Source organism: Notamacropus eugenii, chromosome 5, assembly GCF_028372415.1.
Source record: "Notamacropus eugenii isolate mMacEug1 chromosome 5, mMacEug1.pri_v2, whole genome shotgun sequence".
Lineage (NCBI taxonomy): Eukaryota > Metazoa > Chordata > Mammalia > Diprotodontia > Macropodidae > Notamacropus > Notamacropus eugenii.
In genome coordinates, this window is record NC_092876.1 from 26,423,787 (window position 1) to 26,495,875 (window position 72,089).

Below are 72,089 nucleotides of genomic sequence, written 5' to 3' on the forward strand. Positions count from 1 at the left end.
CTTCTATGCTAGTGTCTTCCTGATTCCCCTGGCTGTGCTAAGGCATGCCAGATGTCCTTGTGTTGGTGCTTATGGGCTTCCCCACCCTTTGGGGCTCAGTATCTCCTCCTGGTTTGTTGAGGTGGAGCTATCTGGGACAGCTGTGGTGCTACACTTGTCCCCTTCAGTCATAGAAAGAGGGATTCCCCCATTTTTGATTTTCCTAGCTTCACGGGCCAAAAGTCTTTTTGCCCCTTCAGCTAATCCCACCAATCTGGGAGTTTTCTGGGGAAATATTCTCTGGGTTTTTCAAGGCCAATAAGAGGAGGGGGATAGCATTTACGGATCACTCCACCATTTTGGCTTCTGGAAATTCAAGTAGGTGAGTTACAGACATTTAATCTGCAGGCTGATAGTCTCAGGAGCAGCTACTGCTGTTACCAGGGATCCTGCTCTTCTTTCTCACTCAGTTGCTCAGTAGATTATTTCAACATTTATCTTTCCCTCCACTTCTAGTACACCAGGACAGGTTTCCTTGATAATTTCTTTCTTTTTTTTTAAATTTATATATTTAACTTTTAACATTCATTTTCACAAAATTTTGGGTTCCAAATTTTCTCCCCATTTCTCCCCTGCCCCACCCCAAAACGCCGATCATTCTAATTGCCCCTATCACCCATCTGACCTCTCTTCTAACATCCCTCCCTTCCCTTGTCCCCATCTTCTCTTTTGACCTGTAGGGCCTATACCCCATTACCTGTATTTCTTATTTCCTAGTAGTAAGAATAATACTCCACAATTGTTCCTAAAACTTTGACTTCCAACTTCTCTTTGTCCCTCCCTCCCCACCCATTCCCTTCAGGAGGACAGGCAATTCAATATAGGTGAAATCTGTGTAGTTTTGCAAATGACTTCCATAGTAGTTGTGTTGTGTAAGGGTAACTATAATTCCCTCCATCCTATCCTGCCCCCCATTGCTTCTATTCCCTCTTTTGACCCTGCTGTTCCCCAAGAGGATTGACTTCTAATTTCTCCCTCCTCCCACTGCCCTCCCTTCCATCATCCCCCCCCCCCAACCTGCTTATTCCCTTCTCCCCCACCTTCCTGTATTGTAAGATAGGTTTTCATATCATAATGAGTGTGCATTTTATTCCTTCCTTTAGTCGAATTGATGAGAGTAAGCTTCATGTTTTTCTCTCACCTCCCCTCTTTTTCCCTTCACTGAAAAGACTTTTGTTTGCCTCTTTTCTCAGAAATAATTTGCCCCATTCCACTTCTCCCTTTCTTCTCCCAATATATTTCTCTCTCACCGCTTAATTTCATTTTATTTAAGATATGATCCCCTCTTACTCAGTTCACTCTGTGCTCTCTGTCTCTGTCTCTGTCTCTGTCTCTCTCTCTCTCTCTCTCTCTCTCTGTGTGTGTGTGTGTGTGTGTGTGTGTGTGTGTGTAATCCTACCAACTATGCAGATACTGAAAAGTTTCAAGACTTACAGATATTGTCTTTCCATGTAGGAATGTAAACAGTTCAACTTTAGTAAGTCCCTTATGACTTCTCTTTGCTGTTAACCTTTTCATGCTTCTCTTCATTCTTCTGTTTGAAAGTCAAATTTTCTTTTCAGCCCTGGTCTTTTCATCAAGAATCCTTGAAAGTCCTCTATTTCATTGAAAGACCAATTTTTCCCCTGAAGTATTATACTCAGTTTTGCTGGGTAGGTGATTCTTGGTTTTAGTCCTAGTTCCTTTGACTTCTGGAATATCATTTTCCATGCCTTTCGATCCCTTAATGTAGAAGCTGCTAGATCTTGTGTTATCCTGATTGTATTTCCACAATACTTGAATTGTTTCTTTCTAGCTGCTTCCAATATTTTCTGCTTGACCTGGGACCTCTGAAATTTGGCCACAATGTTTCTAGGAGTTTCTCTTTTTCGATCTCTTTTAGGAGGTGATCAGTGGATTCTTTCAATATTTATTTTGCCCTCTGGTTCTAGAATATCAGGACAGTTTTCCTTGATAATTTCATGAAGGATGATGTCAAGGCTCTTTTTGTGATCATGGCTTTCAAGTAATCCCATAATTTTTAAATTATCTCTCCTGGATCTATTTTACAGGTCAGTTGTTTTTCCAGTGGGATATTTCACATTATCTTCCATTTTTTCATTCTTTTGGTTTTGTTTTGTGATTTCTTGGTTTCTCATAAAGTCATTAGCTTCCATCTGTTCAATTCTAATTTTGAAAGAACTATTTTCTTCAGTGAGCTTTTGGACCTCCTTTTCCATTTGGCTAATTCTGCTTTTAAAAACATTCCTCTCCTCATTGGCTTTTTGAACCTCTTTTGCCAATTGAGTTAGCCTATTTTTTCAAGGTGTTATTTTCTTCAGCATTTTTTTGGGTCTCCTTTAGCAAGGTGTTGACCTGCTTTTCACGCTTTTCTTTCATCTCTCTCATTTCTCTTCCCAGTTTTTCCTCCACCTCTCTAACTTGATTTTCAAAATCCTTTTTGAGCTCTTCCACGGCCTGAGCCCATCGAATATTTCTTTTGGATGTTTGGGATACAGAAGCCTTGACTTTTATGTCTTTCCCTGATGGTAAGCATTGTTCTCCCTCCTCTAAAAGGATGTGTGGAGATATCTGTTCACCAAGAAAGTAACCTTCTATGGTCTTATTTTTTTCCCCGTTTTTGGGCATTTTCCCAACCAGTTACTTGACAGAGTAGGGTATACTCTGGGAATGTGTGAGATCTCAGTTCCTCCAAGGTGGCACAATCAAGTGTGTACTGGTCTGGATGCAGAGACAGATTTTTATGTCCAGAATCTTAGCAGATACCTCTCCACAGCCACTTGGCCTCCAGTTCCCAAGTCAGCACTGGGGGCTGATTTTCAGATAAGCTGGATGGGCAGGGCCACCATTCAGTGTGAGACAAAGACCAGCTCGGCCAGGCCCTCCACCCAGGGCTGAGGCAAGACTCAGCTTTTCAATGCCCCCAGGAGTTTTTACACTCCAACAATGGAGCTTCTATATGGGCTGCTGTGCAGGCTCTGTGTCTGCTGCCTGCTGCTGGAGCTATGGGAAAGCCCTTCTCCCTTCCTGGCCTGCTGATGAAACCCTGTCACTGACCTTTGGTGCCTATGGCCAAGGGATATGATACCCTGCTACTGAGACTGGAGATTCTGCCCCCAAGGTGTCCTCCTCCTAGAGTCTCATTGCGCCATGCTGCTTGGCTAAGGCTGGGCTGGGCTCTGCGCTTGGCTCCACGTCCAGCGCAACCGATGTTTCCATGGGCCTTTCAGGTCACCTTGGGCTGGAAATCTCCTCCACTCTGTTGTTCTCCACTTCTGCTGCTCCAGAATTTGTTGAGAATCCTGCTCTACAGGTATTTTATGGGCTGTGGGGAGGACCCTGCATAAGTGTGTCTCTCTAGTCCACCATCTTGGCTCCACCCCCAATAATTTCTTGAAAGATGATGTCTAGGCTCTTTCTTTTATCACGGCCTTTAGGTAGTTCAATAATTTTTAAATTGTCTCTCCTGGTTCTATTTTCTAGGTCATTTGTTATTCCAATGTGATATTTCACATCATCTGCTATTTTTACGTTCCTTTACTTTGTTTTATAATTTCTTGATTTTCATAAAGTCATTAGCTTCCATATGCTTCATTCTAATTTTTAAATTTCAGTGAGCTTTCTGACCACCTTTCCCATCTGGACAACTCTGCTTTTTAGGGCATTCTCCTCCTCTTTGGCTTTTTGGATCTCTTTTGCCATTTCTGTTAGTCTATTTTTTAAAGTGTTATTTTCGGCATTTTGGGGCTCTCCTTTAGCAAGCAGGTGACTCATTTTTCATGATTTTCTTGCATCACTGTCATTTCTCTTCCCAATTTTTGCTCTACTTCTCTTACTTGATTTTCAAAATCCTTTTTGAGCTCTTCTATGGCCCGAGACCAATTCACATTTTTCTTGGAGGCTTTGGATGTAGGAGCTTTGACTTTGTTGTCTTCTGTTTGTATGTTTTGGTCTTCCTTGTCACCAAGATAAGATTCTATAGTCTGATTCTTTTTCTGGTTTTTCCTCCTTTTTCAGTCATTTACTTGATCTTTGTGCCTTTTTTCACAGTTTTTCTCTGTTTCCAGTGTGGGTGGGGGGTGTAGTGTCACCCACTTGATCCCTCCACAATCTATGAGCCTAGAGCTCCAGAAACAGTGGCTGTAGGGGCTGCTGCCCCTGCTGCTGCTATGGCTGCCCCAGGTTCCTCTTCCCCTTTTCCCCTTTGCTGCCCTAGGGTTGGGACTGGACCATTCTACCCTCTGACACAGGTCCTACAGGTTTTTTCCAATGACCTTCCAATTTGTCCTCAGTGTTCTGGAATCATGAAGTCTGGCAACTGCCACAGATGCCTGAGATTCAGGTCCCCAGGGCCTGCTTGATCCCTTCTCTGCTGGTGTGGCACACACTGGACTGTGCTCTGCATGATAGATACTTCCTGGCAACTTTCCAAGATGTCTTGGATTGGAGATTCACTTCATTTCATTATTCTGTGGGTTCTGCAGCTCCAGGATTAGTTTAGAGCCATTTCCAACAGGTATTTGGCTGGATTTGTGGGGAGCACTCTAGAAGGTCCGTGCTCTTACTCCATCATCCTGGGTTAGCCTGTACGATGATTTCTAAGATTATTATAGGAGACAGGGAAGCTGATCTCCATTTTTACCATGGAGAAAATATCAGTAAATGGACTGACATTTACTGCAGTCTGACCACATTCCCTAGAACGAAGTTCCTTCTTTTCATGCCATCTCCGAATTCACCATGAAAAACTAGCCACCTTAATGGACCCAAGCACTTCTTCCTGATATTTCACCTTTGGCCAACCCAAAAAACTTATACTCTTATGGAAGAGAAAGGTCACTCACCAACCCCCTTGGTTTTGACGTCCTTGGAGTCCGATGAGTGGGTCACATTGTTCTTTACCAAACGTGTCTACTTTCATGAATCTTTTCAAGATACATTTTTTAATGATGTAGATGTCATCAAAGAATTCAGAGTTCATGGTGCCATTGACTTGTCATTCATATGGTGCAGATGAGTAAGACTCAATGTGACATTATTATATAAGGCAAAGGACCTTAGACTACAACCAAGGATCAATTACCCCCCAATACTGAGCATAATATTTCAGGCAAGGAGATGGATATTCAATGAAATAAGGGATTTCCAGACCTTCCTGCTGAAAATACTGGAGCTCAATAGAAAATTTGACCTTCAAATACAAGTTTAAAGAGAGGCATAAAAACATAAACAGGGATACAAAACAATCTGTTGTTCAATATGGGCAAACTGTTTACATCTTTAGAAAGGAAGATAATACTTGTTAATCTTGAGAATTGTTTATTTATTATGATATTTAAAAGGGATATACATATATAGAGGGAGTGGGTATAAACTAAGTGACGATGATAAAAATATGATTAAAGGGTGTGAAGGGATTGTAATGGGAGATGTGAAAAGGAGGAGCCAGAAAAGGGTAAATTTCATCACAGGAAGAGGCACAAAACACATGACAGTAGAGGGTAAGAGGGGAGGGAGCTGAGCACTGTTTTAGATTTACTCATGTCTGATTGGGTTCAAGGAGGGAACAACAAATCCAGTAAAGTACAAAAATCTAACTAGCCCTATAGGCAATAGGAGGGGAAAGGGGAAGGAAAAGGGAAGGGAGGCTAAAAGGGATGGAAGAAATTGTAAGGGAAGAGGGGAAACAAATGGGGGGGCTGACAGAAGGGAGGGAAGACTGAGGTTGGTGGTGGTCAAAAATTAAAACTGTATTGTGGAGGGGAAGGGAGAAGGGAGAACTAAAGGCATAAACTGGGGAAAATAGGATGGAGGGAAAGACACAGCTAGAAATCATAACTGTGAATGTGAATGGAATGAACTCTTCCATAAAATGGGGGCAGATAGCAGAATGGATTAAAAACCATAATCTAACAACATGTTGTTTACAAGAAACACATTTGAAATGGAGAGATACACACAGTGTAAAGGTAAAAAATTGGAGCAGAATATATTGTGCTTCAGCTGATGTAAAAAAAGCAAGGGTAGCAATTCTAATCTGAGGCAAACAAAAGCAGAGATAGATGTAATCAAAAAAATAGGGAAGGAAACTATATCTTGCTAAAAGGCACCATAGATGAGGAAGCAAGATCATTACTAAACATGTATACTCCAAGTGGTATAGCATCCAAATTCTTAGAGGAGAAGTTAAGGAAATTACAGGAAGAAATGGACAGCAAAACTATACTTGTGGGGTACCTCAAACTCTCCCTCTCTGAACTTGATAAATCTAACCTCAAAGTAAACAAGAAAGAAGCGATAGAGGTGAGTGGAGCTCTGGATAAAGTAGATATGATAGATCTCTGGAGAAAACTGAACAGGAATAGAAATGAATATAGCTTTTTCTCAGTGGTACATGGCACATACACAAAAATCAACCCTATACTGGGGCATAAAAACCTCACAATTCAGTGCAGAAAGGCAGAGATAGTCAATGCATCCTTCTGAGATCATAATGCAATGAAAATTATGTATCATAAAATACCATGGAAAGATAGACCAAAAATTAATTGGAAACTAAAGAATCTAATCCCAGAGAATGAGTGGGTTAAACAATAAATCATAGAAACAATTAATAACTTCATTCAAGAGAATGGCAATAATGAGACAACCTGCCAAAACTTATGGGATACTGCAAAAGCAGTTCTTAGGGGAAGGTTTATATCATTGAACAACTACATGAATGAAATAGAGAAAGAGGAGATCAATGACCTGGACATGCAGCTGAAAAAGCAAGAAAAAGAACAAATTGAAAATCCCCAAGTAAATACCAAATTAGAAATACTGAAAACCCAAGGAGAGAGGAATAAAATTGAAATTAAGAAGACTATTGAACTAATAAGTAGAACTGAGTTGGTTTTTTGAAAAACCCCAATAAAATGGATAAACTGTTGGTCAGTTTGATTAGAAAAAGAAAGAAGAAAATCAAATTACCAATATCAAAAATGAAAAAGTTGAACTCACCTCCAATGAGGAGGAAATTAAAAACAATAATTAGAAATTACTTTGCCCAACTATATGCCCATAAATTTGACAATCTAAGTGTGATGGATGAATATTTAAAAAATTTAAATGTCCAGATTAACAGAAGAGGAAGTTCCATTGGATAACAACAGACATGGGGCTGCAACACTGGGTCCTGGCTCTGAAGCTTGGCTCTCTTCAGCACATCACACATTCTGTTTGTGCAAGAAGCTATCTCCCTACTGATATGGGAGCAATTGGCAGAGGGACAGCCCTGAGCTCAGACCCATTTTTCTTTGAGTACCCCCTTCCTTATGTCTCTTAGGGGGATGCCCTGGGGGCCCCATGAAATCTTAGTTGCAAACCCAGCCTCCTTTCCAAATCAGAGCCTCTGCCAGGGGTGGGCTCTGTTTGGGTGGGTTGGCCTTGCTCCCTTCCATAAACTTTCCCTGGAGAGGAGCATAGACAGGGCCCCTCATGGGGAGACCTAGGTCATCCACTGCTTGGGGAGGCTTGGGCTCCCACAAGATCCCTGCAGATTTGAATCTTATGCACTATGACTGATCAAATGAGATGACATTTCTAAAGAACTTTGCATGGTGCCTATTAACATGGTGCCTGCACACAGTAAGTACTCAATAAATGCTTGTTCTCTTCCTCTTCCCCTAGTACAGCTTTTCTTCCTTGTTAGCCCAGCTGGGGACACAAAGAGGTCAGTAGATTCTCTCTGCCCCAGGAGAGACATTGCAGCATTCCCAAAGGGCTCAGTAACCTTGGCTGGGATGAGACCCAGGGTAGGCCAACAGTCTGCTCTGTCTGAACAGAAGAGAACCTGAGAGGGCAGGGGGCACCTGGTCCAAGATCCCTCAGCAGGCCTGATCAATGATTATCTAGCCTCTGCTCATCCACGACCTTATCAGTGTTCAGCACTCTGTTCTTCCTGGTGGACAGCCCTACCTGTGAGCTCTTCCTTATGCTGTGTGATATTGTCCCCCCTGGGACATCCTTGCTTGGGTCCTAGCTGTCCCAACAGGAACAATGTAGATCATCACTGACCTGCTTCCCCAGAAAGGCCCTTAAATGGGTAGTCAAGACTTGAGTTGTGTTGGGCCCAGCTGGAAAGGGAGTGTCAGTGACTGTCCCCATCCTCAGCAATGTTCCCTTCTGCCTCAGAGACATTGAAATGTCTTGGGACAGGTGAACTTCAGGACCATGTTGCCTGGCTCAGGCATAACTGGAAGGGCCTGGTGCCTCCTCCTGAGGCCTCAGTATACCCTCCAAGCTTCATGGTATGGACTGAGAAAGCTGGGAGCAAGAAGGAAATTATCTCTCAAATTCTGACTGTCCTCTCCCAACCACTTTTATCTCCTAAGGAGGTTCACAGTCTGTCTCAAAGACTCTATCTAGGCTTGGGTCTTCGGCAAGATAAGAGAAAATGAGTCAGTATTAAGCTGATCCCCCCTCCTCCAGCACATTCTTTGTCCCTCCAGCCCTCAGACTTCCTGAAATTACTTAGCCCCTCTAAGGGGCTCTGAACTTAGCCTATCTCCCACTGGAATTTAGGTCTTGGGGACAAAACAAGGATTACAAAGGATCCCTGATCCTGGTCAAATCAGCCTACCTTGTCCCTGCCTGACTTGGGCCTCCAGGTTAATCTCTCCTAGACTACTCCTGGTGCTGCCAGGAATCTTGTTCCACATTCTACTACTCCCTGGGCAAGGGGAGTAGGGGAAGGCTCTAAACCCAGACTGCGGGAGGGAACTGGAGAGATGACAGGGCCCGTGGGAAGGGCAGCACTTACCATCCATGGCTAAATGTGCTCATGCGCTTACTATCAGAAAGTGTATGGGATTAGCAAACTGTATAATGTGGTCGCCAGCGTCCGTGAGGGTAAGGTTGGAGATGAGCAGGGAGCCGTTGGGGAAGATCTTCTGTAGGCTGTTTGTTGTTCTCTGATATCCAGTAATAACATGGTAGAAAGCAATCTGGTGGGAGAATTCTATTGTGCTTCTGAACCAAGTGTAGCTGGGAGGCTGCTCTGAGTACCTCTGGATGCCCAAGATGATGCTGCTGCCCACTGTTCCACATGGAAGTTTTGGCACAACATGGAAGGAAGCACGTTGGGCAGATATTGGCTGGATCCAGCAGCTGAGCATGGAGGCTGATGGGGGAGGAAGGAGGCAGAGGTCAGCAGGGTCCCCCTACCCTCCTGGGGGGACCAGGTCACTGAGCTGTCCCCAGGTAAAGGGAGGGGCTGCTGAGTCTGCCCCAGGGTCTGCTTGGGGCTCAAAGGGCTATAGTTCAAGGGATTCATGTGCCAAAACATCTTTGTATCAGTCCCAGTTTCTGAGAATTTAGTCTGTAACACGTTTTACACTCCCTCCATGAACTTGATTCATAAATGACCTGCCAGTTTGGAAGGCAAGACACTGAAGGAAGAAATGAATGAAAAAATTATTGTGGTTGAAGACAGAAATCAGGTCTTAGACCTTGATCAAACCTTGGAGAGCCACTGAGTCAAACCCCCTCCATTCACAGATGAGGAAACTGAGACCAACTTGGTGCAATCAATTTGACCAGTATTAAATAGGAAACAGCAGAGGCAGCATTTGAAGCCAAGTTTTCAGACCAAAAACCAGGGAGGGCCTTTCTCATTAAAATCTAGGTGCATTTTAAGGTTGGCAGTGAAACTCCCAAACAGGTTTGGGAAGAAGGTGGTGTTTCAGGTAAACACATGCTAAGAGGGTAAATGAGCTCTCCATGGTCACAGCTAGTAAACACCAGAGCTGGGATCCACACCCAGATTTCCTTTGGCTGTAAAGCCTCCCTTAGCCTCTTCAGAGGCTGCTCAGTTGCAGCACTACGCCTTGCTCTGTTTCAGGATTGAAACCTGTATTGGTAACCCTGAGCAGTTACTTTCTTTCTGCTCCTGGCTCAGCTAAAACACCCCTGGTCAAGTCTGCAGAGACTGTCTCTGGGGCAGACCCCCTTGGACCAGTCTCCTTGCTCCTGCTCCTTATATTGATTGATTGGTCTTTAAGTCAGCTAGAATCCCCCAAGCTCCCCGAGCTGCCCTGGGCTCCAGAAGGGCTGGTGTCTCACCTGTGAGCAGGAACCCCTTCCAGGTTCTGCCCCCACTGTGGGGAGCTTTTGAAGGACTCTCCATTGGTCTCTGCTGTCCACTGTGTGACCACCTTTCTCCTTGCCAGGAATGTCTGTCTTCCCTTCCTGAGCTGTGTCTTCTCTTTACAGAGCCTAAGTGCAGATGTTGGAGGTGAACTTGATGGGGAGCAGACTCAAGCAGCCCCTGCATGCAGCCTAGACCTGTGTCTGCTCTGTCTCCTTGTCCTTCCCTAGAAGACTGAGGACTCACTCCCTTCAGGTCTACAGCTCATCTATCTACCAGGATCACATGGATCCCACAGGGCGGGGACTTGACCTCTGACTTTCTTTTCCTTTGCCTCTTTTCTTCTTCTCTTTCTTCCCCACCCAGTTTCAGTGGTTTCCTGTCTTTCCAGGGAGCCCCTCCCCTGCACAGATCCCTCCTACTATCCATGGAGAAGTGGCTCTGTCCCCAAGGGGAATAAATGTCACTCAGTATTACCTGCTATGGATTTCTACTTCTACCTGACCTTCCCTCCCAGAGTTGGTGGGTTGGTTAGTTGGTTGTTGTGCTTCGTTCTTGAAGAGGATCCAAATGACATCACCATGATAAAGTGAAATTTCAGTATGTCCGACTGTGGCTGATCAGACCAATGTGAGCTCGGAATGTTCTACCACAGATTGGGCACAGATAGTCCACGTGAGTATTTGGAGTGGATACTCCAAATTTGTGCATCCTGTGTTTACTTTGTGCTGTCTCAATTCTGCTTTACTCAAAGAGCACAGCACCCTTTCTTATGTGAGCACACCATGCTGAGTGATCCTGTGCCAGTGTCTCCCAAATCATGCAACCAGTTCCAAAGTTCTTCAGAGAGAATCTCAGAGTGTCCTAATATGACTTCTTCTGACCGCCATGTGGGTACTTGCTTTGTATGAATTCTGAGTAAAATAAGCTTTTAGCCAAGCATGAGTTTGGCATTAGAAGAACATGGACACATCAGAGATGTGCTCTATTCAGTAAAGTCTGAATGCTTGGCAGTTCAGTTCAAGAAAGGACTTCATTGTCCAGTACCTTATCCCACCAGGTGATCTTCAGAATCTTCCTGAAGTAATTCAAATGGAAGTGATTTTATGACTGACAGAGAGGGGCGGCCAGACAGCCCCAGGAGGAAAATGGTATTCCAGATAAACACAAGCTAACAACTGTGAGATCTGTCCATGGCCAGAGGGCTAGTAAACATCAAGACTGGGACCCAAACTCAGGTTTCTTCTGACTGTCAAAAATCTCTTTGTATCTTCAGATATCACTCAGTTCTGTGGTTGGACGTTGATCTGAGTCTCAGGGCTGTGGACTGATGGCCTTGAGCTGCTACTTTCTCCTCTGACTCAGCTCAGGGAAGACTTCCCTGACCAGGTCTTCAGAGACTATCTCTGGGACACATGGCCCTGTGACTAATCTCTTTTCTCCCGATCCTTGGTAAGCTGCCTATTTTGGGGTGAGAATCACCCAAGCATCCCCTCTTCCCCTTGGCCCCAGCAGACTTGGTGGCTAACCTGTGATCAGGAGCTCCTGAGGGGCTACTCCATCAATCTGTACTGTCCACTGCTATGATCAAATTTCCCTTTGCAGGAATCTTTGCCTTCCTTCTGTTCACTGCTTAATCCCTACACTGAGCTGAAGTGCAGACCCTGGAGTTGTCCCTGCTTGTCTCTGCCTGGCTCTTCTCTGTATCTGTCTACTTCTCTAGTGGTCTGAGGTCTCTTTCTTTCTCTTCAGGGCTGGAGCTCTTCAGTCAGCAAGGATCACATTGGCACCTCAGGGTAAGGACTTTATCTCTGACTTCCTCCCCACTCCCCTCATCTGCATTTTCCTCCCCTGCCACCTTCTGTAGTTCCCTGCCTCCCAGTCATTCCAGGTGGAGGGTAACCTGTAAGTCTTAAACCCATGGTTGAGATCAGGGGCTGTCTACTCCAAATGTGAAGAGTTTCCCCAGCAGACAGAACAGATGGGAACAATTCTTTCCAGCAACCCTGAAGGTGGTGAAAACAGGCACTGTGGAGTGCTTAGAGTTTGGTCAGACATTGAAGACAGAAGGAATTTCACTGCATCATGGACTGTTGCATTTGTCTTGCCATTGGACTCAGGAAGAGAGAGAGGAATGTTAATGACTTTGCACAGCTCTGCCTCACTTAAATTCAATTTGCAGACAAGTCAAGATGTAGCCCCATGATTTCACTGATATTCATCAAAAATGAAAACCAGACAAAATCATCTTTCCCTATTTCTTCCCTCCCTTCACAGATTTCTCCCACTGTCCTTGGAGACTCTTTTGTCCCTTAAGGCAGTCAGTCTTAGTCACAGGTCCTTGTAATGCTACCTGACTCTCCCTTCTAGATTAAGAAGGTTCTGCATGCCAGAATGAGGACAGAGAGTCTGGGGGAGGGAAGGACACATAATTGGATCAATGATTGGAGCTTTTTTTCGGACCTGGACTGCTGGGCTCCCCTCCCTTATCAAGCCAGGTCAGGATGCCAGTGCCCTTAATCAGGTATTTTGCTTTGGCTTCTCTTTTTCATTGGCTTCTGAGAGGGGTTTCTCACAATTTTCTACACAGCTGGGGTATAGGAAAAGGGGATGGAACAGACTAGAGGTGTCCTCCCCTGTACTGGCACCAAACTATTCACACCACAGGAAATATGCTTAAGATCCTGGTTTCCACAATATGTGAACTGAGAAATACAGAAGAGCAAGGTGATTTTCAAAGGGGCAGAGGAACTAGACACAAAATTGCCAACACCTCCTCAGTTGTTGAAAAAGCAAGGGAGTTCTAGAAGACCACATCCTTCTGCTTCACTGACTACACTAAAGCCTTTGAGTGTGGATCACAACAAAATGTGCCAAGTCCTCAAAGACATGGGAGGACCAGGCCATCTGTCTCCTGAGGAACCTGTATGTGGGTCTAGAAACAACACTTAGAACTGGACATGGGTCAACTGATTGGTTTAAGACGGTAAAAGGAGTACAACAGAGTTGTATGGTGTCAGCTTATTTATTTAACTTATGTGCAGAGTGTGATAGGCAGAGTGCCAGGCTGGACAAATCAAAAGCACAGTCCAAGTTGAGAGGCCAAATTTCAACAGTCTCAGATATGCGGATGATACCATTCAGAAAGAGAAGAACCAAAAAACCCTTTTATGATGGTGAAAGATGAGAGAGTGAAAACAGTCTTGAAGCTAAACATAAAAACAAAACAAAAGAAAACAAAAACCTTAAGACCATGGCAATTGGTTCCATCACTTCTTGGTAAATACAGAGAGAAGAAATGGAAGCTCTGTCATATTTGATATTTTTGGATTCAAAGATCATTGCAGGTGGTGACTCCAGCCATTAAATCAAAAGGAATTTGCTCCTTGGAAGGAGAACTACAATAAATCTGGACAGCGTACTCAAAAGCAAAGGTATCACCTTGCTGACAAAGGTCCTCATGGTTAAAGCTGTGTTTTGTTTGGTTGATTCTTTCAACATGTAGCAATGTGTGGTTGTGAGAATGTAAACATACATGTAGCAATGTATGGCTGTGAGAATGTAAACATACATGTAGCAATGTATGACTGTGAGAATGTCAACATACATGGAGCAATGTATGGCTGTGAGAGTTAGACTATAAGGAAAGCTGAGAAATGCAGAAGCAGTGTTTTGGAACTGTGGTACTGGAGAGGACTTCTCAGTGTCCTTTGGACAGCAAGGAGATCAAATCAGCCAATACTTAAAGAATTCAGACTATTCTCTGGAAGGTCAAATACTGAAGCTTAAATAATCTTGCCATATATTGAGAAGATAGGACTTACTGGAAAAAATGATGGTGGGAAAGATTAAAGGCAAAAGGAAAAGGGGACGGCAGAGGATGACGTCATCCATTGATGGAGAGTGTGGTGGAAGACTTTGGGAGATAGTGGAGGATAGAAAGGGCTAGTGTGCTATGGTCATGGGCGTCCCAAAGATTTGGAAACAACTCAGCAACAACCATAGTATAGAGGATCTGACCCTACAACTTCATCTGACAGTGGAAGAAAGAGGGACAAAGACAGTGTGACCTACCCAGGGTCCCACAGGGAGGAAACAGGAAAGCTAAGATTCAAATGTCATTTTTTTGGCCCCAAATACAGTGCTCTACCTTCTTCAGGAACACTCCAGGCCCAGCTATGGAAATACTGCCTCTATCTAGAAAGTTTCAATGGGAGGCCCAGGTAGGACAGGACCTTTGGGTATATGGGCTGGGGGACCATGTGTTGCTGTATAATTAAGGAGAAATTTATGATGAACCCCTCTCTTTTCTCTTCCCTCTGCATTGTGAGGCTAAGCCTGGATCCCTATGTATTCCCTGATCTCCTTAGAAAGCTAAAGTCCAGTTCCCAAGGGTACTGCTCTTCTGGCCAAGGTGGGAGATACATTTCATCAGAGATCCTCTGAAGTCATGATTAACCCCTAAATAGTCTAAATTACCAGGTTTTCTGGATGTCTTTACCTTTGTTATTCTTCTGGTCGCTCTGTGAATTGATCTTTCTGTTCTCTCTTCAACATGCACAGTTGATGTAATTCCCTCCTTATTTCACTAAATCCATCAAATTCACATTTCTCATGGCACAACAAAATTCCATGATATTCATACACAGGAATTCATAATCTGTGTCCCATTGGATGATAGCCCAGGTCATTTCGAGTTTTTTGCCATAACAAAAACTGTTACTATAAATGTCGTGTACTGATGGAGCCTTCTTTTCTGTCCTTGACCCCTTTGGGATACCTGCCTGATAGTATAGCTCATTACCCAATTCCCACTGTCATTCATGACTGGGGAGCCCAGAAGGCATATGATGACTATTCTCTCTCAGGGGGAAAAACTGAAGGGCATCTAGCACTGTTTCTTATGAGTCACTACCTGAGTGCTCCCCACTAAAAACCAGACAGAAAGGAAATTATTGTTAGCAAAGGTATTTACTAAGGAGTAGTAATAATAAAATGTACTAAACATCTCCTCTAAAACCAAAAGTTGGGGGTGCATTCCCCCATGAATACAGCTTTCTTGATAAGAATGTGTACAAACTTCAAATAAAATGGTAGCCAGGTACTTGGGATGAGGATCCCTGTAGCTAAGGCATGCCACCCAGCTCCTTCCCCTAGATGTCCTTTTTCCTTTTGTGAAGTACTCCATGAATAGAGCTCACTATTGGGCTCCAAGTGTCACTGTCATTGGGGCCCGTTCCTGTCATTTTTTTCTGACATGAGCAGTCATGGTCTCTGCACCTGCCATTGGCTTTCTGTGACTGGCTCTCTTTATACGTTGTAGGAGTTTCCACTTCCATTGGCCACTTCTGCCTTGGGGGACCCAGATCATCTAGTCCATCTTTGAGATCATGTTATCAAGAAACAAATATTCCTGGGTCCATGGAACCTCAGAAAAATAAGACTTTTTGACTCCAGAGAATCTCAGCATCTGAGGACCATGCAGATAAGCTGGATCATCCACACCTGAGTTCAGTATGAATGAATGTGAAAGTTTCCAAAAGTACTTTGACAAGGATAAAGGGGATAAAGAAGACAGGAAAATAATGAGGCATTAAAAATATTGAAGTAATTGGGGACCAACAGAGTATGTCCCCCAATTTCATTTCAGAGGGTACCTTGGCTTCTAATCAGCTCTGGCACACATAACACTGGCTTCCTTCATTCCTCTCAGTCCTCTCTGTGAGGTCTGGGTGCCCGTGAGTCCATGGAAGCCTCCTCTCTCTCCAAATAGAGCCTTTTTCTTTCTCTTGGTTAGTTTTTCCAAGTGCCCTAGGTGTCTCAACTTTCTTCCCTGAGAGATTCTTCTGAATCTTCCTTAATGAAGGGAAATAGAAATGCTGTCACAACATCCCTAGGGACTTTTCTCTCTTCCTTCAGCTTGAGGGTTCTTCCAGGGACTGATCTTCTCATAAACATCCACTTGGGATATGTCCAATACCTGCATATAGAAAGAACAGATGTCACTGGCATCCCAGAATGGAGGTTGGGAGTAGGAGGACTCTTCCCTCTCCAAACCCTGCCTCCAATTGTTTCCATCCTAGCCCTGTTCTGTTCCCTCTCCCATCAGCAACTAGAAGTCCATGCTCAACCAGCATTTTGACCTCTCTCTTGGTCCCTGAGAAAGGCCTGGGCCCTCCTTGTACACATACATACCTGATAGGGACTCTCAGATTGGACTTGAGGAAAAGCAGGGGAGGAGTCCAGGCCCTGTGGAGGGGGAAACAAGGGCTGGTAAAAGTCTCCAAAAGCCCGAATTGGAAAGGAATTTAGGACAGAGAACACTTGATATAGAAGGAACCTTATGATATGTGACAAATCAGAAGGGATTTAGGGATATCATGGTCATGGATCCCCTGAATTAGAATGAACCTCAGACCCTAAGAGCAATGTCCTCTACAGTTCATGTGACAAGTGGTCATTCATTCTTCCTTGGAGACTTCCAGTATGGAGGAGGACACCACATCCCAGGTAGCCATTCCACCTGCATCTATGCAGTTATTTAGCACCCACTATGTAGCAAATACAGTGCCGTAAATACTGGAAAGTCTAATTCTTTTCCTGCCTGGAAGTCCTGGTGTGAAAAACCTCCCCATCCTGAATGGTCACGGCCTCAGGAGCAGGCCACCAACCAAGCTTTGGGCTCAAGTCATGAGTCACTTCCTTCCCAGACTACTCCTCACCTCTAGCCATGACTGATCCACAAGACAAGCTCCACCAAGAGTTAAGCATTTCAGTCCTGGAATTCCCCACCTGGCACCCCCAAGTTAACCATCCCTCTCTCCTGCTTTCCAGCTCTGGAGCCATAATCAAATCAACTCTAGCCTGACTTCTGATTCCATTTACTCTCCCTGTAATTTCCCACAGCAAAAAGTCCCTATCCGGACAGAATTTCTCAATATGTGTAATCTCTGGCAATTTCAACATAATCTCACTGTGTACAACGTGCACGTTTACATATGATATGAATAAAAATCATTCATTGAATGAATGATTTTCTTATACATTCATTCCTGTATTCATGAGACAGTCCAGCAGTCAAGGAGATGATATTGTGTTGGGAGGAAGCCATCAGTAAAGAAACAATAAATCCAAACATATAGAGAAGAATGAAAAGAGGTGGGGCATGAGCAATAGGAAGGAGCAAGGCAGGCTCCTGTTGAGGTTGGCACTTCTGCTGAACTAGGCAGGAGGGTCAGGATTTCATTCGAAAGAGGTGAGGAGAGAGCCCCTTCCAGTCATGGAAGATGGCCTGCCCAGAGAGGACAAGTAGAAAGTGGTGTTCTTGGAGCAACAGAGTGACTGATTAATAATTGTTTCTCTTTTACCCAGGATCCCTGGGGTATTCACCTCCCACTTTGATTTTTTTTTATTATTAAAGGGGCCATCCCTTGAGCAACTTCCTTGAATGGGTCTATCCAACTCAAAGTCAGAATGCTATAGGACCTCAGCCTGAAAGGCCTAGGTTCTCACTTTACATCCTGGGGCATCTCCAGTCATTCTGATGAATATGAGGGCACTTCATCCAGATGACTCAAAAGAAAGAGAGGTTGATGACCTTGCACAGCCCTGTCTCACTCATATCAAAGTCCATTACAAATCATGGTATCATCGTAATGTCATGGTTCTCTTTGAGAATGAAGGACAAACACACAATAACACAAGAGTGGGTGATTAGATGGAACCTTTGAGTGGAGGAAAGACCATAAAAGTGTGATAAACACGGAGACAACGACCTTAGATCTTTCCAATGAGTAAGGGGTGGTGGGTAAAGATTTGATGAAAACTCAGAAGGAACAAATTTCAGGTCTTGCTTCTGACACAAATTGGCCTTAAGAACATGGGCAAGTCTCTCATGGTTTCATTGGCTAGCAGATCTCTAACATTACAGACTCCCTAACAACATTGAGAATGGGTGTTCCCTCCATCAATAAAATCAGGAACTGCAGAAAAACAAACAAACAAACCAGGAGTGGTTATAGTTTCTTTTTCTGGCAATAGGGAAGCACTGAGCATTCTCAACATCTGGAAGGGACTTGGTCAAATCTGTGTCTAGGTACATGTTTGCCAGCAATGCAGAGGACAAGGGAGACTCTGGAGCTTGGAAAACCAATGTGGAAGCAGTTGTAATACTCTAGGACTGAGTTGATGGTGTCTTGAACTAGAATATTGTCATGTTTGAGAGGACAGGTGAGAGTGGTGGGGAAAGCACACTTGGCATCTCATATTCTTCCAAGATTTCCTGACATCAAGCCTGAAGTGACCTTCCAAATTCCATTCCTTACTCCCTGTTGTGGCCTGCTGGACCAAAGAGGTTCAGTCTGAACCCTCTCCTACATGTCATGCATCCAAAGAGTTATCAGGTCCTCATTTGCCACCACCTGCCCTCCCAAAGTCTTCCCTTCAGACTGTTGCCTAACCAGATCTTTTCACAGTGCTAGGGAATTCCCACCCTTCTTTTTTACTATCCAGATACTCCACTCTGCTTGTGGATGCTCTGCTTATCCTGCAATCTCTCAGGCACATTAAATGACTTAGACTCATGATGGAAACACCTCCATATCAGTAGAAATGGGCCCCTTCCCACTCCCTGAAAAACACTCCAAAATGCTGGAAGTAAGTGAAGGAGACCATCTGTCCTACCTGTGCAGACACAGCTGAGCCTTTTTCACAAGCAGTGTTTTCATACAGGGTGGTGTCCTCACCTGGAGAGAGAGAAACCCAAACAGAAGATATCAGTGATGTATCATGAGCCTGAATTCCATGAAGGACTGACTCTTCTTCCTTACCACTCCGACTCACTCTCCAAGGGGCAGCTAGGTGGTCCAGTGGACTGAGCACCAGTGCAGGAGTCAGGAGAACATGAGTTCAAATCTCACCTCAGACACTTGACAGTCAATAACTGTGTGACCTTGGGCAAGTCACATAACCCTAATTGCCTCATCGTGGGTCATCTCTCATCACCCTGATGAATATCTGGTCACTAGATGCAGATGGCTGTGGAGGAGAAGTGAGACTGGTGACCTGCACAGCCCTCTCTCACTCAAAAGAAAGTCAGTGCAAGTCATGTCATCATTTCTCTGATGGCATGGTTTTCTTTGGCAATGAAGGATGAACACACTCACACTCAAAACAGATGAAGAGGACATGGGAGAATTGCTTCCTCTCCATCTCCCCCACAGAGGGTCAGTCAATAATTTCAGGTCTATCATATGGCAAGTGCTGTGCTAAGCATAGGGCAAACAAAGAAAAGAAGAAGACCATCCCTGCCCTCAACAAGATGATAGTTTAAGGGATGAAAAACCTGCAAACTGTGTACAATCAAGACATAGACAGGATAAATTGAGGAGATAATCAAGTGTGGGAAAGCTCTTGAGTTAAGGGGAATGAGGAGAGGCTTCTTGTGGGAGCTGGGATCTTAGCTGGCACTCTAAGGAAGCCAAGAAGACAGGAGCTAAGAGAAAGAGGGAGAAGCTTCCAGACATGGGGGACAGAATGAGAAAATTCTCACAGAAGGAATTCCAGGGTCTCCTTCTTCTAGGTTTCTGAGCTTTTGGGTTTCTAAGAATTCATGACGGGATGTGTACATTCAGATTTGTTAAGACTTTCAGGTCTTTGGTTCCAAGAGCTGGACTTCTAGAGTCTGAGTCTAGATGGGCCCTGTCTTATCTCTGGATCTCTCTTGATGGACAGAACAGAGAAGATATGAGAGAATAGAAGCTCAGTGTGGAGAAGGAAGGTATCATTTTGGTCACAAATCCTGTCTCTGGTGATTCATCAAGGCAAGGAGGTGACCCACAGGTGCCAAAGCCTGTGCCCCTAGGATTGCAGCTCTGGGCAGTTTCTTTGATCTAGAAGGGCTTGTATCACCAAGTATGCAGAGGCTCATGCCCAGCAGACTAGCCATGTGGGGATGAGTTCTTATACCAAGGCAGACCATAGTGAAAATAATACAATGCACAATGATTGTAATGTTGAGCTTGAAATCCAGCTTGCCTTTGAGCCCTTGTTTATAATCAGAGACATTGAGGTGGGAGTGTCCATGGAGGCCAGCTACTCCAGCTCTCTCTCCATACCTGAGGAAATTGTTGCATAGGGACCTTTCCCCCAGGGCCACACTGGTGTTAAGCTCAGAGTCAGAATGTGAGGAGAGGAGTAGAAAAGTTAGTAGACAGTGTTGAGAGTCACCATGAATAGGCCCTGCAGAAAGAACAACTTGAATCTTCTCCAAATATGAAGGGCTTTTAGTGCCTAAGTAGGGGATATGTTAATATATCTGTTTAAGATAAATTGAATGGAGGACTCTTGACCTCTGGTCATCCTGTCAAAGAAAAGGAAAAAGAGCTGGCTCTCATTACCAGGACAGCTCATAGGTTCTCCTTGAAGTAAAGAAAGGGAACTGTGGTTGGAGCCATAATTCCCAAGGCCACCATTAGCCACCAGTTTTCTTTGGTTGGTATTTTCACTTACCATGTTTGGGTGCTGAACAGTTCTTCTCTGAATGGCAGTGCTTACTTGCCCTTAAGAAAGAACAGACATGCGAGAGTGACATTCCTAAAATAAGTAATAGATTTCCCCAAGGTGGAAGGGATGATTGGAACAGAGTCCAAGTTTATCCTGGATACTCTCAGGTCTCATGCCTTACCCCTGTATACAACCTCCTCACTGTTAGTGTCTTCACCTACTTGTTATATTAGTCTACTGCTCAGTCTGGATAGTGCTCAGTGGGCTTTTTCATCACTTGGCCTCTCACTAGGTTGTGAGTAGTAACCTATCTCCTTTTACTCTGCAACCCCTTTCATTCTTTCCCTTCAGTCCTTTTGTTTGGGTATCTAAGAAACATGATCCAGTCTGCACCCTACTGGGGAAGAGACTTGTTTCCAAGAGGCAATCAAGCATGAAAGATGAGATAAAATGTAATCCCAGAGAAGAAAGCTACCCAAGGGAATTAGTACTAAAAAGTAGGAGTTTAGGAAGAGAGGCAGATCAGGTCCAGAAGTGAATTCAGAATGCAGAAGACTGAACTAATGTCTCTCCCCTACTCAGGGAGACAGGAGGAAGGAGGACAAACATAGCAAGTATTATTTTACCTTCCAGTTTCTTTGAAGAAGAAAAAATAGATGAGGCCTCCAGTGAGAGCCACCCCAACCAAGACTCCAATCACAATGCCAGCGATGTCTCCTGTAGAGAATGAGGAGCCATTACCTCTGCCTGGGGACACTTTCTCTGTGGACAGAGAAGAGGAAAAGCATTTTGATTGGTTTGAGGGGTCTCCAATATGAAGTGCCTACACTTGTGCACAGTGTCTGGCACTCTGGAAAAACTTATCAAATGCCTGTTGATCAAACCTCAGAACCTAGGGATCTCTGTGACAAAATCCCATTGCAGGCTGTCTGGAAACATCTGAACTTTGGGCAAGAACAGGAACCTGTACGTAATCAGTCTCTGAACCTATAATTTCCTGCTCACAATGTGGCCACTGTACTTCTCTGTTTCTTTTGATGGTGCCACCCTCATCCCAGTAACCCAGATTTGCTTTGGTTTGCTCTCCTCTCCTCTGCTCTTCTGTCCTGTCCTCTCTGCTCCTGTCCTCTCCTCTTCTGACCTTAACCCTTAACCCTTAAACCTACTTCACTCTGAAGCCCATAGATTGGATCCCTGCCCAAACTCCACTTAATGGGTGTTTTCTGAACCCTACTGGCTTAAGAGTGATTCTCAACAGTAACTGTTGCTCTTTCCCTCCCAGCTTGATTTAGTTATTTTTTCTTTTTCTCATTAGGCAGGGCTACTCCCTGATTACTTCTTAAAAAGGCCTATTCACTGTATGGGCTTCTAGGTCCCTTTCATCACCAAGTCTGTGATACTCTCCAGGATCCTTGCACCCCAGTTTACAAAGGAGAAAACGGAGGTTCAAAGAGATGACATGATTGTTCAGACAGAGAGTGATTTCTACCCTAGGACCTGAGCTCTCTCCCTCTTTGCCTCATGGTCCTTGTGGGCTTTTTCCAGACCAGGCACCAGAAGGCTCAGAGCTGGTAGAGGTCAGAGGACCCAGAATCTCCATCTGGGAAGGCCATCACCATCACCTAATATACCCCTTATTTTCTTATTTGTTTAATTTATTTTTTCTTTTTATTCATTTATTTTTTCCACTTTTTCACTTCACTTTTTCACTTTTTAAATTTACTTTCACTTCCACATGATTTTGAGTTCCACACTTTCTCCCCAACTCTCCCCTCCCCTAACCCCAAGATGATAGGCATTCTGATTACCCCTCTCCCCAGTCTACCCTCCCTTTTATCCCCCCTTTCTCTTATCCCCTTCCCTTCTGTTTTCTTGTAGAGCAAGAGAGATTTCTACATCCAATTGCATATATAACTTCTTGCCCAGTTTCATATAAATGCAATTTTTAACATTTATTGAGTTCCAAATTCTCTGCCTTCTGCCTTCTCCACGTACCCTCATTAAGAAGGCAAGCAATTTGATGCAGGTTATACGTGTGTATTTATGCAAAACACTTCTATAATTGTTATGTTGTAAAAGACTAACTATATTTAACTCCATCCTATCCCACCACCCACTTATTCTGTTCTCTCCTTTGACCTTGTCCCTCCTGAAATGTGTTAGCTTCTGATTACTCCCTTCCCCCATTTGCCCTCCCTTCTATCATCCTCCCTCTTATCCCTTTCCACCCTTTCTTTCTGTAGGGTAAGATATATATATCCATGCCAAACTGAATGTAAATGTTATTCCCTCCTTAAGCCAAATCTAATGAGAATAAGGTTCACTCATTCCCTTTCACCTCCCCCCTCTTTCCCTCCACTGTAAAAGCTTTTTCTTGGCACTTTTATGTGAGATAGTTTACCCCAGTATACTTTTTCCTTTCTCCTTCTCTATTATTTTCTTGTCTCCCCCCTTAATTTTATTGTCTAGATATCATCCCTCCGTATTCAACTCAGCCTTTGCCATCTGTCTATATGTATGTGTATATGTACATAATACATACATTTTATATATATAAGTATATATGTGTGTATATATGTGTGCATATATGTTTGTGTGTATATGTATATGTGTGTATATATGTATGTGTATGTGTGTATATGTATATATGTGTATATCTGTTTGTATATGTATATGTGTGTGTGTGTGTGTGTGTGTGTGTGTGTGTACACATATAAATACACATATACCAGACTCTAGTTGAGGGCTGTTTTGGGGACATTCCTGGCTTCAGAATGATTATCAATAGTAACTGTTGCTCTTTCCCTCCCAGCTACATTTGCTTATTTTTTTTTCTTTGTTTTGCTCATTAAAGGGGCCATTCTCTGTTTACTTCTTAAAGAGGCCTGTTCACTGAATGGGCATTACCTCAGTAAGTGAGTACTTGAATAGGTCATCATCTCCCAGTGCACCCTGGGCCTTGTCCAGTCATCCTGCTGTATATCTAGTCACTGGATCCAGATGGCCCAGGAGGGGAAGTGAGGCTGATGATCCTGCGCAGCCCTCCCTCACTCAAAACAAAGTCAAGTGCAAGTTATGTCATCATTTCTCTGATGGCATGGTCTTCTTCGAAAATGAAGGAAGAATACAGACAGACAGACAGAAACACATGTGTGTGTATACACATGTTATATACAATGCATATATTGCATGTCATATATGTATACACACATAAATACATATATGCATGTGTGTGTACATATATAAACACACACATATATGTATATATTTTTCCCCTCCAAATCCCCTCATACTGTGAAAGGTTTCATGAGTTACAAATATCATCTTTCCATGTAGGAATGTAAATGTTTCAACTTTAATAAGTCCCTTATGATTTCTCTTTCCTCTTTACTTTTTCATGATTCTCTTGATTCTTGTATTTGAAAATAAAATCTTCCATTCAGCTCTGATCTTTTCATCAAGAAGAATCAGAAGTCTTCTTTTTCATTGAATGTCTATTTTTTCCCCTGAAAAAACTTTTTCCTCAAGAATTATACTCAGTTTTTCTAGGTAAATGATTCTTGGTTTTAATCCTAGCTCCTTTGATCTCTGCAATATTATATTCCAAATCACTCAATCCTTTAATGGAGAAGCTGCTAAAGATTGTATTTTCCTGACTGTTTCTACAACACTTGAATTATTTCTTTCTGGCTGCTCACAGTATTTTCTGCTTGACCTGGAAACTCTGGAATTTGGGAACAGTATTCCTAGAAGTTTTCCATTTGGCATCTCTTTCAGGAGGTGATCCATAGATTCACTCAATTTCTATTTTACCCTCTGGTTCTAGAAATGTCCAGGCAGTTTTCCTTGGTAATTTCTTGAAAGATGATGTGTAGGCTCCTTTTTTGATCATGAGTTTCAGATAATGTAATAATTTTTGAAGTTATCTCTTCTGGGTCTGTTTTCTAGATGAGTTGTTTTTCCAATGAGGTATTTCACATTGTCTTCTATTTTTTAAATTCTTGTGGGGTTTGTTTTATGATTTCTTGATTTTTCATGAAGTCATTAGCTTCCACTTGGTATATTTTAATTCTGAAGTAACTTTTTTCCTCAGTGAGCTTTTGAACCATCTATTCCAATTGACCAATTCTGTTTTTAATGCATTCTTCTCCCCACTGGCTTTTTGGACCTCTTTTGCCATTTGGGTTAGTCAATTTTTTAAGGTGTCATTTTCTTCAGTATTTGAGGGATATCTCCTTTAGCATGCTGTTGATTCATTTTTCATGATTTTCCTCCATCTCTCTCATTTCCCTTCCCAGTTTTTCCTCTACTTATCTTACCTTATTTTAAAAATCCTTCTTGAGCTCTTCCATGACCTGAGACCAATTCATATTTTTCTTGGAGGTTTTGGATGTAGGAGCTTTGACTTTGGTGTCTTCTTCTGGTCGTATGTTTTGATCTTCTGTGCTGGACCCAGATGGCTCAGGAGAAGAAAGTGAAAATGGTGACCTTGCACAGCCCTCCCTCACTCAAATCAAAGTCAACTGCAAGTCCTGTCATCATCCTGATATCATGGTCCTCTTTGAGAATAAAGGACAAACACAAGCCGTCAGTGCGTAGCAGCTCCTCTCCTCTCCTCTCCTCTCCTCTCCTCTCCTCTCCTCTCCTCTGGTGTTCTGCCCAGGGGAAGGTAAATTCCATGGTCAAAAGCTGCTTTTTTTTCCTTTGGGTTTGCTGGGAATACTTCTTACTCAAAGATCAAACCTTAAACCCAGTTCACTCTGGAGCTCATGGTTGGGTGGTTGAGTGGTTGGTTGTTGTCCTTCATTTTCAAGTAGGACCAAAATGACATCACCATGATAAAGTGAAGTTTCAATGTGTCCAGCTGTGGCTGATCACATGAATGAAAGCTCGGAATGCTCTATCACAGGTTGGGCACAGATAGTCTGTACAAATTTTTGGGGTGGATATTCCAAATTTGCTCATCCTGTATTTACTTTGTGCTGCCTCAATCTGACTTTGCTCAAAGAGCACAGCACGTTTTTTTATGTGGGCATGCCATGCTGAGCAGTCCTGTGCAAGTGTCTCCCATGTTTCACAGTCAAATCCAAAGTTCTAGAGAGAGACCTTGAGAGTGTCCTTGTATCACATCTTCTGACCACCATGAGATCTCCTGGCACATGTGAATTCCCCATGAAGTAATCTTTTTGGCAAGTGAACAACACAGCCAGCTCATCAGAGTTGTGTTCTCTGAAGCACACTTTGAATGCTTGGCAATTTGGCTTGAGCAAGGACTCCAGTGTCTGGTACCTTATCCTGCCAGGTAATCCTCAGAATCTTCCTAAGACAGTTCAAATGGAAGTGATTCAGTTTCCTGGCATGGCACTGGTAGACTGTCCATATTTCACAGGCAGACAACAATGAGGTCAACACAACAGCTCTGTAGAACTTCAGTTTGGTAGTCAGTCTAATACCTCTTCTCTCCCAAACTTTTCTTTGGAGCCTCCCAAACACTGAGCAAGCACTGGCAGTGTGCACATCAACCTCATTATCAATTAGTACATCCCTGGAAAACATACTACCAAGGCAAGTGAACTTTTGCACAGCATTCAGAACTTCTTCATTTGTTGTAACCAGTGGTTCCATGTATGAATGGTGTGGTGGTGGCTGCTGGTGCACCTGTGTTTTCTTGGTATCAATTATTAGACCAAAATTATCACTGACAGCAGAGAATTGATCCATATTTTGTTGCAGCTCAGCTTCAGAAGCTATATTGAATGGACAAACATCTGCAAGCAGAAAATCATGCACCAACACTCCCTCTACTTTGTCTTTTGATTTATGCGTAAATTGGATTTAAGTAAGGCAGAGTTGCACGAAGTCGTCAGCCTCACTCTCTCCTCCAGAGCCATCATAGTTCAGTGGCAGGACAGAGTCAAGGTGACTGGAAATGGCTCAGGCTGAAGTGGATGACCTTGGTGTCTTCAGTGTCTAACTAAGCTCTAAGTGCTTGACATCACCTGCTTCTGCTGCCTTCATGGCCATTGGAATAAATTGTTCTCATATGCCCATTCCACCAGAGGAAGCCTTCACATGCTTGAGGTAGATACCCTCCTAACTCACCAATGGATTTAAGACCCCTTGGTTACCCTCACCCTGGTTTGGCCCATCTGATAAAACGGTAAACTGGGGTATGTTATCTGCACATGCTACAGTTTCTTGGAGCCACAAGTGAGAGTTAGGTAGAACAGGTGAACAACAAAGGTGGAAAGAGCCTCCCAAAGGGCTTAGCAGCCATCACACCAAGGTGCTGGTCCTCCCTGAACACACCCTCCACCCTGGACTCATAGACTGGACAACAAGAACCCACCCACCTTGCACCGAGTAGATGTAATTACTAAATAGTACTTGTTTCTCTTTTACCCAGATACCCTGAGGGTTTTCCCCTCCAAGTCTGATTTTTTTTTTATTAAAGGGGTCATCCCTTGAATAATGTAAAGAAGACTATTTATTGAATGAGTGTATCTCACTCAAAGGAGATTGTGATAAGACCTAAGCCTGCAATGGCCAGGGTCTCATATTGCAGCCTGGGCCATATCCAGTTAGTCTGATGAATATCATGCTACTGGACCCAGATGGCTCAGGGGAAGAAGGTGAGGTTGGTGACCTTGTACAGTCCTCTCTCACTCAAACCAAAGTCAATTGCAAGTCATGTTCTCATCATAATGTCATGGTCCTCTTTGAGAATGAATGACAAACACACAAATCACCAAAGTAAGATTAATTAAGTCTGGAGTTCCCATGGTGCCCTCTTTCTTGCCAGGCTTAACAGAGAGTCCAGTGGACTGAGCTTCTTTCCCAGGTCACATCTGCTATAGTTCCCTGCACTGAGTAGGAGAACCATGCCTCCCAGCCTGGGATGCCCTCCTCATGCCCTCTGCCTCATAAACCCTGGCTTTCCTTCCAGAAGACCCTGAAACAGCACCTTCCCAGGAACCTTTCCTGATGCCATCATCTGCTAGTGCCCATCCTACATAATAACCTTGTATTTGTCTATAGGGACTGCCAGGGAGCCAAACAGAACTGGGTGCTAGATTTGTCTCAACACCGTAGTTTAATGCTGGGTGAGCTGCTTCACCCCTTAGTGCCAAGAAGAAGTTTCAAAGACCAGGATTTGCAGACAAGGTGCCAGCCTGCTTTGGTGGAGGGGTTGTCTCCCCCAGGAATTGCCTCTAGCCAGCAATCATCAGTCCAGGACGGACCCTTCTTCTTTCATTTATTCCAATGCATGTATACATGTGTCCCCAATAGAAAGCATTCTCCTTGAGGTTAGAGGCTCTTTTTTTTTCTCCCTTTATGCCCAGTCCTTAGCCCAGGGCCTTTGCATGTAGTAGGAGCTTAATAAATATTTCTAGTTCAACAGATGCATCTTTCCCAGGTGCTTCTTCCCACAATAGCCACTGTTCAGGAGCCGAGTGACAAGAAGACCACTGCAGATGACCAGCAGGGCCCTGCCATAACACTGCCTCCTGCCTCTCACCTGTAACCATTGAATACATCCTGCCACAGACAGATGCCTAGCACAATTTCCAGAAGGCAGACCCTGGAAGAAAGCCCTTGACTTTGTGTCCAAACTATAATTTTTTATATTTGAGACTCTGCTTGTAGATGTTTTCAAGGAACTTTCTCCCTTGGATTTGTGTTTTGGGCCCTTCTGTCTCAATGATAGTTTTTTTCAAGGTAGTATTTTTGGTTTATTCAATATTCTAGCTCAGAAGTGGGGATCAAGGCCACATGTGACCCTCCAAGTCCTCAAGTGTGGCTCTTTGACTGAATCCAAACTTCACAGGGTAAATATCCTTAATAGAAGAATTTGTTTTGTAAAATTTGGACTCAGTTAAAAGGCCACTCCCAAGGACCAAGAAGACCTTATGTGGCCTCAAGGCCGCAAGTTCCCCCATCACTGTTCTAGGTTTACCTCTTGAATGGGTACTTTGTTATTAGGGCCAGGCTCTGGACCCATCTGGAAGGAATATCTGGTCTTCTTTGGTCTTGATTTGTATTCCCTGGTATCTTGCTGCTGCTTTCTCTGGATATTCAGTGTTCTGTTCCTTAAGGATATGAGGAGTGGCTCAGGATGGTGATCTGCTAACAACTTTCAGTGTGCCCAAAGCAATGCTACCCAGAGAGAATTCTGATCACTCTCCCTTCTTGTCTGAATTTGACTAGGTCTTGCTTTAGATTTGCAATGCCACTGCAGACTTGTCCCTAGTTCCAGCAGACTGTTCCTGACCACAGCTGCTGTCAGCCAGCTAAAAGACTCTGATGGTATAGAATTACAGGCTTCCCCTTGTTCTGAGCTCTCTGCCATGCTCACTCAGCTGCAAGCCTCAGCCCCAGATAGAGGATGAAAATTCAGCTTCTTGTCCACTATACAGACACAGGCCCATAGCTGCTCCCCGCTCTCAGCACAGGTCCCCTCTTCAGCACTGAATCTATGACCTAGCTCTAGACTTAGACTGCAGAGCTGGACATTGACTCCTGTGGCTTCTCCCTGCCCAGAGCCAGGCCAGCTCTGCTGAATCCCTGCCCACCTTTTCCCCAAAGTACATAGCCTAGGGACCCCATTTAGTCTCTTGTCTTCTTATCACCTTTCTGGTTGGTCCATGTGCCTGGACTTTGGCCTTTATATCTATGCTGAACTGGGGAGGAAAATCACTCTCTCCATTTTCCTCTTGGTCTTTGGCTCCTTTGAGCCCTTTGTTGGAATGGTTGTGAAGGAGAGCTGGGCTGGAGGGCTTCTTTCTCCTCTTCCTTCTTCTGCCTTGCATGGTGTGTCTCTCAATGAAAAAAAATAACCTTTTACAAATGCATTTGTATAATGACTCTTGCCCACTCATGGATCTATTTCCTACATTCTCATCATCTTAGCTTGGAGCTGGAGTCAGTTTTACCTGAAATTGAGGGAGTGAAAATTAACTTTGGATTTGCCAGATTTTTAGACATCCAGGATGTTTGGGCCAAGTCACAAATGAACTAGTGATGTGACAATGGTCAATATTAAACACGCTCTGAGCCTTGAGTGTCAGGTTCAATCTCACTGGTCTACCCAGCAGTGATGAATGGCATGTATCAATCAGATAGGTATGCAATCATCTCTTCTTCTCTACTATTATGCTTTTGGGGACTCTGTTTTATCTACTATGTAACCTTTGATGTTCTGAGTCTGGCGTTCAAGGTTTTTCACAAAATGGCAGCAGACCTTTTTAATACTTCTCTTGGTCATATATGATCTGCTCAGGCTACATTGTTTTACGTTCTGCTCTCAGACACATACTATAGCTTCCCTCCTCTGAACATCGGCTCAGGCTATTTCTCCATGGAATAGAATGTTCTCCCTGTTAAAGTACCATCTTCCTTTAAAACAAAATTCAAGTGATAGCTCTTCTTTGAAACCTGACCTGGTTTCTGCCCACTCCCGAACCAGAATGGTCTTTCCCCCCAGGTCTCTCACAACACTATTTTGTAGCCATAGTCTAAGTGTGCATATCATGTAATATTGCACTTCAGTTAACTGTGTTTGGTGTCTGATTCTCCCACTAGATTGTAAGGTTCCTGAAAATAGGAAAGGGAGTCTTAGCTAAACCTTATATTTCCCTCTGTACCTGTCACAGGGCTCTGCAGAAGGTCTGCACCTAAATGTGTGTCAAATGATGAATGAACTTGTATTGTACATGACATTTTCTAAGGTGGTTTAGGAGAGAGGGAGACTGGTCTCCATTTTTACCAAAGATAAAATAGCTGTAATTGGACTGACATTCACTACAAGTCTGACCACATTCATGAGATCTTTACATGTCGTCTCCTAGTTCACCATGAAACACCATCCTCCTTAATGTGCCTGAGCACCTGCTCCTGGCCTCCCACCTTTGGGCAACCCAAAAAGTGAATTCTCTCAGGGAAGGGAGAGACCACTTACCAACTGAGACTGTGACATCCTTAGAGACTGATAAGTTGGCAGTGATGGTGGGTTTAGATACTCTTTCTGCAGAGAGGAAAAGAAGAAAGAGTTCTGTGAGGGACTGCCCTGTATTTTCACCGGGTCACGTCTTCCAAAGTCCAAGCCCAAACCCTTCTACTGCAGACATACAGCAATGGTCCCTGGCCCCATGGGCAGGTAGATGCCCCCTGGTTCTATAGCTGTGCCAATAAGGAAGGTGAGGAAGAACTCCAGGGGATGAAGTGCTGTGTCCTGGGCCATCCCCTCCTCCAGACAGGAACTGGGAGATGCAAACCTAGTGACTAAGGTAGGGATGGGAGTCAAGCATTTATGAAATGCCTACTATGTGCCTTGCACATGGTAGGAGCTATCTACGTGCTGTTATTTTCCTCATTATTATTATTATTGTTCTTGTCAAACATAGTGTTAAGTGTCATGTTATCTAATTTATCCTCTTGGGAAGAAGGGGCTACTATTCTTTAAATTTTACCGTTCAGAAAACTGAGGCAGACAGTGGTTAAGTGACTTGTCCCAGGTCACACAGCTAGGAAGTGTCTAAATCTTTCTGAATCCAGGCCCAGTGCCCTCCCTATTCACTGTGGATCCCAGCTTCTCACCAATCATCTCATTGTAATCCAAGTTCTTAACCTGAAGTCTGTGAATTTCATCTTTAAAAAGGGTTGAAAACTGTATTTCAGTAGAATTCCTTCCTCTGAATTCTATAGATTATATTTTCTCCAATTAACAGCAACCTTCTGAGAAGGGGACCCTGGACTCCCCTAGCCTTCCTGGGGCTCTTTGATGTAAAAAAAAGCTCTTCTGGCTCCCATCGCTCTCTGTTCCTCAGTTATTCTCTTAATTTACTTTGCTCCTTCCTAACTGTGGTACCAGGAAGCATATAATGCACATATTATGTGGGTCTTGTTTCCTCTCCTTGTGCTGACACTCACCTCCTCTGGGCCTCAGATTCCCCATGTGTAAAATGAGGGAGCAGGACTAACTGCCTTCTAGGTCCCTTTCACCAGGATCCTCGCACCCCACTTTACAAAGGGGAAAGTGGAGGTTCAAAGAGATGATGAGATATTGTTTGGAAATTGAGTGACTTCTCCTATTCCAGGACCTGAGCTCTTGCCCTCTTTGCCCAGTGGTCCTTGGGGACCTTTCTCAGACCAGGAACCTGAAGTCTTTGAGCTGGGCAGAGATCCGAGGACCCTGGATCTCCATCTGAAAGAACCTTCACCATCATCTAATGTACCACCTTACTTTCCTGATGGGAAAAACGAGGACTCCCAGGCGTGAAGTGTTTTGTTGTAGGTCCATTGGATAACAATAACAGACCTAGGGTTGGAACCCAGGCATTCTGATTCTGAAGCCAAGTTCTCTTCAGCACACCCTAAATTCTCTGAGGATGTTGTCTCCCTATAGATATGGGAGCAATTGGCAGAGAAACAACCTCAGCTTAGAGCAGCTCAGAGCCGCTTTGCTTTGGGTTCCCCCTTCCTCAGGTGCCTTAGGAGGGCCCTGGGGCCCCATGTAGTTTCATTGGCAAATCCAGTCTCCTTTCCAAATCAGAGCCCCTGCCAGGGGTGGGCTTCCATGTGTGTGAGGGTGGCTGTTCTCTCTTCCACAAACCTCCCCTGGAGAGGAGTATAGACAGGGTACCTCATGGGGAGACCTAGGACATTCACAGTGCCTGGCTTGCGGTATGAAGAGCTTGGGTTCCCACAGGCTGCCTGCAGATTTGAGCCTTATGCACTATCCATGGTCAAATGAGATGACATTTACAAAGAGCTCAGCATGTTGCCTGCACACAGTAGGCACTCAAAAACTCCTTGTTCTCTTCTTCCTCCCTCTAGTGCAGTTTTTGTTCCTTCTTTGACCAGCTGGGGACACATAGAGGTCAACAGGTGCTCTCTGCCCCAGGAGAGACACTGAAGCATCCCCTAAGGGCTCAGGAGCCTTGGCTGGGATGAAACCCAGGGAAGGCCAACACTCTTCCCCTGTCTGAGCAGCAGAGAACCAGAGATGACAGGGGGCACCTGGCCCAAGATCCCTTAACATGACTGATCAATGGTCATCCAGCCTCTGCTCATTCGTGACCTTATCAATGTTCAGGTCCTGTTTCCCTGGTGGTCACCTCTGCTTCTGAAGTCTCCTTTATGCTGTGTGACACTGGCACTCTAGGGCCCTTTGGTCCTAGTTCTCCCCTCAGGAACAATATAGAGCATTGCTGACCTGCTACCACACAAAGGCCCTTCAGGGTCCTGAGGACCGTTTTCTTGTGCCCTCCCCACTCTGATCCATCCCTCCAGCCATGACTGAGTCACCACATTCTTGTGGGTAGATACTCTGATGCTTCAGTTAACTATTATTTGTAGGAGGTCTTCCCTCTACCCCATAATTCTTGGGCCCTCTGTCCTTAGCAAATGAATATCATGAACTTCTGAACCTGAAGAATTCATCTCGTGGCTAAACTTGGAATGATGGGCCTCTGTTCACTTGGCAAAGAATAGTCTTCTAATGATGGACTTTCCTGGCTCCATGAGACATCACTGGGGTCTTGTCCATGTCCATCTTAACATGAGGTGCCCAGAAAGGAACACAGCATTTGTTCCCAGGGTGGCCTGTCCCTCCCAGAGCCCAGAAGGACCCCTGCTTCCCTGGCTCCAGACAGCATACTTCTATTGCTACAGCCCAAGATTGAGTCAGCTTTTAGTCCAAACGGTCCATGAATTTTTCTGCACCAAGTGCTGTCAGGTCTCTTTCCCCACCATTTGTATTCAATCAATTCCTCTGAACCTTAAGACTTTGAAGCAAGGGTCATTTAGTCCCTCGAATCTCATCTTTGTTTGGAGACCTCTACTGAGGAGAAGCCTTCTGTCTGTCAAGGCTATCTGCCCCCATTTTGGATCATTGTAATTGTTAGAAAGTTTGCTCTGACAATTAGCCTGATTCTACATCTCTGCACCTTTGATTCACTGCTCTGAGGTCAAGTACAGCAGGACAAATTCCTTCTCTGCTTGATAGCTACAAAAGACTTGGAGATCCCTCAACATGAGGGATTTTGGAGGTGATGAGACTTTGGTGACCATCAAAACCATCTCAGGCCTGAAGAAGAATCTTTAGTACATTCTACTTGACAGATGCTAGTGCAGCCCCCAAAGAGGAGAAAAGGAAGGATGGGGAAGGGAAGGAGCCTTTATTAAGCTTTTAGTGACTACTGTGTGTGCTCATCACTGTGCTATGTGCTTTACAGGTACAATCTCCTTTGAACCTACCTACTCTTGAGGAACCCATTCTACTTTGGGACAGCATTAGGGAATTTCCCACTGAAGCCCAAAATGTCCAGTTGCATGGGACCTTTAAGACCATTGTGTCCTCCCTCCATTTACCTCTGTGTGCTCCTGGCTCTGCCTTCTGAGGCCAGATGGAACACATCTGATTTCCCTTCCCTGGAACAGTCCAGCAAACTGCTATCATGTGTCTCCCCCAAGTCTCTTTCCCAGGCTAACCGAAGTTGCCTCAGCTGGCCCACCAATGATATGGATAGCAGACCCTTCACCAACCTGGTTGCCTTCCTCTGGACACTCTCCAGCATCTCGATGTGCTTTTTAAACTGTGTCATCTAGAACCAAATACAATACTCTGAGTGCCACTGGATGGTCTGGAAGGACTGTTATCTCCTTTTCCTTGGTAGTGGCCATGCTTTAATTGCAGTATGTTTTTTGACTGCCTTATCATTCCATTGACTCAGTATCAAGCTTGTGGTCCACTCAGAGCCCTGCCCCTCCTCCCCCTGTCAAGTTATTTTTTCAGATGAACTGCTGTGTCATCATTGGATTTTGAGTTTGTGATGATCCCCTCTTTCATGGGAGCTTGGCCTCTTTTTAGGCAATTTAACGTTATGTCCAAAAGTCAGGTGTCCTGTTTGCCCCAATCTCCCCCTCTCTAAGCCAACTCTCCTTACTTACTTGAACTATATTTTCCTATAACTTGGTGACTAGTACTTTCCCCATCTGGACCCATTTTTGTTTATGCTTTGGACTTTTTGAACTCAAGGGCAGGACCTGACATTGATGCCCAATAATTTTCATCTGGTCACATTTCATTCACCAGACCAGCTTGCTGAAATGCGTCTGGATTCTAATTGGTTCATGCATATAGTCACCTTCCTCTTGACTTTTTCCTCTTAAATTTCGAAATTATGCTTTCAGTCTGTATAATTATTAGAATAAGAGTCACCACTTACATAGCTCTTTACATACATTGTCTCATTGACCCAAGTCAGAGATAAGAACATCTACCAAGACAAGGCCAAGAACAGAAACCTCTGAAGATTTGTATGAACTGATTCAGAATTAAGTGAGAAGAACCAAGAGAAGAATTTTTACAATAGCTACAGCACTATAAAGACAAAGTACTTTGAAAGACTGAAGACTCCAATCGATGCAGTGACCAACCAGGAGTCACAAAGACACACAATGAAATAAGCTCCTCACTTCCTACCACAGAGATGACAGACTCAGGGTATACACTAGTGGAGAGATTTTTGGGTATAGCCAACATGGGAATTAGTTTTGCTTGATTGTCCATATCTGTCACAAGAATTTCCTTTTTCTTTAGTGGGGGGGGGGCAAGAAGAAGAAGGGAGAGAAAATGGATTTGGGTTAATTGAAAATTTTAAATTAAGTAATTTAAGCCAAATGTATAAAATACTCTCAAGTGCAGGGTGAACCAGACTGAAATGTAAATGGAAAATATTTACCAAGACAAATAAAAATATAATAATGCAAAGACAATAATACATTTAAGAAATAAGTCTTATGTGGGCCTTAGGGATCTTTCTGTTCAGCTTTAGGCCAAGAAGAGACATCCCACCTTGAAGGCACATCCTGCTGCAGCCTGAATTTTCCAGGGTCAAATCCCCAGCTCACCATTCTACTCTTTCTCCTGCTCTCCATTCCACCTACCTCAGACTTAACTCCTTTCAACACAACACATATACGGGCAGGAAGCTGTGGATTTGTAACAACAAAACTCCACGAATTTTGCCAGAGGTCTTAATAGGGCTAAGAAAGAAAAGGAAACTGAGGCTGAAGATGATCTCTCTAGAGTCCTGCTATACACCAGTGTGAATCGGGATGCAGAATGTCTGTCATCTGTACATGTGAGTGAGACATAATATCTACTCAGAAGCCATTGTTCACAGAGCACATGTGGAATGGCAGGTGAGCTATCAGACCAGGAAGTGAGGCTGTGGTGAGATGCCAGATCTAGCTACAGGTATCTGGACAAAAGCCCAGTTTCATATCGCGTATGTCTCTGCGCGATACTGCATGTTACAAAGAAGGAACACATGAATACAAAGGTGAATCTGTGTGTGAAAGGAGACAAAGTTGAAAATCCCCTTCCCATCTTCTGAATTTCCCTTCCAAAGGGGATCAGAGCCAACCCCATTATATGATCAGAGCTTACATTCCAACCAAGCCCCATGGAGGCCCATAGCACCAAGTGAGACAAACTGAAGGAAAGACCACAGGGTCCAGGTACAGTCGTTGAAGCTATGGCCCTAGAAGTTTGGGGAGAATGAAAGGTGTGTCTCTGACAGGACAGAACAGAATGAAAATGAGAATGAGGAGGAGAACGAAAACAACAGCTCACCTGCTTTTTGTACCTAAAATGTAAAAAGAACTTTCTCTACCACTGACTCTTGTGCTATGGGCAGTGAAGGACTATCCAGCCTTCCAGAGGAAGAAATTGAGGCTCAGAATGGAGAAGGGACACCTGGGTGCACAGGTAGATGACAGAGTCAGGTCTCCAGCCCAAGTTTCATGATTCTGAGCTCAGAGCTCCTTCCACCACAACACGCAGTGCCAGTGGGCCCAGGGGGCAGAATGCCACTAACCTTTGTTTCTTTCATGCCATGGAAGGGGAGAGACCAACGCAAAGCTGAGGACAGGTCCATCTACTCACCAGAGATTGTGATATTGATATCTTTGCTGCTAGACAGGCCAGTGACTGAATTAGATGCAATACAGGTACAGGTTCCTGTGTGATTCAGAGACACATCAGGAATAGAGAGCTGGGGTGTGGATGTCCTCTCAACTCCATTGAAAAGCCAAGTGTACTGGGCAAGTGGGTTAGAATCAGCAGAGCAGGACAACTCAAGAGTTGCCCCTACAGGGTAATTTGGGTCTATGGGGACAATTATGGGGGGATTAGGTCCATCTGGAGCAAAGAGAAAAAGTCCATATTGAGATATACACAGAGAGAAGGGGAATTTCCTGTTCTATAACCCATCACAAGGGATCACTGTGTCTCCTTGACCCTCCTTGGAGCTGGACATTCACAGCTCATCCTCCACTTTTCAGGTTTCAACCAGAGATTCTCTTAACTTGGAAGGTCTTAAGGCCTTCCTTAGCTCAAAACCATGGCTGGCCCAGCTCCATCATAGATGGGAAAGCATCATGGCCAATGTGGGCTCCCTAAACTCAAGAGAGATAGGAACTTCAGAGATCTGATCTTCAGCACTCAGGCAAGTGACTGAATGAGTCTGACCTCTGGGAACACACCACCAGACTATGAGCATGCACTACATAGAAAGAGAATTTACTCACAAGTAATATTCAGAGTGAATGGTTCACTCCTGTTTCTACTAATTGGGTTCCAGATTTCACTCTCATAGGGTCCTTGGTCTTCCCTTGTGACACTGATTATAGTGAGTGTCTTGTTATTTGGGGACAGCACTATCCTATCACCAACTGGGGAGCTTTGGTTTATGAACCAAACCAGGTCTGTGACATCTTGACTGTCAGACTGGCATGTCAAGGAGACAGTGTCCTTGTTCTCCACTGGGGCCATGTTGGTGCTGTTGATGGTAGGTGTGGATAGTAGTCCTGTGCAGAAAATAGACAAAAGATCACTGTTTGGTTCCTTTTCTTACCCTTCCAACCAAACATCTGGTTTGGAAGTACCTCCCTATGACCTTGGCAAAGAGGGAGGTCTTGGAAGATGAGGCCAAGAACCTGTGATCTCATTGGCATGGACTGCTTTCTGTGATGCAGGTCATGGCTTTTTCAGGCCTTAGGAGGGCTGCAACATCTTGAGTTGCTGTGGCTGACAACCACATTCACCTCAATCCCAAGTCCCTGGAGCTGAATGTTTCCAGTATGAGAGTCTGGTCCAGAGATGACAGGCTCCCATGGCCATTACCTTGGCTGTACTTGAGGCCTTTCTAGCTTGGCAGGACCTGGGAGAGTTTATGCTCTCTTGGCCTGGATCTCAAGGAGCCAGGGTCACCTCTACACCTTGATGAGATATTGATGAAGGTCAGAGGACAAGCTAGAGGCATCACCTTAACTCCAAAGGAAAGGGGGAGATTGGGAATAGATCAGCTAACAGCCACAGGTAGAATGGAGTCCTGGGCTGGAAATCAAGAGACCTGATATTAATCCAGGGGTTTCTAAGGCATAATAGCACCCCCTGTGCCTAGGACTGTGTCTTGCCCTTAGGGGAAGTTAATCCCCATTTACAGAATATCCTTGGATTCTCTGCTCTGGACCCTCCCTTTCCTCAGGAGTTTCTTCTCCTACCACATGAGAACGTTGAAGGTGATTTTCTTCAAGGTCTCCTCAGGCTTGGATGTCCTTTTGTTACACCAGGAAGTAGAGCCTTCATGGCCCAAGGAGGGCCCAGATACTGGCCTTTCCTTGTCCCTGACTTCTCTTGTAGTAGGCAGGTCAGCCTGACCACTGAGAAAGGTGAGTGTCTCAGAATAAGCCCTGGGGCAAATTCAGCAGACTCACCAGACTCCCTCCTTGGGTCATCCTTCCCCAACTGTTTAATGATTGATTTCCAAAGAGGAAAAAGTTAGGAATATTTGCACTTTTCTGACCTTCTTTCTCCCTCTTTTTGGCAGAGTTCCCACTCCCTCCCTTGACCCCTGTTCAGAGGTTTAAGGTGAAGGAGAGTGTGTCTCATCTCTTGCAACGATACTGGGAGAGCCTTGTTATGTTGTAAGGCTGAGTGGGATTGGCCAAGGAGCTGACAAGGCTGAGGCCAGCTAGCCATTTCTGATGTGTCATGAGGACATGCAGGGCAGTGAGCATACTCCTGGGAAAGAAGGTCATGGTAGCCTTTTTCGAGGGTGTCTTGGCAGCCCTGATGGATCTTATACCTGACATGGCATAGTGCAGAGTGTTAGACTTAAGAAAGACCTGAGTTCAAATCCTGAGTTGAAATGACTCAGGGATATGACTTACTGGCAAGTCATTTAACCCATCTGTGCCTTAGGCTCCTCATCTGTAAAATGGGGATAATAGAGCTCACCTCTCGGTTGTTGGAAGGATCAAATGAGACCATCTATATAAAGCTTTTTGTAAGACATAAGGTGTTGCATAGAGGTAAGCTGTCACCTTTTTTAACAAGGATGCTCCCAATAGGTGGACTTGGCTGGAGGGAGATGGAGTAGAGAGAGGCTTTGAGGTCATGGTCTCTACTGATGTGACAGGAGCTAAGGGGGATGGATCATGGAGAGAGAGAGAAGTAGGACACAGGCCACTTGGAGACAAGACAGAGCCCATGACACACTACAGGGCAAAGGAGAAAGAGTACTGGATTCTGGGTCAGAGGGTCCTGGATTCAAATCCTTCCTCTATGTGACCTTGGCCAAGTCTCTTCCTCTCTCCAGGACTCAGTCTCTTTGTTTGTAAAAGGAGAGGGTTACATTAAAGTATATCTGAGATCCTTTTCCAGGGCTAAATAGAGGATTCCATCATCTCTGCATGACTAGTTTCTCTTTCTTTCTTTGTGCCCCTCTAATGCATCCATCACACCACTGTGAAAACAATGGAAATTGTACATAGATCTGATCATGTCACTCCTCTCCTCAAGGACATCTTGGGGCTCACTATTACCTGCTATCTCAAGGTTAAACTTCTTTACCTGCTGTTCAGGCCTCTGTACTCCCTTGAGCCATCCTTCCTCTGCAGCCTTATCTCATCCCACTCTTACACCCATGTTAAATCCTGTGAACAAACTGGATGACTGTCTGCCTATGAGATGTGTCTCATTCTCTGCAACCTTCAAGCCTTGGAACATGATTCATAGGGGTATAGGGCAACAGATTCTGAGCTGGCAGGGACCTGAGAGATCATCAGAACTGCTGGTTCTCCACCTTCTTTATCTCATGGGTCCCTTGGGTAGTCTGTCTGAGGAAGCCTATGGGTCTGTCTCAGAGTCATGGTTCTCAACTCACAGAATGAAATACAGAGGAATATAAAAAAAACCAAAAGTTAGTGAAAAGAAAGTTGTGAGTTTTCCCATTTATGTTTATAGATCCTCTGAAATCCAGGAATCCTGATCTGAATTTACACTCTTATTGTTAGAGGAGAAAACCAAACCCCTCATTGTGCCTTGTCTGTGACCAAATAGCCAGCAAGCAGCAGGTCTGAATTTGAACCCAGGCCCTCTGACTCCAGGCTCAGTCCTCTTTCCCCTCTAGAAAATTACTCAAGCTCAGACCTTCAGAGAACAGTCCATTGCTATGGGAGTCATCAGTATCTGATCGCAGGTATTCCAATATCTGAAAACATTGTTTTTTATACCACACAGCCATATGTCTTGCATATGACGAAATGAAATTGTATTTTTCTTAAAAAACAGTCCCAGAATTATTCCAGGAAGAAAGCACAGAGTCCCTAGTAATTCAGCGTTGACCTAGCCAGTCCCCGAGGCTCCTTCCAGCTCTAGCACCTCTCCTTGACCAAAGGGCCAGTTCTGACCAGCTCAAAGCAGCTCCATGTTAGATCAGAGGAGGGTCAGTGCTGTTGGTCTGATATTCCCCAGGGAGCTCACTCATCATGGACACTCCCTGTCCCATTGAACCAAAGCAGTGAGTGTGGCCAACAAGATACCCAGGAAGCATTGGAAGGGATGGCCAATGAGAAGGGAGAAGGCCAGAGGAAGGAGCCAACTCCTCAAGGGTGAAGATCTATTCAGAACCATGAACAGCAGGAGAAAGGAAGGAATCCCAGCAACCCAGAGACCTCATGCTCCCAGACAAAGACAACACAGCAGTCCAGAAACAAAACCTGAAGCCAATGTCCGACATTATTCCTTCTGGTCTCAGGGCATCACTGCAGAGAGTGCGTGAAGGGAAAGCAAGTCCCTCCAGGTGTTCTCTATTTCTCCACCCTGGATGGCTCAGGTCAACACAGCCTCTTCCCAATGGCATTTTGCACCACTCCTCTTTAAAATCTCAGTGTTCAGCACACTTGACTTCTATCACAAACCATACCTGACAGAATTTACTAGAGTCTTGGGATCCTTTCTTCCTTATTCACCTACCATCACTCCCCACTCCCCATATTTATACTGGAGGATCCCTGTAGAAACCGTCTTTCTGCCAGCCTCAGCTCACTTTCCATCTCCTCCAAGAAGCCTTTCCTCATGTCCCCCGCCTCAGTTGACAACCCTTCCTCAAATTATCCTAGAGCCCTTTACCCCAGGTCCAGCACTTGGCCACCTAGCTGCCCAATTCACTGATTGGTCAGGATTGAGTAGGAGGAGCAGTATCCCCATTTTACAGATGAGGTAATGGAGAGTCACAGAGCTCAGGTGACTCATCTGAGGACACACAGTAAATTCTGACTTTGAATCCAGGTCTCTTGATCCCGGGTCTAGAGCCCACTTTTTTCCTTGGCCCTACACCTCTAGAAGAAGCTGGAAGCTTTGGGAGAGCTAGCTAACCTTCTATCTGGGTCAGGGCGCAATCTTCTGCTGCCTTCAGGCTTGAGAAGACTCTGAAGTCTTGGTTCCACACAAGTTCCTTGTCTCAGCTCCTATCCCTGGTTCTTCTTGGTGCCCTGTTTTCTCCCAGGCTCCTCAGAGAGCCCAGTGGGCTGAGCTTCCTTCTCAGGTCCCAGCTGTTATAGTGCCCTCTGCTAGAAGGGAACCATGCCCCCCAGCCTGGGATGCCCTCCTCTTCCCATCCCCCTCTCTTCCTCTGGCAGGATGTTTTCCAGGAAACCTTTCCTGATGCCATCATCTGCCAGTGCCCTCCCTACCTAATGACCTTGTATTTAACTATAGGGCCTGCCTGGGGGCCAAGGGGAAGTTCAAGTTCTGCCTCAGACATATCACCTGTTTAATACGGGGGAAGTCAATTCCTGCCTTAGTGCCCAAGAGAACTCTCTAAGACCAGGATTGGAGACAAGGTGCCAGCCTGCCCTGGCAGAGGGGTTGCCTCCCCCAGGAAATCATCAGTCCAGGACTGATTCCCCTCATGTTTATTCCACATCCATGTTTCCATGTTTCCTCAATAGAACATGTGCGCCTTGACTTATTTTTTTATGCCCTATATCTATAGTTGCAAGCAGTAGGTGCCTAATAAATGCTTGTCAGTCAATGGAATAATGACTTTGAGATCCTTCCTCCCACAATGTCCTCTGAACACTTGCTGAGGGAAAGGAAGACCTCTGGAGATAACCAGGAGGGCTCTGCCCTAACAGTGGCTCCTGCCTCTCACCTGTAACCATTGAATACATCTTGCCACAGACAGATGCCTAGGACCATTTCCAGAAGGCACACCCTGGAACAAGGTCCTGGATGTGCTGGACTGTCACCCCTCCCCCAGAGACCATAGCATTTCAGAGCCAGAAATCTCCTGGAAGCCTCTGGGAGTCTTTGCTTCTGAGCCTCAGAGGTCATCTTGTCCAACCTAGGCCTGATGAGGGATCCTCACTCAAACATCCCTGGCAAATGGTCATCTAATCTCTGCTTGAAGATTCCCAGTGCTGGGGAGGTCACTCTCTCCTCAGGTAACCCTCCATGGTAGGAGGCATCTACATCATTCAATGGATGGAATGGTCTACAGGGGGTCAGGAAGGCCTGAAATCAGTCCTGCCCCAGCTACAGACTAGCTGTGTGACTCTGGCCAAGTCACTCTGTCTCTCTCAGGATCATTTTCCTCATTTGTACACACAGCACCAACATTGCAAGGTCTTTGAGAGAATCCAATGAAATATGATACATAGAGGATATTTCCCACCTCCAGGCACTACATCAATGGTAGCTCTTGTTGACCATTCCCCACCTGGAAATCCCTCCTTGTTGGAAAAGTCATCCCAGTTGGCCCCCCAAGATGGCCTCTTTGCTCCCCACATTGAATTTCTCTTCTCCTCTTCCAGCTGAGACCCCAGCAGGAGCTGTGACCCTCTGTCCCAGCCTACCCCTTCAGGGAAGCCTGGGCCCTCTGTCTTGGCTTTTTCTCTAGAACATGGAGGAGATACAAGTATCTTCCCTCTGGGGTCCCCTCCCAGCTCTGGGAACCTCAGGATGAACAGGCATCCAGGTGGTCCTAGGCAGCCAGGCAGTCAGACTTCTGGCTCTTGGGGAGTGGGGAGTCTGGGTTCTAGGTCTGCTGGGCACAGGTGGAAAGGGTGTGTAGTGGCTATTCCCACCCCCAGCAAAGCTCCCCCTGCCTCATGGACTTTTAACTATCTTGGGGCAGGTGAACTTCAGGTTTCCTGCATCACAAGTGGAGTGGCCAGGTGCCCCCTCCTGAGGCCTCAGCAGCCTCTCCTAGCTTCACATAATGGCCTTGGAAAGCTGGGAGGAAGAAGGAAGTTCCTTTCCAAATACTGATTGCCTAGGGCCTCAGAAGACAGGGACCTCTGAACTCTCCTGTGCTCCCTGTGACCCATAAGAAAGCTGGTCTGGGTTTGAGGGGTTCTTATCTCTTTGGTCTACTTTATGTGGGGGTGGGTCATACTTTGCATTCTCTCTGCTCCCTGGGCAAGGAGATTAGGGGAGGGCTCTAAGCCCAGACTGAGGGAAGGGAATGGATAGATGATGTGGGCCCATGGGAAGGGCAGCACTTACCATACACGACGAAATATCCTTCTGCTCTTTCTATCTGCAAACTTGTGCTGTTATAATATTGTACAAGGTAGTTATCAGTGTCATTGAGGCGGAGGTTGGAGATGAGCAGGGAGCCATTGGAGAACATGTTCAGTCGATTATCTGCTGTGCTCAGATGTCCATCAGCAACACGGTAGAAAGCAATCTGGTTGCCTACTGTCCTTTTGTGCCAAGTGTAGCTAGAAGGTTGCTCCGAGATCCCCTGGATGTCCAAGATGACACTGCTGCCCACTGTCCCATAGGGTGGGTTTGGCACAACAGTGACAGAAGCACCTTGGGCAGATGTTGGCTGGATCCAGCTGCTGAGGATGGAGGCTGAGAGGGGAGGAAGGAGGTAGAGGTCAACCGGGTCCCCTGCCCTCCTGAGGGGCCCAGGTCACATAGCGGTGGGGGCTGCTAAGCCTGCCCCAGAGTCTGCTGGGGGCACAATGGGGTGTGTTTGAAGGGGATTCATGTGCCTCTGCCTCAATCTGTCAGTCCCAGTCTCTGAAGAGGACCTGAAAGTTTGCTCTGTAACCAATGTTGGCTCCCTCCATAGACTTGATTCAGAAAGAATGAGCTGGTATGGTCAGCCAGACAATAAAGGGAGAAATGAATCAATAAGGTGTTGTAGTTAAGGATAGAAATCAGATCTTAGACCTGGAGAAGACCTTAGAGATTCCTGAATTAAACACCCTCAATTTACAATTAAGGAAAGTGAGGCCCAGATAAAGCACCACATATGACCGATATTCAATAGGAAATGGTAAAACAGCATTTGAACCGAGATACTCTGGTCCAAACCCCAGGAAGCCCTTTCCCACTAAGCCCTGGGTTCATTTTAAGGCTGACAGTGTAGCTCCCAAGGAGCACTGGGAGGAAGGTGGTGTTCCAGGCAGACACAAACTACGAGGGGTAAATGGCCTGTCCATGGTCAAACAGCTAGTAAACATTAGAGTGGGAATCCCCACCCCTCTGACTGTAAAGCCTCCCTGAGCCTCTGCACAGATTACTAGCTCTGAAGCTGGATGCTGCCCTCAGTGTCAGGGATGTGGACTGATGGCAGTGAGTTGTTACATCCTCCTCTGCCCCTGGCTCAGGGAAGACTCCCCTGGCCAAGTGTGCAGAGACTGTTTCTGGAACAGACCCCCCGGGACTGGTCTCCTTCCTCCTGGTCCTTGTGTTGATTTACTTGTCTATACCCGGGTCAGAATCCAGCAAACTTCCTCTCTCCCCTGTGCCCCAGCAGAGCTGGTGTCTCACCTGTAAGCAGGAGTCCCTTCCAGGGGCTGCCCCCACTATGGGGAGCTTGTGAGGGGCTCTCCATTGGTCTCTGCTGTCCACTGTGTGTGACTATGTCTCTCCTTTCCAGGAATCTCTGCCTTCCCCTCCTGAGCTGTATCTTCCTTTACAGAGCTTATAGGCAGATCCTGGAGTTGTCTCTGCATGCAGCCCAGAGTGGTGTCTGCTCTGTCTGCTCCTTCCCTAGAGGACTGAGGTCTCTCTCTTCAGGGCTGGAGCTCTTCTATCTGCCAGGATCACATGGGCCCCACAGGGCAGGGACTTGGCCTCTGACTTTCTCCTCCCTCCTCTTTCCTCTCTTTCTTCCCCTCCCAGCTCCTGTGGCTTCCTGCCTCTCCCAGGGAGCCCCTCCCCTGCACAGATCTCTCCCCCTATCCATGGAGAAGTGGTTCTGTCCCCAAGGGGAACAAGGGTTACTCAGCATTACCTACTGTCCAGTTGTGCTGACACCTAACCCTTACCCCTTATTTCCCTCCTGAAGTAGAGAATGTGCACAGAGAGTGGTGGGCAGGGGCAATGAATGTGCTTAGTCCCTATTGGGGGCCTTTAAGACCCAGACTGCTAAGTGTCTCCTCCCCTCTCAGGCCAGGCCAGAGTGCCCTGGCCTTTTCTTAAGGATTTCACTGTGGCTTCTGGGAGGGTCCATCAGGGCAGGGGGATGGGAATAGGGGTTGCTGAAGACCAGAGCTGCCTCCTCCACAGTAGGAGCAGATAGGGGACATCTTCCTCTCCCCACACTCCTCCCTGACTCCCAGCAATACTCTCTTCCCAACCCTTCCTCTTGCTGGCTGGTTCTGATGAGAGAAGGGCTGGGTCTGGAGCCAAGAACAGGAGAGTTCAAATCTAGCCTCAGATACTAAGTAGCTTTATGACCCTGGGCAAATTACTTAAACTTTACATGCCTCAGTTTCCTCAACTGTGCAATGGGAATGATAATACTTGCATCTGTCTCCCAGGCTTGCTGTGAGAATCAAATGAGACCATGAGGATAAAGCCTTTGGCACAGTAAAGGAGGACAGCCAGTCACCTTTGGGAGGAGGGAATTGGAAGGGCACAGGACCTGGAGCCAAGGTAGCCAGGGATGGAGCTGAGGTGGAGTGTGGAGAATGGGGGAGGGGACTCAAGGGGCCTTTGCTTAGGTTATTCAGTCAATAAACACACCGTAGGCTTCGCCTAAGTGCCTGGCCATGTGCCCATCTCTGGGGATGCAAAGAAAGGCAAAAGTCCCTGCTCTCCCAGTCTAAAGGAGTCTGTACAAGTAAGATCAATTGAGGACATATGGGAGAACATCTCAGAGGGAAGGCACTAGCCTTGGGGGTGGGAGGTGAGGCTCAGGAAAGACTTGTTCTGGAAGATGGAATTTTGGCTGGGACTTGAAGAAAGCCAGAGTGGGGAGGAGGAGGGAGACACCAGCTCAGAGGATTTCCTCAAAATTAAGCCCAGTCACTGAGCTCCATACTGGAGAAACAGGAGAAGACTTCCTATGCCCCCAACTCCTTCTGGAGCTTGGGCCCAATAGGGGAAGAAACACTCTGTAAAACAGACATTTCTCGAAAGCAGTTAAAGACTAGCTCTTGTCAAATAGTCTTGTGGGTCTGCAAGGTCAGCCAATATTTCCCTGTGTTGAAGAAGAGTAAACTGATACTCAGAGTGGTCCAGTGACTAGATCCTGGTCACAGAGGGAACAAGTGGAAACCAGGCATCCAAATTTCAGTACATTAAGCTGATGTGATCAGTGAGGTTTGGATGACAGGAGGAGGAATTCTGGGTGAAGGGGCCAGATTCAATGACATCCCCTCCTCCACCAAGGGAAGATGAAATCACAAGGTTAGGAATTTGACAGTGGGAGAAAATGACTCAAAGGGGTAGTGAGTGACCTGCCCAGGGTCCCAGAGAGAGGAAATAGGAAAGGTGGGAAGCAAATGCAAGTCCTCCAGCATTCCATCTTCCTCTGCCTCAGGCATAAGCCAGGAAAGTCTTGAAACTTGTAACTCTGGGGGAGAACACAGCTCCCTGCTCCGTCTACATAGGGGGCTTCTAGAGGTGTCCTGGTTGGACAGGGCCTTTGGGTCTCGGTTGTATGGAACCATATATTGCAGGGTCTTCAAGGGTAACGTTGTGGTGAGTCCCTCTCTTTCCTCTTCCCTCTGCTCTGTGAGTCTAACCCTCAATTCTGTGTATTTCCTGATCTCTCCAGGAAGCTTAAGTCCATTTTCCAAGGGCTTTTTCATTTTCTCTAGGGAGGCTCAAGTACCCTTAGATCCATTGTGGGTCTGCTGCCTTTAGAGGCTTCTCAGAGAGGTCTGTTGTTGGACAGAGCAAACTCCTTCATCCCTCTCCCAGGGGGATCTGCTTAATAGGATAATAGGAAAGAGCCTTTTACATCCTGCTAGTGCCACCTGGAGGACCCAAGGAGAACTACAGGAAGAGACAGATTTTTTTTTTTTTTTTTTTAGTAGGGGGCGGGATCAGGGATATCCAGGAAATATGATTTGTGTCTGACCACAGCTGGGCAGATATTGGCTCTCATCTTCACCCCCAGTTTGAAGCCTGCCTGGTATTCTTGCTTTCTGCTCTAGACCCAGTCCTGGAATGCTGTTCAGTCAAATCAATCAGACTTTTCTAGAGCAGAACTGAGCCCCAGGGACACCCAACCCCACAAAGTTGGGTTATTCTTGGCCAATGAAACCAACAGGAGCCAATTTCTTATCCCCTAGACCATGACTTGTTCTTGACTATTGGATGGGACTGTATCTTCTGCTGTCTGCTGTCATTGATGACAGACATGGTGGGAGAGATTCTGAGAACTCACTTTCCCTTCAACACCCAAACATCATAAAATTCAGAGGTTGAAGAGAGAGACAATTCGATTTATTTCATCCAATTGAGCTGTTATGAGCTGAATCAGGAGAGAGTCTAAAAGTAGGAATGGGCAGCCCACTGCCCATTGTTTGAGGTTTCCTCTAACTCTGGATCCCTGGGATTCCCTGGAGCTGAACCCTGTGTTCTTTATTGCCTGGAGGAGCTGAGACCCATCCTCACTAATGACCCTTTTCAGCCACCTGTGCCAGCCAACAGTCCAGCTCTCTGGCTGAGGGAGCTGGTGGTTCATGTGAAGGATCCTGGAAGTAAAGCTACTTGTTCCTTGAGCTGTTCTTTGGATAGCATCTCCCTCAGGACCTGAGAGTCTGGATCCCCAAGGACATGCCCTCCTGGGAGAGCCTTCCCAGCCCCTATTAGTTCAGGATGGCAGAGAGGCTGTTAGGCAACAATTCAGGCATAAATTGGGGTCCTGAAGGCAATGCCTGGGACAGAGTCATTGCTTAGAAATGCTTGTCACTGATCTAACTACAAGCTTAGCATAAGCAAACATTTTGTAATGAGGCTGCCAAAAAAATTAATCTGATCTTTTTTTTCTAATTTACTAATTTATTTTTACTTTTCAACATTCACCTCCATAAGTTTTAAATAATTTAATCTGATCTTGCTTCAGTGCTTCATGGATTCATAATTTCCTTAGTTTAGAAAACCCATCCACTGATGCAGATTTCCAACCCTCTCCCTATTCCTTATCAGACTTTCTGAGCATTGCTGTCAGTCTGTGAGTATCCTGTGCTAAGCATCTGTGATTTAGCTGGGGTGGCCCTCACACAAGAAATGTATAGTCTGTCCCTAGGGCCATAATCTCAGTCTTTCCCATATGTTATATCCTCTTGGCTTCTGTTTTGCTGGTGTAATGATGTAGGTCCCTGGACCACCTCCCCATGACTTCATGGAGGACCTCGGGCTACTGCAGGGGCTGTTCACAGTCCAGTGGGAGGGAGGTCATGGATTTACTTCATACACCAATAGAGTTTTATGTCCACCCACAGGCTTCACATTTAAAGAAAGAGTGAGGCATCATCCAGAGGAGGTGACAGGAATAGGAGGGGAGATGAAATTGTGTGTCCTGAGAAGGAACCATTGCAATAACTGGAGACACTAGGGCCTAGGGGGTATGGTCACTATCTGCAAACTTCTGAACGACAGTCCTGGGGGAAGGCAATCAGACTGGTTCTGTTTGGCCCCAGGAGGAAAACTAGGGGCAAAGCTCTAAGAAATTCTAATGACTTTAGCTCAGCACAAACTTCCCAACAATCAGCTGTCCAGTATGGATTGAAGTGTTTTATGAAGTGTCAAGTTCCCCATCACTGGAAGTATTCAAGCAGAGCCTGGACAAGTATAGTGGGGAAGGTCATTCAGTTAGGGCTTGGCTGCTTTCATTCCAATTCTGGACATCTCTGATCTCTTGTGTCCCTGTGCTTCCCTCTGGTGGCTGTGTGAGTGAACACATGCCAGATGCTCATTTAGTTTTCCTGAGTGTGGATTCCTTTTGGGAGAGGGATTTGGCATCAGCGTGCAAAGGCCTGGCTCCCTTTGCACAATCAGTCTCTACAAAAATAAAGTTTGGAAATGAATCCTCCTTCACATTCACTGGGAAAGTTGGCTCCACACAGGATCTTAGTAGAGAAGAAGGGCTGACTTAGTCCTGAGCATTGATCATGGATGTTGGAGTCCAGAGCTAGAGTCCAGGCTCTGTTATTTATCCACATTATACATTCAGGCACATTGTTTCATCTCTCTGGGCCTCAGTTTCCTCATCACTAAAATGACCACACAGTGCTAAAATGTCTTCTCTGATCATCTGCTAAAAACTCCAGTGACTCCCCCTTGTCCTGGGAGGAATCATAATGGCCAATATTTACAGAGGGCTCTAAGGTTTGCAAAGGGCTCCACATGGAACATCTCATTGGATTCTCACAGTGATCCCGAAGTGGGTATTATTACCCCCATTTTACAGATGAGGAAATTGGGGCCAAGAGAAGTTAACTGACTCATCCAGGGTCACCCAGATACTCAGTGTTTTAGGAGAATTTTGATCCCAGCTTTTCTTAACTCCATGTCTGTAGGTGTAGCTATCCTGCCATGCTTTCTCATCAAAAATAGCCCACATGTTCAAGACCAGAATTCAAGGCTCCTCACAGTCAGGCACCAGCTCATTTTATCAGCCTCATCTTCCCCTATTCTCCTCTATATACTCTAAGCCCTAGTCAAGGTACGTTACTATCTATCTGACCCTCTATACATGACTCTACATCCTCCATAATCTACTAGAGGGGCAGCTAGGTGGTGCAGTAGATAGAGCACCAGTACAGGAGTCAGGAGGACCTGAGTTCAAGTATCACCTCAGACACTTGACACTCACTAGTTGTGTGACTTTGGGCAATTACCTCATCCTGGGTCATCTCCAGTCATCCTGATGAATATCTGGTCACTGGATTCAGATGGCTCTGGAGGAGAAGTGAGGCTGGTGACCTGCACAGCCCTCCCTCACTTAAAACAAAGTAAATTGCAAGTCATGTCATCATTTTTCTGATGGCATGGTGTTCTTTGGCAAGAAAGGATGAATACACACAATCTACTAGAAACACCACTGGATCCTCCAGCCTCCAAGCTTTTATGTGTGCTTTTCCATAGGCCTGGAATAAGGGCAGCTAGGTGGCAGAGTGGATAGAGTGCTGAGCCTGCAGTCTGTAAGATACATCTTTCTGAGTTCAAATCTGGCCTCAGATACTTCCTAGCTGTGTGATCCTGGCCAAGTCACTTAACCCTATTTGCCTCAGTTCCCTCATTTATAAAATGTCTAGAAATTGTAAACTACTCGAGTAGCTTTGCTAAGAAAATCCCTGGGGACAAGAAGAGTCTGACACGATTGGAAAAAAATTCCTTAATGCCCTATTTGAATTCTCACTTATCTTTAAAGACTAAATCAAATTCCTTTCCTTCAGAAAACCTCTTGTAGATGTTCTTAACTTGGGGGTCCATAAAATTTATTTCGATAACCATGTCAATATAATGGTTTCCTTTGTAATTCTATGTATTTTATTTAATGCTTTTAAACACATCACCTTGAGAAGGTGTCCATAGGCTCCTTCAGACCAACTAGCTAAGGGGTCTAGGACACCAAAGAGGATAAGACCCCTGGTCTCCCTATCAGTAATGACATCATCCTTTCCCCCTCCAAACTTCCCCATTTTTTATGAAAGCACTCCCACCTTTCCAGTCATCTAACTGCATGACCTTGGAGCTGTCCTTGACCCTTCCCTCTCTTGGATTCCCTCAGTTTTGAATTTTGTCACCTTAATCTCAACAATATCTTTCTTGTCCAGACTCTCCTCTGTTCTCATCCCACCTCTCTCCCATTCAGGGTCTCATTACGTCTTTCCTGGACTACCTTCTAATCATTCTTCCTGCCTCCACTCTCTCTCTCTTTCCTCCCCATAGATGCCACAGATCTGACAGTGCCCCTTCTGCTACTGAAATGTCTCCAGGGCCCCTTGTTGTCTCTAGGATCAACCACACACCCCTCAGCCCTTTCTGGGAGTTCTCCACTATCTGGCAACTGTCTCCCTTTCTACTGTTGTTTTCTCTCACTTTTCCTCAAGCACTTTCCATGCAGCTAAACTTCTTCCCTGTCCCCAACCAGGCCCCCTTCCCCAATATTCCCTGTCTCTCCTGACTGCCTTTGCATGAATGCACCCAAGTGTTGGGCATGGGCTTTTTCCTCAGCTCTGTGCCTTCTGGAATCCCAGGCTTCCTTGGACCCAGCTCAGGTGCCATGTCCTCCATGGGCCTTTCCTGATACCCACAGGCATTGGCACTCTCTACCTGGGGAAAGGAGCCCGTCTTTGTACCCCTCCATTCAAGTTCAAAGTGACTCAGCTCATGAAGGAGAAAACTGGCCAGAGCAGTCTGGATGGAAGCTGATTCCCTTGTCCACATTGCTGGAGATGTCTCAGTCTCATGATCAAGCTACATCCTCAGCAGCAAGAGATGAAATCTTCCAGATCACCTCCTCATTCAATGTCCACCACTCGAGGTTGATTTTTAGCTATCAAGAGAACTCCCTTTCAAGGATTGTTTAAAGCTTTCAGGCTCTCCATCTATTTTGTCTTTGGTTATTGAGATAGACCACTAATCATCCATTTATCTCTTATTAGCTTGCCTAATTAACAAATTGATTATTAATTACCCAGAAACTTTGTATTTTGCATTTCTTCTTTAGCCACACTCCCTTGGGCCCCACATAACCCTTTGTAATTCTGGGAGGACATTAGTCCTGCTTTGCGTGTACCACTTGTGTTGGGATCTGATTCCCCCCATTTAATTTCAGCTACTCCAGGGCAGAGATTGAGATTTTTATCCACACTTTGTGTCTCTTACAGAGTCAAGCACATTCTACACAAGGAGAATATAATTTATAAATGCTGGTTGTATCATCCCTTTTACCTTCAAATTTACATGATTTCTATTGTGACATAAAAAAATCTTACTGAAGAAAAATATTAATACTTTACTCTGAATTTTAGGCCCCAATCTTCCAGAAACAATTTTATTTAACATTATTCTAAATCCAAGCATTTTGAGAGAGAAATATGCAAACTAGCAGGGTTTCCTGTTCCCTCAGACATGTCCATCCTCAAGATTGAAAGAGGATAATCACGTTAGATTCAAATACAGTTTTGAGTTGATATTCCAGAATATTTCCTACTCTATTCCTTCCTTGACCATTCTCTTTAAAGATGGAAAAGGATCTCTTCCCTTTGACCACATTGATGCCAACATGGTATCCTTATTTTTAGTTTAAGCATTATTTTCAAATAATAAATATTTATTTTTCCTCCATCTCTTCTTCTCTTGACAAAATGAAAAAAAAAACCCAACCCTTTGAACATATATTTAGAGTCAAGCAAAACAAATTTCCACACTATCCTTGGAAAAATTTCTGAATCTTTCTGCATTTTGAGTCCTTCTTTTCAGAAACGGGTTGCTTGTTTCCTCATGGACTATCTGGAATCTCAGAAGGTTGTGCATTCATTGGAGTCCTTAAGGTTTTCCAAGGTGATTTTTGCTTCATTCACCATGTTCTGCAGGCTTCACACTGCATCAGTCCATTTCAGTTCACAATTCTTCCCAGGATTCTTCTGACACCATCACTTTCACCATTTCTTGTGGAGCAGTGTTGTTCCACTACCTTCATCTACCACAAATTGTACTGTCATTCCCCAGTTGGTGGAACTCCCTGAGTTTCCCATAGTTTTGCTACCACAAAAAAAACTGCTACAAATATTTTGTACGTATGAGTCCTTGTTCTCTTCCTTTGATCTCTTTAGATGGAGGCCGGTAGTGGTACCACTGTGTTAAAGGATATACACAATTTAGTAACTTTGGGATCCGAGTTCCAAGCTCCTTTTCCAGATGACTGGACCAATTCAGGTCTCTACCAACAATGCACTGATGTGTCTGTTTCTCCTACAGCCCCTCCAGCATTTGTCATTTTCTCTTTTTGGGTCAGCTTTGGCAATCAGGGGTGTAAGTGAACTGTAGAGCTGTTTTAATATGCATTTCTGTAATCATCAGTGATGTGGAGCATTTTTTTTCATATGGATAGTGACAATATTTATTCTTTCTTTAAAATTTATTTATTTAAAAATTTATTTATTCTTTAAAAATTGTCTGGTCATATTCTTTGGCCATTTATCCATTGGGAGAATGACTTATTCTTATACATTTTAATCCATTTCTCATATATTTTGAAAATGATATCTTTTCTCATTTCTCATAGCTGGGACAGTGAAGTGACATAGTAGATAGAATGTTGGGCCTGGAGTCAAGAAGGCCTGTGTACAAATCCAGCCTGAGGTGCACCTTAACTGTGTTACCTTGGGCAAGTCATTAAACTTGTTTTTGCCTCAGTTTCCTCATCTGTAAAATGGGGATAATAATAGCATCCATTTCCCAAGGTTCTTGAAAGGCTCACCAGAGACATTTCCAAAGCACTTAGCACAGTAACTGACACATGGTAAGCTCTATACAAATGTGAGTTATTATAACTATTATTATTTTTCAGAGAAGCTTTCAAAGAAGATTTTTTTCCTTTAATTATTTTTCTTCCAATCTTGGTGGCATTTAACCTATATCCTCCTGTGAAAAGACTTTTTTTTAGTTAATGAAAATCCACATTCTCTTCCTTCACAACCCCATTGAAAAAAGCCAAAAATACACACTCTTGTAACACATATGAATAGTTAACTGAAACAAATTCTTGCATTGGCCAGGTTTAGGCAAAAAAATTTGTTTCAGTCTACACTCGAGAGCATCACCTCTCTGTCAGGCTGTAGGTGGCATGTTTCATTATTATCCCATCTCCTGAGGACTAATCCCATCTCCTAGTGCTGCTAATTGTACTTAGACGTTGTGTTGATCAGAGTTTCCTGTCCTTTTTTTGTGTTTCTTGTGACTCCTTTCTTTATATTTCAAAGTTTCTACTCAGTTATGATTTTTTCATCAGGAATTCATGAAGGACCTGTCTCTATTTCATTAAAGACTCATTTTTTTCTGAGCCTGTAGGACTACATCCTGTTTTTTTGAGGAATGTTTTGCTTTCCTGTGCTTCTTTTTAGGATGGCTATCAAATCTTTTGTGGTCTTGACTATGGCTCATTGGTATTTGAATTCTTTCCTCCTGCCTATTTGTGGTATTTTTTCTTAGACCTGGAGGCTGTGGATTTTGAATATAATATTCTTGAAAGTTTTCATTTTCAGGTTTCTTTCAGGAGGTCACTAGTAGATTCTTTCTGTTTTTTCTTTGCCTTGTTGTTCTAAAACCCCTGGGAAGTTTCCTTTTAGAATTTCTTGAAATAGACCTCTCAGTCTCTCTCTCTCTCTCTCTCTCTCTCTCTCTCTCTCTCTCTCTCTCTCTCTCTCTCTCTCTCCCCGCCCCCTGTGGTTTTACTCCCCCCCTTTTTTTCTTGGTTATGGCTTTCAGGTATTTCCATGATTCTTAAATTATTTTTCCCAGATCTGTTTTCCAGTTCAGTTATTGCTATGAGATATATTATACTTCTCTTTTTAATTTTTGACTTTATTTTAATATTTCCTGCTGCCTTATGAAATCATTAGTTTCTCTTTGCCCCATTCTAAATTTTCACGAAGTCTATTGCTTGGGTAAGGCTTGTGCCAAGAATTTCCAATTCTTTCTTATGTAGCTCTAACTTTGTTTCTATTTCTTCCCCTAACATTCTTGTTTCTTTTCCATTTCTTTCCTCTAGTGCTTTCTTTTCACTTATACTTTAACTTTTAGCCATTTCCTCCTCTAACTCTTGCTTCATCTCCTCCAGTAAATTGAATTCAACTAATATCCAAGTTGTTCTGTCTTTTCCTGGAGGTGTGTACAGTCAGTCAGTTCAGCAAAATTTAATCTGAGTGACCCCCCTCCCCCCAGTGTTTTAACTTTGCTTAACCTTTGGGGTATGGTGCTCAGCCAGCCTACTGGAGAGAGCTGTCCACTCAGGACTAATTCCATTTTCTGAGGACTAATCCCATCTTCCAAAGATTTTCTAATAGAGAAAGAGCTGAGGTGACATTAATCCCATTTCCTCATATGTATTAATCAGAATTATATTACCCTCAAATGGAAATTGTTTTATTCCTGTCCACAAAAGCAACTTACAGTTTGAATTCTGCCTGCCCTCCAGGGGCTGCCTTGGTTTGCTAAGTAAACTCCTTTTCCTGAATTTGCCTTAATTGATCAAGGCAAGACCTGAACCAAGATTTCTTTTAAAAATCATGGTAACCATGAAGGGATCACTTTCTGGCATGGCATCACTGGGTGAGCTCACCATCCAATTGCATTGATGGCACCCAGACTTTTGTTCAATGGCAGATCAGAGTGAACTCTCTCAGTGGCTGGTCAGCCATGAAATGGTCAGAGAATTACACTGCCTAAATTCAAGAAGGATAAGGAGAAATAGGTCCTGAGCCTAAAACTCATGAAATGGAGTGGCTCACATGCTGAAAAAGAGCAGTGGTAAGTAGATGGGCTTGCCCAACACTAGGTTGCCACAAGGCAAGAGGATACCATTATCTATATGGAATCAGCACACAGAATACCTCCTGTTGACCCCCACTTAGGCAAGCACTTAAAAGCTTAGGACAACAGAAAACTCCCTGTTCCATGAAGAATGAGCAAAAGTCAAGTAACAGAGTTCAGTTCAGACTGGAATTGTTACTTAGATACAGATTGTAGGAAGCAAATTTGGGCAAGTAAATATGGGACCTTTGATTATTGACAACTACATGTGCTAAAAGCCAGACCTAAAGAGCTAGAATCTTTGCAAATGGATTTATTGCTGCTGTGGGACAGGACTTTCAAACCATGACTGCCTTTTATTACCATACCTATTATGCTGGTCCAAAAAGGACAGCTATACAACCCAGATGTCTCAGAGAACCAAAGACCATGATGCCCTTAAGAACCACTTTTGTAGGAAAAAAATCAGAAGAGAAAAAGGAAAGAAAGAGAAAGTTCAAACAAGTAGGGTAAGTGAATAGGTAACAAGTCAAAGAAAGTTAGTCTGTGCTGTCAGTGTGATTGGAGGATTTGAAAGTAAAGGGCAGAGGCAATATGATGAATTAGAGACATGAACTCAGATGAACTCACCCAACAGTCCCCTCCAAACAACTTAGAATAATACCTCAAATCAAAATTTGGCTTAGCAGAGTGGACAAAAGGTCTGGACAAGATATTTTCCATTCCAAGACAACTTAAGAGGTTGACAGAAGAGAATTGTGACACTGGATTGGGGGTCTTCAGGTTGGTTGTTTACGAGCAGTAAGTGGATACTTTTACAGCAGCCCACACAAGGCAAACCACTTCTTTCTAAGGTTGGAGGAATGACTTTGAAGAAGAACTAAAGGTACTAGGACTGGACGCCAGATGAAAGAAATTTCCTTCTGAGATATTCTAATTCAGAATGTCTGCAGAATTCAATGAAGATTCAATATTGATTTCTCTCTCTCTAATTGAAAAAGGATATTTTGAGAGTGAGGATAGAAAAGTATAACAACTATGGACAGGATCTAGTATCCAGTGGAATAGCTGCCATGGTCCAGAGATCTTTTTCCAGAAGTTTAGGCAGTTTGGGTACCAAAATTTGCCCTGTGAAGCCCTGAGCCAGCTCTGTCAGCTTTGCCATTTCGGCTTTAGAACAGAGATGCACACAAAAGAGCAGATCTTAGACCTACTGGTCCTGGAGCAGTTCCTGACCATCTTGATCAAGGAACTCCAAACCTGGGTTTGAGAATGTTATCCACAAGATGGAGAAGAGGTAATAACCATTCTGTAAGATCTGGAAAGAGAACTTGATGAACCAGGGCATCAGGTCTCATCCAGTGGCCAAGAACAAGAAGACCTTTGAGATGGGATATAACCTTGGGAAAGAGCTGAGGAGACCTTAAATATACAGACCCTGCCTATGGAGCTTAAGTGGGAAGCTTGGGAGCTTCACCTACTAAGACACAGTGATTGGTGATAGTGAGACTGAGACTGAGACTAGAGAGTTCACTCCAAATCAGGAGATTTCTTCAGACAGAGAACCACAGATTGATATTTCTTGCACCCTTAATATAGATATTATTCAGATTTTCAAATATGTTAAGTGTAAGGGTTGTGTTCATCCTTCATTGCCAAAGAAGACCATGCCATCAGAGAAATGATGACATGACTTGCACTTGACTTTGTTTTGAGTGAGGGAGGGCTGTGCAGGTCACCAGCTTCACTTCTCCTCCAGAGCCGTCTAAGAGTAAGGATATGTTTGAAAGAAAGTGGGGAAATCCCTATCATGAACAAAACTTCAATACAAATGTGATGAATGTGATAAACTCATCACTCGGTGCACAGCCATTATTCTACACCAGAGAAACCACAGTGGGGAGGAACCCTGTAAATGTGATGAGTGTGTGAAAATATTCAGCTTTCAACTCTTATTCAACATCAGAGAATCCACACTAGGGAAAAATCTTATGTCGTGAATGTGAGAAGACTTTCAGTCTGGACTTACTAATCATCAGAGAATCTGGGCTGGGGAAAAGCCTTATGAATGTAGTGAGTTTGGGAAAGAGTATTGTCAAAGCTCAAATCTTTTTAGGCATCAGCAAAGACACAATGAAGAAAAATCCTGTCAGTGTCATGAAAGTGTAAAATATTCTTTGAGAAACTGATCCTTTTTCATCAGAAAAGAAGGTGTAATGGGAGAGAGGGGATGAGTTTAGTTTTAGTGGACTAAATAGCTCCTTCTTAACATCAGAAAAACCTCTGTGGAAAATGGGGGCGGGGGGGCTTTCACCACTGTTTCTGCTTCCTCTGTCTTCATGTTGTCACACCTTTCTATAGGCTTTCAAAATCTTGAACTTCTTTTGGTATTTAGTCCTGAATTTCCTATTTGTAAAAGGTCTCCTCTGCCTGGCCCATTTCAAAGCTTGCATATCAGACAAGTAAAGTATTTCAATATCAGGAATATGAGTCCCTTCAAAGGCAGATTTTGTGTCCTACTAAAAATATAACACCAAAAAACCTCGAAAGACCAAATCCTCAAAGCACCCTTTTAGACTCTTAAATTGTGTCTTCTTTTATCAAAATCTCATTTGCAAATCAGGCCCAGGAATTTGATAGGAAGCTGAAAAGAAAGAGATGGATCTTAAAATCTAGAACAAAAGAAAATGAGTCAGCAGCGTGCTAAGCACTGGGGAAAGAAAAAGAGGCAAAAGGCTATACCTGCCCTCAAGGAGCTCCAGTCTAATGAGGTAGGCAACCAGCAAACCAATTGTCCAAGCTGTGTACAGGATAAAGAAGAAACAATTAAGAGATGGGAGGCCCTGCTATGAAGAGAGATTGAGAAAGGCTCCCAGGAGAAGATGGATTTTTGTTGGGACTTGAAGGAAGCCAGGAGGCAGAGATGAGAGGGAGTGCATTCCAGACATGGGGAACAAGGTCACTGTCACAGGAATGAAGAACATAAAACAGAGAGTGAGGTGTAAGAACAAAAATGAGAGAGGAGCAGGGGTGTGCTGCCCCTTGCAATGACAAACATGGGAGTCTGTATTTGACTCTGGAGGTAATAGGGAGCAACTGGAATTTATTGAGTAGGGAAGTGACATGGGTCAGAGGCAAACAATGAAAAGTAGACATGGCACTTAAATCAGGAAAGGAATAAACTCTGTTGATGAATAAGAATTGATTGATGGTAAATGAGACTTCAAGCAGTATGGATATAATTATCTAACTTAAAATGTTTTCCCCAAAGCTGTCTAATTTCTAGACAGTTTCCTGATGAGAATATAATACAGCCATATATTTCATCAGGAAATAGTCAATTAAAATATAGCCTGTATGAAATATAGCTATATGATGGGAAATTTCAGGATATTATGGGGATGCATTGTAATGACAAAGGGAAACAGGAAGATGGCATCATCCAGGTCATCTTGGAGACTGGAAAAGGGAGATCTGAAGAATAAGACTCATCAGCATGGACACAACCAAGACAAACTGAGGATAAATTAGAGATAAACTCAAAGAGAAGGCATGAGCATTCAGAGGGCTCAGGAAAGGCTTCTCTGGGAAGACTGAGGAAGGCAGAGGGTAAAGAGGAGGAGGATGAGGCCAGCTCAAGGGATTCTCCAAATATTAAGGACATATGCTCTGCACTGGGGGAGGGAGAAGGGGAGCAGAATTTCTATCCCTTGGGGAGCTTGTGGCCCAGGAGGGACAGACAGACAAACTGAAAAACAAAGGCTGAGTCTAAAGTACTACAGGGATTAATTCATGATTACACACTGAACTAGTAGGATCATTGAGCCAGGCTGAGAGATCAGTGAGATTTAAATGACAAGAAGAGGAATTCAGGGTCAAGGGGCTACATGGAACAACTTTTCCCCTTACCCCCAGAGATGGAATCACAAGATCATTGGATTTAGTGACCTTAGGGAGGATCTGGTCCAACAATCTCATTTGACAGTAGAAGAGAGACTCAAAGAAGGTAGTGAGTGACCTGCTCAGGGTCACACAGGGTGGCATTCAGATGGGGTCCTCTGCTTCCATAGCCAGTGGTTGGTCTACCCCTATCAGTCTCAGGCACAGTTCAGGCTCAGCTATAGGACACAAATAATGTGGCCTTCTAGGGGAGGACATCGATGCTTCATCTGTACAGAAGGCTTCAATGGGGTATTCTGTGACAAAATGGAGTGAACACCAGTTACACACTGGAGCTGGTTTGTGTAGGAATTGAGAGAACCAGTTAGATTCTGTCTCCTGAGCAGTGACTCCATCCTATGTTGCTCCATATATTATCCTCCATCTTTTTTTCTACAGATCACACATGGGAAACTAGAGGGCATAAGCTCGGAATCGTTTTGTAAATGGGTGAGGATGCAATTAAGCAGCATTTCTCAATTCTGGGAAAAGAAAGACCCCAAAACCTACTCACCCCTCTTCCAGCTTGGTCCCCCTCCCAACTTGGAAAGCTTCTGACTTTTCCTCCAATTAGAAATCAGATCACTGGGTTTTGCATCCTGATAACTGTTTTCTTTTAATTAATTGATTACATTTAATTAATTGTTTTTAATACATAAAAATTCACCTCATTCTGTATTCAGTGTCTTTGGACTGACCAGGGAGTCCATTGACCCTTTAATTATGTCTGTTTTGTTAATAAATCATTTAGCTCAGATTGCTTCCTCAGTTTTTTAATTACCCACCACACCTAGTGGGACAGGGTTATGTGATCTAGATGTTTTGGGGCTGTGTGTTGCAGTGTTATTGGGGGTAACTTTGTGATGAGCCCCTTTCTGTGTCTTTCTGCCCTGTGAGGCCAACCTGGGTCTCTGTGCATCAGGAAGCTGAGATCTATTTCCCAAGGGCTGTGTTTATCTTCTTTCTCATCAAGGAATGGAGGGAATGTTTCATCATCCGTCTTTAAAGTCATGATTGGTCCCACTTTGGAGGTCTTCCACAGTACTTCCCCCCCACATCATTATTCTAGCTACTGTGTGAATGTTCTCCTGCTTCTAGTCTCTTCACTCTGCATCAGTTGATACACTTACTTCCATAACATCTGATGTCTGTTTGACAGAAATCCAGAATCTCATGAGTGCTGATAGGTCCTCTGACAACATAGATTACAAACCCTTTGTTCCAAATTATACAGTTATGTGATGTGACTGTGGACAAAATCTGCATCTTCTTGTGACCAACCTGACTTGGAGTCTCTCTCCCTCAGCTGGATGGGTCCTCCTATGACAGATGCTTCCCTGGGCCCAAATGCTCAGATTTTCCTCCTTGGTAGATCCTGCCTAATATGTGCTTTGATGGCATAATGTGGGAAAATTGAGACACTAATCCTTGGCTGGTGGAGTTGTGAACTGATCCAACCATTCTGGAGAGAAATTTGGAAATATGCCTAAAGGATAATCCAACTATGCATATCCTTTGACCCAGAAATGTCAGTGTTAGGTCTGTATGGCAACGAGATTTTAAAAAAGGAAAAAGACTTATATGTACAATCAGATTTATAACAACTCTTTTTGTGGTGGCAAAGAATTGGAAATGGAGGGGCTTCCCATCAGTTGGGGAGTGACTGAACAAGTTGTGGTATATGAATGTAATGGAATATTATTGTATTATAAGAAATGACAATCAGGATACTTTCAGAAAAACCTGGAAAGACTTGCATGAACTGATGTAAATCGAAGTGAGCAGAAGCAGCTGATTATTGTACCTGGTTACATCAATATTTTATAATGATCACCTGCAAATGACTTAGCTGTTCTCAGCAATTCAGTGATAAAAAAAAAATTCCAAAGGATTCACTGTCAAAATGTTTTCCACCTCCAGAAAAGAACTGATGGCATCTGAATGCAGTCTGCAGCATCCTTTTTTTTTAAACTTTATTTTTCTTGTTTTTTCCCCCATTATGTTCTCTTTGGCAATATAGCTAATATGGAAATATATTTTACAAGTCTTCAAAATGCTTGCTTTATCAAGACAGGCCCAGGGAAAGGACAAGAGGGAATTTGGAATTCAAAAATTATAAAAAAATGAACGTCAAAAATTATTTTTATATGTAATTGAGAAAAATAAAATAAAAAACATTCTTAAAAAACTAAAACTCATACTGACTTTGAAATAAATTCTCTTTGTCTGATTTCCTGAGTTTGTCCTGACTGACTAAGGGGAGGCTGTAATCAAGATTATTTTCTCAACATCCCCTTTCAGTTGAGGTCTTCAAGATACTCTGTGGCATTGCAGAATTAGGGGATTGTTAAGAGACTTTACAGTCAGATCGTGCAGTTGTTTCATTGGAATGATGGGAGGCTTAGACTAGGAAAATCCAGTTGAGAAATTGTTTCTCTTCCAAGTGAAGGGAAACAATGTAGCCTTTCTGAGGCTACACCTCCCTCAAAGTCATACTGATAACTTTCTCTGCCCACAGAAGCTTCTCCTTAATCTGGCTACATTTTTATGTTTGTATATAAACCCACTCAAAGCAGACTCTGTGTAACCAGCAGAGGGGAGGAGGAAGGGTGCTTCAGATTAGTCTGGGAGGAAACCAGGGATCCCATATGGCAAAACTGAGGAGGGAGAGTATCCTAGGCCATGGGTGGTCAGTAAAAGGACTCAGAGATGGAGTGTCCAGTATGAGGAGCAACAAGTAGACCAGGTCAGCTCCTTATGGAGTCTGCGGGGAATCAAATTAGGTCACATAGCCAAGACATTGTGCAAACCTTAAAGTGTTATGATAACATTTGCTGTTTTTATTATTGTTCATGAGAAACAGCCTAGAGAGGGAGGAAAGGGGTAAGGTTGTGAAGAGCTTTAGATGTCTTACAGAGGAATTTATGCTTGATCCCAGAGGTAATGGGGAAGGCTGTGGATCTTTGAGAGTGGGAGGGCATTAGATGTACTTTAGAAAGTGACTTTAGAAAAGCTACTTTGGGGTGTGTGTGGGAGGATTGGCAAGGGGAAAGGCTGGAGCTGGAGAGACACCACTTAAGAGGTTAATGAGAAGCCCAGGTGAGAAATGAAGAGGGTCTAAGTTAGGGCTGTGGCTGATCAGAAGAACAAAGGACATGCCTATGACAAGGGTGGTGGAGACAGAAAGGATAAGATTTTGCAACTGCTTACAAATATAGAGTGAATGAAAGTGAGAAATTGGGGATACTAGCAGAATTGTATGGAAGAGGACCATGATATCAGGAAGGTGAATTGCATTTAAGAGAGGGATGGCTGTGCAAAGTCACCAACCTCACTCTCTCCTCTAGAGGCATCTGGAGTTGTCATCTTTACAGGAAAGAGACCACAGAGAAGGACCAGGAGGCAAGGTAATGGATACTCATCTGTGGATGGAGACAGTTGGCATGGAGGGCTGGTTTTGGTTGTAGCACCTTACTGCCTTCTTTGTTCTCCTTCCTCGTAAGGGGAGGAGACACACTGAAGCTGTGGGGACCAGTGGTGATTGCTGCTTTCTCCCCCCTGACCAGCCCCAGCTTGAGACCATGGGGGAAGGAAATTGACGAGGATGGTTTCATTCCCTTCTGGTGCAGCTCATAACTGTTTTAGAAATGTTTAATTGCCCTTGAATCCACTCTCTGATTTGGGAAATATTTATAATAATAGCTAACAATAACAATATTTACTCTTTATAGGGCACTTTAAAATTTGTGACACTCCTTACACATTTTATCTCATTTGATAACGGGCCATAAGACACCCCAGGGGGCCCATGAACCCATCTCTGGTGCTGTTGCCCTGGGGTTGATATCTTTTTGTTAGACTGCTCCTCCTGCTCGGTACTGATGCAAGATGGACCTGAATGGCCTATTGGCCCATGTTGAACAGTTTTCCTGAGGTGACTCTAGAACAGAATTGGGACTCTCAGGCAGGCACAGAAGCAGCTCAGACCCTTCATGGGGGAGGATGGGAGCTAACTTCTGCTCAATTGTCATCAAACATACATCAGACTCACTTCAGTCTTGCTTGGTCCCATCTTTGGGTGCAGCTCTCCTTGTGTCCTTCAGGTGGCAGTAGCAGGATGCAAAGGACTTTGTCTCACCCCATCCACCTGGTTCTGACCCAAATAGAGGTAGATGGAAGCTCTTCCAGTTCCACATCTGACCCTTCCCCAGAGTTTCTAAGGACAGCAGCTGACACCAATTTCTAAGGCCCATGGCACCTGAACCTCCCTAAAGTACAATGTTGGTGCAGCCCACAAGGAAACTGACCTTGACTTTCTGGGAAGATCAGGGAAGACCCAGAAAGCCTCTGAGACCAGAGGGAAGAAGAAAGTGTGGGCAGTGATCTCCACAGTGACCCCTGAATGACAGATCCTCTAAACCCTCCTACCCCAAGCTCCTCACCTGACTGAACACCTTCTAAGAGCTCCCTACACAGATGGCCAGGGACCTCCTACACACACACACACACACACACACACACACACACACACACACACACACAAGCTTAGCCTCAAAGCTGAGGAGGCAGTGTTTCAGGGGCAGATGGACCTCTTCTGAGCAAAGCAGAGGAAAGTGGAGAACACTGGCTTTGAAGTCAAATGATGGTACTGGAATTTCCCTTTACTACTTACTATCTGTGCAACATTAAGCAGGTCCTTTAACCTCTGGCCCTGAATTTCTTTGCCTGTGAAACAGGGTGGTGAGAAGGGATCATCTGAAAGTCCCCTTTTCGCTCTGGGGTCCTGGGATTTTTGCCTAACCTGGGAAACATCCCATCCAGACCATTGGCCCTGTCATGTAAATTGTTGCAAGACTTTTCAGGGTCTTTGCTAACTGCTGCCCAAATAAGCCAGCATAGGATACACATAGGTAAACTGCACACCGGTTTATTTACCTATTTCAGTGTGACGCACTCATCAGTAAGTGGTGGACATGTGTCTCACAATCTCACAAATCACACATATGTATATATGCATGTATGTATACATGCATGTATTTGTGTATATATGTAGATGTGTAAACATACACATAAACATACATATATACACATGTATTCCCTCTTCTTGAGCCATTTAGCACAGAGAGAGTAACACAATAGACCAAGTGTTTCTTACAAAGTAGTTTTGGCTAAGATCTAGCAGGGCTGGCAGACAAGAAAGTGCATCTCTTCAGATAAGAAAAAGGATGCTTAAGTCGTTACAATGGAAAGAATGTATCAGAGCACAGTCATTTACACTGGATTAGGGGAAACAGTTTCTTCTTAATCAGTCAGTTAATCAACGTTTGTGAAACCCTTAGTCCAGGCTCTTTTGGATTGGATAAAGAGAAAGGGATGAGTTCCTGGCACTATTCCAGGAATCTCAAGAATTTTCTTGTGTAATTGTAAAGTCATTGGGGGAAGAGAGGTAGCAGTCAGCACTGTTACAGAAGCATCTGGTAGAAAGGGATAGATTTACAATAGCAGCAAATGGAGTCAGTGACCTTCTCCCCCAAATCCACTTTCCATAGAACTCTGCTGGTCTCCACTCCTGACTCAAAGTCCTGAGGCTCTCTGGTCCTTGGGGCCTTACTTGGCAGCTGCGTGATCACTGTCTCTAAGCCTCATTTTCCTTCTCTGCAAATGAGGAAAACAATAGCTGAACTGGTGAAGTCACAGGGTTGCGGGGAGGAACATAACTCTTTAGGAGCTTGACTTGTATTCTTTCCAGCTGCCAATGATCAAAGCCCACCCATTATCTGGCCAGAGTTCGCTCCTCTCCCCCCAAAACTTCAGCACCAATTCCCATCTCACTGAGCTTTGCTGCTGAATTTTGAACGTTCTTGATTGAACAGAGAGTTTTCCCTTTTGATTTTTGCTCATTTTCCATCCTATTTCTTGCCTTTAGATTTTATAGTATGTATAACCTATAGCAAACTGCTTGTCTTCTCAAGGAGGGGAGGGGAGAGAGGGAGAAAGAGAATCTGGAACTCAAAATTTTAAGAAACAAATCTTAAAAATTGATTTCTACATGAAATTTGGAAAAATATTTTAAAAACAACCTTATGTTAAAGTTGTGTTTTGCCCCTGGGATGGAGGGGGCACTGTCCTAAGCTTCAGGTTTTTCATTGTGCTGTTTTCAGTGCTGGTTCTGGGGGTCTGTAAGTTTTCAGTGCTTCCAAAGAGGTATGATCTAAGGAGAGGTGTGGCCACTGCTCTCCTGGTCCGTGCTCTACTTATTACCCAGGAACGGATCTTGTTCCCCTGTAGCCACAAGTGCTAGAGCTCCTCTTGACCCTGGAACTGTGACCTAGAATCACCTCTAGGCAATGTAACAGGATCCTCAACCCAGTGTCAGCAAAGGGTTCCCAGTAATCTCTTTCTGATCAGTTGTCTGACCCCCTTACCATCTGTGGGCCAAAGTTTCCCAAAGCTGCCAGTGCTGTTATTATAGGCACCTCCAAGACCTGATCTTGCTGTTGTAGCTGTGGGATGACCACTGCCCCAGAGTCACAGACCTTTCCTGCTCACCTCCTCAGTTATCTTGGGCTGGAAAAAGTCTCATTTTGATCTTTTGTTGGCTCTACAACTCTACAATTTGATCCAAGGCATTATTTTCAAAGTAATTTGGAGGGGAATGTTGGGAGAGTCTAACTCAGTGCTTTCTCCGCTCTGCCATCATGGCTCTGCCTCCCAGACCTTTGGCTTTCAGATCCTCCATCCACACTGTTTGTGCAAATGGACTCCAACTTTCTTCAGTTTTTTATCCATTCTCTCATCCCTATTTGCTAAAACTTTCTCTTTTTCTTTTTCTCTCTTTTTAAAAAGTTCCTTCTCTTTACAAAAGTGGTTCTCAAGGGTGCCATGGTCTTTGGTTCTGTGGAAATCTGGATTGTTTAGGGGTCTTTCACAAAGGGCACTTCTAGTGAACCTGGTAATGAGGGACAGTCTTGGTTTGAAAGTCCTACCCCACAGCACCAATCATTCATTTCTCTCCCTTCTACTTTTCAAGACTAGTGTTTAGCATGGGTAGTTGCTAATAATTGAAAGTTCTGTATTAATCTGGCCACATTTATTCCCCACAATTATCTAAGTACTGATTGCAGTTCAAACGGAGCCTTGCCACTTGAGTTTTGGAAATTTTCTTTTGAGTGGGCACTTTTCCTATATTCCAAGCTTTTAACAGATTACCAGGTGGGATTTGGTAGAAGGTTTTCTCTGTGCCAGTCCCAAATAGAGACTAGTTTCTCTCTGCCTTCTGGCAACCTAATGTTGGGCAAGACCATCTACTCACCAGGATGCCTTTTCTGCCTGTGAGTCACTCTTTTTCTTTGTGCAGAAATGAGAAAGAATATGTTTGGCTTTGGAACCTTGTGAGAGGGCTCTCCACCCAGACTGAGGGAGGGATTGGAGGGATAGTGAGGGCCATGGGAAAGGCAGCACTTGTCATACACTGCTAAATGTGCTCACGCTATTACTATCTGGGCACTTGTGAATCCAAAAAATTGTACAATGCAGTCATCAGTGTCACTGAGGGTGAGGTTGGAGATGAGCAGCGAGCCATTGGAGAACACCTTCAGATGATTATCTGCTGTTTGCTGTCCATTAACCATGTCCACATGATAGAAAATGATCTGGTTGGAGGGCTTTACTTCTCTTCTGAACCAAGTGTAGCTGGGAGGCTGCTCTGAGGACCCTTGGATGTCCAAGATGATGCTGCTGCCCTCTGTTCCACTGGGTGGGTTTGGCACAACACTGACAGAATGACTTTGGGCAGATGTTGGCTGGATCCATTAGCTGAGGATGGAGACTGAGAGGGGAGGAAGGAGGCAGAAGTGAGCAGGGTTCCTCTGCCCTCTTGAGGGACCCAGGCCACTGAACTGTCCCCCACTAAAGGGAGGGTGCTGCTGAGCCTGCCCCAGAGTCTGCTGGGGGCTCAGTGGGGTGTATTTGAAGGGGATTCAGGTGCTTCTTCATCAATGTGTCACTCCCAGTCTCTGCAGTAGTTCTGAGAGTTTAGTCTGTAACATATTTTAAGCTCCCTCCATGGACTTGATTCAGACAGGATCTGCCAGTGTGGAAGGCAAGACATTGAAAGGAGAAAGGAATCACTAAAGTGTTGTTGTTGAAGATAGAAATCAGATCTTATGCCTGGATAGAACCTTACAGATCAGTGAGCCAAATATCCTCCATTCACTGATTAGGAAACTGAGACCCACATAGCACAATCGATGTGACCAGTATTAAATAGGAAATAGTACAGGCAACATTTTTTCAATTTTTCGGAACAAAAACTAGGCAGGGCCTTTCCCACTAAACCCTGGGTGCATTTTAAGGCTGACAATGTAGCTCCCAAGCTGCCCTGGGAAGAAGGTGATATTCCAGGCAGACACAAGCTAAGAGGGGTAAGTGAGCTGTCCATGGTCTCACTGCTAGCAAACATCAGAGTTGGGATACACATCCAGCTCTTCTCTGACAGTAGAGACTAACAGCTTCTTCAGAGCTTGCTCAGCTCCACAACTGAACCTTGCCTTGAGTCTCAGGAATATCGACTGGTAACCCTGAGTTGCTATTTCCCCTTTGCCCCTGTCTCAGGAAAGACACCCCTGGCCAAGTGTACAGAGACTGTCTCTGGGAAAGATGCCCTGGGAATGGTCACACAAGCTCCCCCTGCTCCACTGGGCTCCAGCAGAGCTGGTGTCTTATCTGTGAGCAGGAACATCTTCCAGAGGCTGCCCCCACTATGGGGAGCTTGTAACAGGCTCTCCATTGGTCTCTGCTGTCTGTTGTCTGTGACCACCTCTGTCTGCTCGTGCAGAATCTCTGCCTTCCCCTCCTGAAATGTGTCTTCCATTTACAGAACCTAGTGTGTTCCCTGGAGCTGTCTCTTCTGATGTCCAGACTGAAGGCTGTCACTGCATGTAACCCAGAGCTATTTCTACCGTCTGTTTCTCCTTCCCCAGATGACCGAGGTCTCTCTCCTCAGGGCTTCAATTCTACTATCTGCCCTGTTCACTTTGGCCCCACAAGGCAAGGAATTGGCCTCTGACTTTCTCCTTACTCCCCTTTCTTCCTCTTTCTTTCCCTCCCAGTGTCTGTGGTTTCCTACCTCTCCCAGGGAGCACGTCCTGTGCACAGATCCCTCTTCTTGTCCATGGAGAAGTGGTTCTGTCCGCAAGGGCACCAAGGGTCACTCAGTATTACCTACTGTGGATTTCTACTTCCACTTGACTTTATTCCTTCCTTCCCTTCCACACAAGAAGGTCTTTAGACCCTTCAAAGAGCCAGGGAGTGGTGGACATGGATCCCTCTTTTGAGTTTCCAGGACCATCCCCTCTCTTATCAGGCCAGGGGAGAGGACCCTGGGCTTTTCTCCTGTACTTTTTTTTTTTTTAGATAAAACACATTTATTGCTTAGTGGGTTTGAGACACTGTGCCAAGTTCTAAGGATACAAAACGAGGTAAAAATATATTCTCTGTCGTCCAGGACCTCACAATCTAATGAGAGAGTCGAGAAGGAAAGAAATATATACTAAGAAGTTCCATATATGACACATTTTTGTTGTTGTCCAGTAGTTTCAGTTGTGTTTAACTCTTTGCGACCCAATTTGGAGTTTCCATGGCAAAAATACTGGAATGGGTTACCATTTCCTTCTCCAGCTCCTTTTACAGATGAAGAAACTAAGGGAAGTAAAGTTAAATGACTAGCCTGGAGTCACACAGTTAGTAAATGTCTGAAGCCAGACTTGAACTCAGGTCTTTCTGACTCTAGGGTCAGTTCTCTGGAGACTGGCTCTGGCCAGTCCAATGTACCATCTAGCTGCCCTAGTCATAGGATTGGAGAAGGGCAGCTGTTTTCTCAATTTTCAAAGTGCAAATACATTTTGCCAAATCCACGTTGGTAAGCTTGACTTTGATTTCTTAAACCAGTAAAGTACTTATCCTTTTTTTTATTATTAAATTTATTTATTTAACTTCTAACATTCATTTTCACAAAATTTTGGGTTACAAATTTTCTCCCCTTTTCTCCCCTCCCCCCCCAAACACCAAGCATTCTAATTGCCCCTATGACCAATCTGCTCTCTCTTCTATCATCCCTCTCTGCCCTTGTCTCCATCTTCTCTTTTGTCCTGTAGGGCCGGATAGCTTTTTATACCCCTTTACCTGTATTTCTTATTTCCTAGTGGCAAGAACATTACTCGACAGTTGATCCTAACACTTTGAGTTCCAACTTCTTTACCTCCCTCCCTCTCCACCCCTTCCCTTTGGAAGGCAAGCTATTCAATATAAGCCAAATCTGTGTAGTTTTGCAAATGACTTCCATAATAGTTGTGTTGTATAAGACTAACTATATTTCCCTCCATCCTATCCTGTCCCCCATTACTTCTGTTCTCTTTTGATCCTATCCCTCCCCATGAGTGTTGACCTCAAATTGCACCCTCCTCCCCATGCCCTCCCTTCTATCATCCCCCCCACCCTGCTTATCCCCTTATCCCCCACTTTCCTGTATTGTAAGATAGGTTTTCATACCAAAATGAGTGTGCATTTTATTCTTTCCTTTAGTGGAATGTGATGAGAGTAGACTTCATGTTTTTCTCTCACCTCCCCTCTTTATCCCTCCACTAATGAGTCTTTTGCTTGCCTCTTTTATGAGAGATAATTTGCCCCATTCCATTTCTCCCTTTCTCCTCCCAATATATTTCTCTCTCACTGCTTGATTTCATTTTTTTAAAGATATGATCCCATCCTCTTCAATTCACTCTGTGCACTCTGTCTCTATGTGTGTGTGCATGTGTGCATGTGTGTGTGTGTAATCTCACCCAGTACCCAGATACTGAAAAGTTTCAGGAGTTACACATATTGTCTTTCCATGTAGGAATGTAAACAGTTCAACTTTAGTAAGTCCCTTATGACTTCTCTTTGCTGTTCACCTTTTCCTGGTTCTCTTCATTCTTGTGTTTGAAAGTCAAATTTTCTTTTCAGCTCTGGTCTTTTCATCAAGAATGCTTGAAAATCCTCTATTTCATTGAAAGACCAATTTTTCCCCTGAAGTATTATACTCAGTTTTGCTGGGTAGGTGATTCTTGGTTTTGGTCCTAGTTCCTTTGACTTCTGGAATATCCTATTCCATGCCCTTCGATCCCTTAATGTAGAAGCTGCTAGATCTTTTGTTATCCTGATTGTATTTCCACAATACTTGAATTGTTTCTTTCTAGCTGCTTGCAATATTTTCTCCTTGACCTGGGAACTCTGGAATTTGGCCGCAATGTTCCTAGGAGTTTCTCTTTTTGGATCTCTTTCATGCGGTGTTCTGTGGATTCCCTGAATATTTATTTTGCCCTCTGGTTCTAGAATCTCAGGGCAGTTTTCCTTGATAATTTCATGAAAGATGATGTCTAGGCTCCTTTTTTGATCATGGCTTTCAGGTAGTCCCATAATGTTTAAATTGTCTCTCCTGGATCTATTTTCCAGGTCAGTTGTTTTTCCAATGAGATATTTCACATTATCTTCCATTTTCCCATTCTTTTGGTTTTGTTTTGTGATTTCTTGGTTTCTCATAAAGTCATTAGTCTTCATCTGTGCCATTCTAGTTTTGAAAGAACTATTTTCTTCAGTGAGCTTTTGAACCTCCTTTTCCATTTGGCTAATTCTGCTTTTGAAAGCATTCTTCTCCTCATTGGCTTCTTGAACCTCTTTTGCCAATTGAGTTAGCCTATTTTTCAAGGTGTTAATTTCTTCAACATTTTTTTGGGTCTCCTTTAGCAGGGTGCTGACCTGCTGTTCATGCTTTGACTTCATGTCTCTCATTTCTCTTCCCAGCTTTTCCTCCACCTCTCTAACTTGATTTTCAAAATTCTTTTTGAGCTCTTCCATGGCCTGAGCCCATTGGGTGGGCTGGGACACAGAAGCCTTGACTTCTGTGTCTTTGCCTGGTGGTAAGCATTGTTCTTCCTCATCAGAAAGGAAGGGAGGAAATGCCTGTTCCCCAAGAAAGTAACCTTCTGTAGTCTTATTTCTTTTCCCTTTTCTGGGCATTTTCCCAGCCAGTGATTTGACCTCTGAGTATTCTCCTCACACCTACCTCGCCTCCTGATTCTCCCAGCCAGCACTTGGGGTCTGAGATTCAAATGCTGCTTGCCAGCCTCAGGGCTTTTGGTGGGGGCAGGGCTGCTATTCAGTGTGAGATTAAGTTTAGGTGCTCAGGTCGGGGCAGGGCCGCCTCACGGGCTCAGTTCCCTCAGGGGGTTTATGAAGAGACCTTCAACAATGGATCTGGGCTCCTGCCTGCTTGGGGAGCCCCGGTCTGCTCCTGTCTCCACTGTTGCCTCCCGAGGGGGCCTGAGTTATGGGGGCACCCCACTCCCCTCT

The 72,089-nt window shown here is 44.4% G+C and overlaps 1 protein-coding gene across 1 annotated transcript; it reads right to left on the minus strand.

The window, feature by feature from the left end:
- Positions 1–13,189: 13,189 nt before the first annotated feature.
- Positions 13,190–45,092, minus strand: LOC140503736 (cell adhesion molecule CEACAM2-like). The gene is made up of 8 exons (XM_072607969.1): positions 44,814–45,092; positions 43,533–43,886; positions 30,630–30,695; positions 21,298–21,433; positions 20,678–20,727; positions 18,851–18,912; positions 16,364–16,417; positions 13,190–16,148 (listed from the first exon to the last, which is right to left on the minus strand). Exons 1-8 carry the CDS (start codon positions 44,875–44,877, stop codon positions 16,062–16,064), a joined length of 873 nt encoding a protein of 290 aa, XP_072464070.1. The 5' UTR covers positions 44,878–45,092; the 3' UTR covers positions 13,190–16,061.
- Positions 45,093–72,089: the final 26,997 nt, after the last annotated feature.

Coding starts and splice junctions, on each gene's coding strand:
- LOC140503736 (XM_072607969.1), bottom strand. CDS start 44,877: ATGGAGAGCCCCTCACAAGCTCCCCATAGTGGGGGCAGCCCCTGGAAG. Junction 18,913..20,677: donor CTGTTCAGCACCCAAACATG/GTAAGTGAAAAT, acceptor CTCTCTCTCCAG/GTGAGGACACCACCCTGTAT. Junction 16,418..18,850: donor GCTCAGCTGTGTCTGCACAG/GTAGGACAGATG, acceptor CCCCCTCCACAG/GGCCTGGACTCCTCCCCTGC.